The sequence below is a fragment of the Fusarium tjaetaba genome (assembly GCF_013396195.1).
Source record: "Fusarium tjaetaba strain NRRL 66243 chromosome Unknown NRRL66243_c0000146, whole genome shotgun sequence".
NCBI lineage: Eukaryota > Fungi > Ascomycota > Sordariomycetes > Hypocreales > Nectriaceae > Fusarium > Fusarium tjaetaba.
Window position 1 is genome coordinate 1 of NW_023501342.1, and position 66,609 is coordinate 66,609.

General features: G+C 48.3%; 27 protein-coding genes across 27 annotated transcripts in view; 16 read left to right on the forward strand and 11 right to left on the reverse strand.

The window, feature by feature from the left end:
• Positions 1–676: 676 nt before the first annotated feature.
• FTJAE_7273 (cytochrome P450 monooxygenase) lies at positions 677–2,452 on the forward strand (the record flags this gene model as incomplete). Its single annotated transcript, XM_037353974.1, has 7 exons — positions 677–884; positions 935–1,380; positions 1,433–1,525; positions 1,581–1,731; positions 1,778–2,043; positions 2,089–2,249; positions 2,299–2,452. 7 exons carry the CDS (start codon positions 677–679, stop codon positions 2,450–2,452), a joined length of 1,479 nt encoding a protein of 492 aa, XP_037205576.1.
• An 889-nt stretch (positions 2,453–3,341) lies between these two features.
• FTJAE_7274 (uncharacterized protein) lies at positions 3,342–4,927 on the reverse strand (the record flags this gene model as incomplete). Its single annotated transcript, XM_037353975.1, has 4 exons — positions 3,342–3,452; positions 3,504–4,135; positions 4,194–4,353; positions 4,412–4,927. The coding sequence occupies 4 exons, from the start codon at positions 4,925–4,927 to the stop codon at positions 3,342–3,344; spliced, it is 1,419 nt and encodes a 472-aa protein (XP_037205577.1).
• Positions 4,928–5,761: 834 nt separating this feature from the next.
• FTJAE_7275 (uncharacterized protein) lies at positions 5,762–6,615 on the reverse strand (the record flags this gene model as incomplete). The annotated part of the gene is made up of 2 exons (XM_037353976.1): positions 5,762–6,414; positions 6,468–6,615. The coding sequence occupies 2 exons, from the start codon at positions 6,613–6,615 to the stop codon at positions 5,762–5,764; spliced, it is 801 nt and encodes a 266-aa protein (XP_037205578.1).
• An 814-nt stretch (positions 6,616–7,429) lies between these two features.
• On the forward strand, positions 7,430–7,948 carry FTJAE_7276 (uncharacterized protein; the record flags this gene model as incomplete). Its single annotated transcript, XM_037353977.1, has 4 exons — positions 7,430–7,473; positions 7,536–7,737; positions 7,797–7,844; positions 7,895–7,948. 4 exons carry the CDS (start codon positions 7,430–7,432, stop codon positions 7,946–7,948), a joined length of 348 nt encoding a protein of 115 aa, XP_037205579.1.
• Positions 7,949–8,583: 635 nt separating this feature from the next.
• FTJAE_7277 (uncharacterized protein) lies at positions 8,584–10,468 on the forward strand (the record flags this gene model as incomplete). Its single annotated transcript, XM_037353978.1, has 2 exons — positions 8,584–8,875; positions 9,489–10,468. 2 exons carry the CDS (start codon positions 8,584–8,586, stop codon positions 10,466–10,468), a joined length of 1,272 nt encoding a protein of 423 aa, XP_037205580.1.
• A 932-nt stretch (positions 10,469–11,400) lies between these two features.
• On the forward strand, positions 11,401–12,573 carry FTJAE_7278 (dityrosine transporter; the record flags this gene model as incomplete). The annotated part of the gene is made up of 1 exon (XM_037353979.1): positions 11,401–12,573. The coding sequence occupies one exon, from the start codon at positions 11,401–11,403 to the stop codon at positions 12,571–12,573; it is 1,173 nt and encodes a 390-aa protein (XP_037205581.1).
• A 4,987-nt stretch (positions 12,574–17,560) lies between these two features.
• On the forward strand, positions 17,561–19,594 carry FTJAE_7280 (uncharacterized protein; the record flags this gene model as incomplete). The annotated part of the gene is made up of 5 exons (XM_037353981.1): positions 17,561–17,585; positions 17,759–18,669; positions 18,724–18,830; positions 18,884–19,173; positions 19,227–19,594. 5 exons carry the CDS (start codon positions 17,561–17,563, stop codon positions 19,592–19,594), a joined length of 1,701 nt encoding a protein of 566 aa, XP_037205582.1.
• Positions 19,595–19,775: 181 nt separating this feature from the next.
• Positions 19,776–20,125, reverse strand: FTJAE_7281 (uncharacterized protein; the record flags this gene model as incomplete). Its single annotated transcript, XM_037353982.1, has 2 exons — positions 19,776–19,952; positions 20,012–20,125. 2 exons carry the CDS (start codon positions 20,123–20,125, stop codon positions 19,776–19,778), a joined length of 291 nt encoding a protein of 96 aa, XP_037205583.1.
• A 1,926-nt stretch (positions 20,126–22,051) lies between these two features.
• Positions 22,052–27,460, reverse strand: FTJAE_7282 (NAM7-nonsense-mediated mRNA decay; the record flags this gene model as incomplete). The annotated part of the gene is made up of 5 exons (XM_037353983.1): positions 22,052–23,128; positions 23,181–24,638; positions 24,690–25,888; positions 25,939–26,518; positions 26,570–27,460. The coding sequence occupies 5 exons, from the start codon at positions 27,458–27,460 to the stop codon at positions 22,052–22,054; spliced, it is 5,205 nt and encodes a 1,734-aa protein (XP_037205584.1).
• Positions 27,461–27,700: 240 nt separating this feature from the next.
• On the forward strand, positions 27,701–28,354 carry FTJAE_7283 (P-loop containing protein; the record flags this gene model as incomplete). Its single annotated transcript, XM_037353984.1, has 1 exon — positions 27,701–28,354. The coding sequence occupies one exon, from the start codon at positions 27,701–27,703 to the stop codon at positions 28,352–28,354; it is 654 nt and encodes a 217-aa protein (XP_037205585.1).
• Positions 28,355–29,111: 757 nt separating this feature from the next.
• Positions 29,112–30,305, forward strand: FTJAE_7284 (uncharacterized protein; the record flags this gene model as incomplete). Its single annotated transcript, XM_037353985.1, has 2 exons — positions 29,112–29,462; positions 29,517–30,305. The coding sequence occupies 2 exons, from the start codon at positions 29,112–29,114 to the stop codon at positions 30,303–30,305; spliced, it is 1,140 nt and encodes a 379-aa protein (XP_037205586.1).
• Positions 30,306–31,412: 1,107 nt separating this feature from the next.
• On the forward strand, positions 31,413–33,011 carry FTJAE_7285 (uncharacterized protein; the record flags this gene model as incomplete). Its single annotated transcript, XM_037353986.1, has 1 exon — positions 31,413–33,011. One exon carries the CDS (start codon positions 31,413–31,415, stop codon positions 33,009–33,011), a length of 1,599 nt encoding a protein of 532 aa, XP_037205587.1.
• Positions 33,012–34,170: 1,159 nt separating this feature from the next.
• Positions 34,171–34,943, forward strand: FTJAE_7286 (uncharacterized protein; the record flags this gene model as incomplete). Its single annotated transcript, XM_037353987.1, has 4 exons — positions 34,171–34,455; positions 34,509–34,694; positions 34,750–34,829; positions 34,886–34,943. The coding sequence occupies 4 exons, from the start codon at positions 34,171–34,173 to the stop codon at positions 34,941–34,943; spliced, it is 609 nt and encodes a 202-aa protein (XP_037205588.1).
• A 246-nt stretch (positions 34,944–35,189) lies between these two features.
• On the reverse strand, positions 35,190–35,712 carry FTJAE_7287 (uncharacterized protein; the record flags this gene model as incomplete). The annotated part of the gene is made up of 2 exons (XM_037353988.1): positions 35,190–35,299; positions 35,349–35,712. 2 exons carry the CDS (start codon positions 35,710–35,712, stop codon positions 35,190–35,192), a joined length of 474 nt encoding a protein of 157 aa, XP_037205589.1.
• A 3,172-nt stretch (positions 35,713–38,884) lies between these two features.
• Positions 38,885–40,049, forward strand: FTJAE_7288 (archaeal flagellin n-terminal; the record flags this gene model as incomplete). The annotated part of the gene is made up of 3 exons (XM_037353989.1): positions 38,885–39,419; positions 39,467–39,622; positions 39,673–40,049. 3 exons carry the CDS (start codon positions 38,885–38,887, stop codon positions 40,047–40,049), a joined length of 1,068 nt encoding a protein of 355 aa, XP_037205590.1.
• Positions 40,050–40,929: 880 nt separating this feature from the next.
• On the forward strand, positions 40,930–41,974 carry FTJAE_7289 (uncharacterized protein; the record flags this gene model as incomplete). Its single annotated transcript, XM_037353990.1, has 5 exons — positions 40,930–40,962; positions 41,019–41,228; positions 41,281–41,584; positions 41,642–41,794; positions 41,850–41,974. 5 exons carry the CDS (start codon positions 40,930–40,932, stop codon positions 41,972–41,974), a joined length of 825 nt encoding a protein of 274 aa, XP_037205591.1.
• Positions 41,975–42,717: 743 nt separating this feature from the next.
• FTJAE_7290 (tetracycline resistance) lies at positions 42,718–44,030 on the forward strand (the record flags this gene model as incomplete). The annotated part of the gene is made up of 2 exons (XM_037353992.1): positions 42,718–43,239; positions 43,293–44,030. 2 exons carry the CDS (start codon positions 42,718–42,720, stop codon positions 44,028–44,030), a joined length of 1,260 nt encoding a protein of 419 aa, XP_037205592.1.
• A 453-nt stretch (positions 44,031–44,483) lies between these two features.
• Positions 44,484–45,707, forward strand: FTJAE_7291 (gpi anchored protein; the record flags this gene model as incomplete). The annotated part of the gene is made up of 2 exons (XM_037353993.1): positions 44,484–44,736; positions 44,791–45,707. The coding sequence occupies 2 exons, from the start codon at positions 44,484–44,486 to the stop codon at positions 45,705–45,707; spliced, it is 1,170 nt and encodes a 389-aa protein (XP_037205593.1).
• Positions 45,708–46,248: 541 nt separating this feature from the next.
• On the reverse strand, positions 46,249–47,700 carry FTJAE_7292 (uncharacterized protein; the record flags this gene model as incomplete). The annotated part of the gene is made up of 3 exons (XM_037353994.1): positions 46,249–46,944; positions 46,996–47,081; positions 47,142–47,700. 3 exons carry the CDS (start codon positions 47,698–47,700, stop codon positions 46,249–46,251), a joined length of 1,341 nt encoding a protein of 446 aa, XP_037205594.1.
• Positions 47,701–48,783: 1,083 nt separating this feature from the next.
• FTJAE_7293 (beta-mannosidase) lies at positions 48,784–51,378 on the reverse strand (the record flags this gene model as incomplete). Its single annotated transcript, XM_037353995.1, has 1 exon — positions 48,784–51,378. One exon carries the CDS (start codon positions 51,376–51,378, stop codon positions 48,784–48,786), a length of 2,595 nt encoding a protein of 864 aa, XP_037205595.1.
• Positions 51,379–51,808: 430 nt separating this feature from the next.
• Positions 51,809–53,359, reverse strand: FTJAE_7294 (sugar transporter; the record flags this gene model as incomplete). The annotated part of the gene is made up of 2 exons (XM_037353996.1): positions 51,809–53,254; positions 53,309–53,359. 2 exons carry the CDS (start codon positions 53,357–53,359, stop codon positions 51,809–51,811), a joined length of 1,497 nt encoding a protein of 498 aa, XP_037205596.1.
• Positions 53,360–54,313: 954 nt separating this feature from the next.
• On the forward strand, positions 54,314–56,581 carry FTJAE_7295 (nitrogen assimilation transcription factor nit-4; the record flags this gene model as incomplete). Its single annotated transcript, XM_037353997.1, has 7 exons — positions 54,314–54,357; positions 54,466–55,193; positions 55,242–55,374; positions 55,432–55,644; positions 55,693–55,848; positions 55,901–56,078; positions 56,129–56,581. The coding sequence occupies 7 exons, from the start codon at positions 54,314–54,316 to the stop codon at positions 56,579–56,581; spliced, it is 1,905 nt and encodes a 634-aa protein (XP_037205597.1).
• Positions 56,582–57,123: 542 nt separating this feature from the next.
• Positions 57,124–58,267, forward strand: FTJAE_7296 (cyanide hydratase; the record flags this gene model as incomplete). The annotated part of the gene is made up of 2 exons (XM_037353998.1): positions 57,124–57,616; positions 57,666–58,267. The coding sequence occupies 2 exons, from the start codon at positions 57,124–57,126 to the stop codon at positions 58,265–58,267; spliced, it is 1,095 nt and encodes a 364-aa protein (XP_037205598.1).
• A 284-nt stretch (positions 58,268–58,551) lies between these two features.
• Positions 58,552–59,803, reverse strand: FTJAE_7297 (uncharacterized protein; the record flags this gene model as incomplete). The annotated part of the gene is made up of 3 exons (XM_037353999.1): positions 58,552–58,943; positions 59,253–59,398; positions 59,463–59,803. The coding sequence occupies 3 exons, from the start codon at positions 59,801–59,803 to the stop codon at positions 58,552–58,554; spliced, it is 879 nt and encodes a 292-aa protein (XP_037205599.1).
• Positions 59,804–61,242: 1,439 nt separating this feature from the next.
• FTJAE_7298 (uncharacterized protein) lies at positions 61,243–62,655 on the forward strand (the record flags this gene model as incomplete). The annotated part of the gene is made up of 1 exon (XM_037354000.1): positions 61,243–62,655. One exon carries the CDS (start codon positions 61,243–61,245, stop codon positions 62,653–62,655), a length of 1,413 nt encoding a protein of 470 aa, XP_037205600.1.
• Positions 62,656–62,882: 227 nt separating this feature from the next.
• Positions 62,883–64,334, reverse strand: FTJAE_7299 (aspartic-type signal peptidase; the record flags this gene model as incomplete). The annotated part of the gene is made up of 5 exons (XM_037354001.1): positions 62,883–63,022; positions 63,080–63,450; positions 63,506–63,596; positions 63,652–64,050; positions 64,097–64,334. The coding sequence occupies 5 exons, from the start codon at positions 64,332–64,334 to the stop codon at positions 62,883–62,885; spliced, it is 1,239 nt and encodes a 412-aa protein (XP_037205601.1).
• Positions 64,335–66,393: 2,059 nt separating this feature from the next.
• FTJAE_7300 (indole-3-acetamide hydrolase) overlaps positions 66,394–66,609 on the reverse strand; it is a gene marked incomplete at both ends in the record, with an annotated part of 1,947 nt that continues 1,731 nt past the window's right edge. Inside the window, one exon of the mRNA XM_037354004.1 lies at positions 66,394–66,609. This exon is cut by the window's right edge and continues 1,731 nt beyond it. Coding sequence (XP_037205602.1) covers positions 66,394–66,609 — 216 coding nt within the window.

Sequence of the window (66,609 nt, forward strand, 5' to 3'; positions counted from 1 at the left end):
TAGTTATAGTATTTATTATTATATTATAAAGAAAATAATATCTTAAGCCTTATTATATTAAAAGATAGTACTTATAATTACTATTATCTCTAGGTAATATTTAAAAAAAATATTAAAATAAAAATAAATTATATTTAAACTAGCTTCTGACCTGACTTCTAGGCTTGCTTCCATTACATGTTTTAGCTCGTCTTCCAGGCTGTAAATAAAACTCTAGCTTGTAAGTCTGTCAGATATGTTATTATTGCTAGCAAGGCATCATTCTTCAGAGTACCTGTCCTTGATAGACGGGAACAGGGCAATGCCGGCCCGGCAACTAACGTAATCGGTTGCCCCTCAGGAGTAACCTTGGGTCTCGGTGGAGAAGAATATACTGGGGTCCGGACCTCACTGACTTCCGAAATCGCAGATCTTGAGTTTGGTGTTTTCTCTTTCCCCAGACGGGATCTTATTATTTCCCGAGAACTGGGGTTTTTGTTACGGCAATACGAAAGTGTGGGGAGGAGACCCCGCATTCCTGCAAATGGTGTCTGAGGCGCCATTCCAGGGAACATGGTGGTGTCCCTAGGCCTAGCTATAAGAACACAACAGAACTGGAAATATGTCCTCTGGTATATGTCAAGAATAATACATCACTATTATGAAACAGTTTGAACAACAGCTACTTACCGTAAATATGATGTTTACTGACTTTTCCTTGTGGATTTTGCTCCCTTGCTTCGGCATTGCCTATCTTCTGTTTAACGTCATCTACAATCTCTTCTTCCACCCACTCGCCAAACTACCAGGCCCGTTTCTGGCCAAACTCACTAAGTTCTGGCTGTTCTCTGAAGAACTTGGTGGAGATGCTGCGAACACGTTGGCAAGGCTACATAAGAAGCATGGTACGACTGAAGTGCTGCTGTTCGTTGTCTTTCGTGCTGATACCTTCTAGGACAGTTAGTTCGAGTATCGCCAAACGAAGTCGCAATAAACAACAGAGATGTTTTCACGACTATCAACCGCCAGGGAACCAAGTTCTACAAGGAGAAAACCTTCTATGACGGCTTTAGTGGGAAACATGGGAATCTTTTCACCTATCAAGACCCCGAATCTCATTCTCGAAGGAAGAGACTCATGTCACCGTCGTTCTCTCAAGCCTCCTTCGCAGCTCACCAGGTGCTTATATACGAATGCATGAAGCCGCTCCTAAACGAAATCACCGAAAACATTCGATCTCAACAGCCAACCGCAATCTTCCCTGCAATTCGTAAATTCGCCCTTGATTCGATTTGTGCTTTCTCTTTTGGGATTAACATAGGCAATCCGTCACACATTGATGATGAAACGAGAAGACGGATCTTTGAAGCTTTGGACAACTCGCCTCGGGAACTACTTGTAGTAAGATTTGTGCACCATTACGTCGCAAAGTTCGAGCTAATGCTTTCTACAGTTCCAGCATTTCGCTTCTCTCAAAACGGCTGCTGGTGTAGTTGCCAAACTTTTCCCTAAGATGGCACCAGATGCTGTTATACTCTTACAGACGGTAGGTCACACCTTGATTGCACAAATACGCATACTCACAATATCGATGCCAATAGATCGGTATGGAGAGATTAATAGCTTCCCGCAAAGCAACGGACTTGGACCAACCAGGTCTTTTCTCAAACATGCAGGAGCTGCTTGACTCAAAAGAGCAAAAGCTAAGTGATGAAGAACTTATTGCGGAAAGTAGCACACTCTTCTTTGCTGGTAAGATGTTTTTGACTCTATGCCAATACAAGCTAACAAGTCATAGGCACGGACACAACTGCAAGCACTGTTGCTATCGGGCTATGGCACTTGCTGCACAAACCTGACCTATACGCCCGCCTGCGAGCCGAGTTAAAGACGATTATGCCGGAGAAGGATTCCCAGCCGAGCTTGAAAGAGCTCGAAAACCTGCCATTACTCAATGCTTGCATAAAGGAAGGACTACGGATAACCTGTCCGCCACGAGGGCGACTGCCACGAGTGGTTCCTCCAGAAGGCTTGCAATGCGATGGTGTATTCATCCCACCTGGGGTAAGTGTGGCTATGCTTCCTGAGAAAACCATTTAACACGAACAGACAATCGTTACGAGCCCGATATCCTACTTAGTTTTTGACGAAAAAGTCTTCCCCCAACCCCTGGAATATCAGCCTGACCGGTGGCTACAAGACAATGCCAAAGAGCTGGAGTCATACTTGTATCCTTTTTCGAGAGGCACGCGCTCGTGCATCGGCCAGACGTAAGATTCGAGGTCTGCAGCTTATGAGCATATCACTGACTGCAGTTAGACTATCCATCGCAGAGCAGCGTATCTGTATCTCTCAATTTGTGCGCAGATTTTCTCCCGCCGAGTGGGGAAAGTTCAGAGAAGTAAACCTCAAAGAGTATATCAACATTGTAATCATGGATGACCTAGCCATCAAGCTAGTCGAGGCAGAGTGAATACAAGCCATGATGAGCAACAAGGTGCTATACTTGCTCGATTTTGTAGCGCCTTGGACACGCAACATACAGGGCATTTCTGCGCAGCTGGGGTTGAACGAGAAGAGCCGAGTGCCTGGGGATATTGAGAACTTCTTGCAGCGTCCGGGAATGTATAGTCACAATCGCGAAAGCTATCCTAGTATTCTTGCTTCAGATTCATAGCCATAGAAAGAGATATGTTCGCCGGAGTCTTCGCAGTCACAGAGTACGGTGCCGTGAAAGGACATACCGATAACAGGCCGAAGGCTCTTTCGCTTGGATATTGCATAGACCTAATGAAGATTATCAGCTCGACACAGGCATAAAATCCATAGAATGCACTACAGTCAGGTCTTGCAAGGATGCTCAACCACTTGAACCTTTGAGACCTTGTAAAATATCAGCCTGAGTACAGGGAAGGTTTCAGTGCCTATAAAATACTAACGAGCTGTCGCTAGTAGAGTGATGAACAGATTTATATATGAAACTTATCAAACGATGTTGCTTAACATCGTGCCGGGATATTTAGCGGCGCTTCAGTTGCCAGGAAGCAGAGACGGCACTTTGCCTCTTCTTCTATGCCGCGATATGCCGTCTCCCATACGTCTTACTACTCGTGGCGGCGCCTTGGTGCTTCTGAGATCCTCCCCTCCAAAGAGCGCACGACCAGCTGACCGAAATAAAAGTGTTCATTTCAACACGGTTGGGCATTTACCCACCACCATAGCACTTCTACTATCACTATTTAGTGGCATCTCTCGGCAGCATTTCTATAGCTCAGAATGGTAATGCGAGTGGAATCCATTTACTATTTCAACGTTTCTCTAAGGTACAGGTTATAAGGGCTGAGGCAACCAAAGGGTCGACACTATTTCAATCTGAACAACCTCAGAATTGAATGCTTTGCATCTCTGATATCCAGCGACAACTTCATATACCATGCTACACATCGGCCAAAAAAGGTATTCGTGTCAAACGGCTGCGAAAGGTTAGCATATCTTACCGGGAAAAAAGAGCCATTCGCACTTACAACTGGCTTTGTTCCTCCACTTGTTTCGACCCAGTAAAAGGTTCTTGGGATCATCTCCCTCTCATACTCCTCACAGGCAGCCGCGACCACTTCGGTCTCAAGTGCTCCGTCGGTTGTCATAGCCTTGTCAAGGCGCTGGATCAGAGGCGAGATCACTGTAGTGTCAAGCATGGCTTGGTTGCCACCCATGCCTCTGTTGGGCAACATGACGTGCATGGCGTCACCCATCAACCATACTCGCGGATGGCCGAGATTAGGATTGGCCGCTGTTCGAACCTTGGAGCGCCAGTTGAGAGCCGGCCGTTTGGTCGCGCGAGGTTCGAAAACGTAGACCTGTTCTGACTTGATAACCTTTATGACTTGGCGGCTGGGATGACTGTTAGCCTGTGCCTCTGCATCTCGTAGGGGTGTTAGGGGCGCATACAAAGCATCGTCCCAATCACTTAGAGATTCTTCTAGGAATTTCCAGGTGGCATCTTTGTTCCAACTCTTGATGTCTTCTGGACAATCGTCTTTCTGCATTTGTAACGAGAAGGTGAAAGTGGCCAAATCTTCGTCGTAGTCAGAAGTTCCTGTAGACGATCCTTCGTCTCCTTTTGCACCGTCTTTCTGCTGTCGGCTCGGAATATATGCTGTCGTGGAATATTACCAACCCAGAGTCTAGTCAGAGGCGATAGATGTGTGGCTTACCAACGCAAAAGTAAGTCTTCCTGTGTGAGAAAACCAGCATCGGTGAATGTCGAGCAGCCGCAGGCAGCGCTGCCAGCTTGTCCTTTGACAAATGTGTCTTTGTGATGAAGTTTATGACGGGGATGTCTTGGATATTATTCAGGCCGAGATGTTTATTGACCTATTCTGCTGTCAGCATTAAGTGGACACAAGTGTGACGGTCTTGCCCCCGTACGTACTTTAGAGTGGCTTCCGTCCGCCCCAATCAATAGATCGCAATCTGCTGAAGTGCCATCATCGAAGGACACGCGTACTCTTTCCCTTCCTTTGTCTGAAATAATGTCATAGCCGGAGAAGCCTTTGCCGAAGTGCACGACGCCACTCTCCACCGGCTTTTCTATTATAATATCACGCAGCACTACCCTGTCCATTGGCGCGGAGCCGTGATACTGCTCGCTAATGCGCCCCATTTCCAAGAGTGGCTTCAGTTTGTGATTGTACCAGACAGGGGTAGTTTCCTCGTTGGCGTCGAAATGCCCTAGGCTCGCTCGGATTCTCTGGTTTTGTTCTGGGGTGAGATTGAGATCAAAGGCGTCCATGGAAGGCTGGGCGACGCGAATCTGGTAGCCGTCTCGTTTTGCATCGGCCGCCATCCTCTCGTACACGTCTACCTTGACACCAGCATGCAGAAGGCCACTCGCAAGCAACGGCCCTGAAAGACCGCAGCCCACAATGATGACATTGAATTGCGGCATAACTAACTACTGAGGTTGCGAATTGTGGAACAAAGGTAGAAAAAGTTAACAAATGATGATATGACAGAACTTCAGTTTCGGCAATGCACTGTAAGTAATAAGAGAAGCGATAGGCCACATAGAAATAGCAATTAGTAACTATGTCATGCACTTGCTCTCGTATCAACGGCTAAGCAAAAGGAGTTCAGATTTCGCACTAGTTATCGGGAGCGAAAACAAGGGTAAAGCCTGAAGGGCTGGTTATGCTAGGGACCCCGGAATCTGCACCCCGCAGCCGGCACTCCACTCCGGAAGTAAAAAGAAGCCGGGTAGCTAAGTTTACGCAGCCGTGACTCAATCACTGATGCTTCCGATGGCACACCGCAAACTGCACCCTGTAGCCGGCACACTCCATTTCGGAAGTGAAAGTACCTCTAGACCATCAAAACCGGCCCGCACACTGAGCACTATATCATTTTCATTTGATCCCGGACTGGGGACTAGGGCTCTGAACCCCGCGATAATAGAGTCATCATACATGATGTTATCCCGAGCTGTGATTGAGGTTTCGCTGTGCATCTGAGGCAAAGACATGTTGCTCTTAATTAATTCTTTTAATCACACATGGTCAGCATTTGTCAATTCTTCCCTTCTCGCTCCCTATCTCAAGGTACCATAAAAAGGATTATATCACTAAATAGAACTATCTATTCATTGCGCCTCAGCGCATTGCCCATCACAGTCACTGAGGCCATGGTAGATACGTTGCCTCTAAAAATGTCTCCGTGAAAGGAAGGGCACAATGCCATCTGAGTGAGAAGCATCTTACCACCCATCACTCTTCCACCTTCTCGCTTATCGGAAGTTTCCTTCTCCGTTGCAGCGAGACAGGGGCGGGTTACTACCAGGCTTAGCACAAGCAGAGATAGCACCTTCAATCCAGGTGATGCCGTTGTAGCTTCCCTCGCCACGGCTGTCAGCATACCAAGTACCAATCTCAGTGGCAGATCCGATGCAGCCACGGAACTGACGACCGGATCGGCGAGTTGTCAGAGGCTTGGTGATCATGACACCGCACTGACCGTCCTTGATAGTAGCCTTGGTGATGACGGAGGTCTGCGTGGTCCAGGTGCGGCTGTAGTCGATACCAAGAGACCCTGCCAGCTTGTCCTTGACGAAGGTGAGATCGACTCCAGCGCTGCCTCCAACAGTGTTGGCGACACTGTAGCCTGAAGACACACTGATGTCCATGTCTCCGACGGCACAGACAACAGGCGACATCTGCACGTCCCAGTCAACAAACGTCTCGGTCTTGTCGGTGGTGATGTAGAAGGTGCCGTCACAATCATCTCGCTTTCCAAGCTGGCCTTTTGAGACTTTGGGGTACTTGGGCTTGGGAAGGTTGGTGCTATTGTCAGAAATCCAAGAGGGGTCCAGCTTGGGAGCACCGATCTTGATCCCTTCGGCCTTGAGTTTGGCAAAGTAGGCCTCCTCCTTGACGACGTAGGCTGGCAGGTTTTCAGCATATTTTTTCGAAGGCATTTGCAAAATGGCAACTTACAAACACCCTTTACAGGAACGATGACATCGCTGGGTTGAATCTGGTAGTTGGGAGTCCACTTGGTAGCTCCTGGGAAGGGGGCATCTTCTACCGGAATGGCTCCAGCGGCTGAAATGAGTAAGGCGTAGACGAGACTGAGATGATGCATCTTGTAAAGATTATCGGACTGAGTTTGATGAGGGAGAATGTGATTGAATGAGTTGCTGTATTTGCTTTACTCTTGGCCAAGTCGGAGACAGCCAAGTATTTATGCTCGATCGAGAGAGTCAAACTCAATAACCAAATGTCGGGTCTTATTCCAACGCGAGTACAGAGCATTAACTTCTAACTTTCATGTCGCCCAATTACGTCAAGTCTCACAGCCCTCCTATTACTGGTCAGAGAACGGATCCTGCAAGCTACGTCACTCCATACATTTGACAGTTCTTAAGCATGATGTCAATCCCTATTTCAATAAACTTTAATCTGGGGTAGCTAATTAACGCACTTTCCTATTTTGAAGCGAATCGTGTAGTTCATAAGTGGAGAATCGTCTCATGTTCCCCAGGGCTGTCGATGATCAAGTCACTATTCCAGTTAGTTCATTGGTGGGGCAACCCAACTACCAGTTTCAGCTGCTCGTATAGAGAAAGACGTTGGATTCTTCGACACTGGGTTCTTGAATCATGGCATGAAACTATTGCAATCGTGTTACCTGATAGGCGGGAATATTATACCAAAGTCAACTGCCGATGTACGGCTTCACCGATGATCGATTTACGAATATCCTGTTTGGGATCAAAGTGTTGTCGTGTAAGTCTTTGTGTTATTATGGCAACTATTCTCGGACCGGCAGGAAGCAAGAAGTTCATCAAATGAAGGAGAGAGACAAACTGTATAAAGACTCAAGTTCAAGTACCGAAGAAATGAGACCAGCCAACCCAACTTCCTCAGCTTACCATTCCTCTTATTTTCTCATCATCATGCAACTTTCTCTATTCACAGTGGCCATCATGGCCATCAGCGGGTTCGTCATGTTCTACGCCGCCCCCCAACGTCTTCTTCCAGAGAATCTAACACCTTCGATAGTGCTCATGCTGCTACCCACAAAGCCGCTGCATGTGTATCCAACAGGATGTCATCTCCCGTTGGCGGAACTCCATTCAGCCCAAGCTACAACTGGCAGACCACCTATGAAGTTCTTGCCGATGCTACAAAGTGCGCTTGCGATATGTACAATCATCGAAGCACAGGTGATCAGTGGTGGGATACATGCACCGATTGTACTTTTGTGAGCTCTAGATCAAGTCCTCTAAGCTTATTTGCTGTTTTTGCTAATTTTCTTGCTAGGATGGGACAATATGTAACTCAGCAGAAGGTCACATCGGTGGCGATGAGGTAAGATTAGAAAGATTGAGATAGAACTGAAGATACTAATCAGTCCATAGTTTACTTATTACTGTGAAGAGAAGTGTGGCGCTCAGGGTGCTGAGGCGGACTGATAGTTTCCAAATGCTTGTGATATTTGCTATACTAAATCACGTTAATCTAAGGAGCTGAGATAAGATATCTATGTGTCTAAACAGTGTGTTGGCTCAGTTGACCGGGTCCGTCATATGAGTCGTGCCATGTTGGTCAAGTCGCCCAGTTCAGTATTAATCAATTACATCACCATTGCTCTAGGTTGCGGACCGCGGTATTTTGAAAGTTGGCTGGTTTAGGACACAGAGACTTTTGATAGAACTTGAGATTTAACTAGTTTACGATTTTGGCTACAATAATCCTGTACAGTGTCATTTAAGAAAAGGGTCATAGAAACCTCTATAGTACAAAGGCTACTAGCTCTTGATCAAATCTGCTGGACACTTGGGACAGTGCCGCTTGATGCTAAAGACTCATCACTAGACGCGCAATCGTTATAACCTTTACCGCTGCTGGGCGTCTAGAAGGTTGTCCGGTCATATTTGACAGACGGAATATTCGCCTGTTTACGGAAAGAAAGATCAGGGTTACTTATCCAGGGGCGACCGAAGATAATAGACAGCTCTTAGTCTTTATCAGTCACATCGACTGCCTTTTGAGCAGACTCGCCATTAAATCCGCCTCGAAACACAACGAGGGCATCCTCTCCCCAGACATGAACAGTGAAAGATACATCGTTATCCCCGACTTAGCCATCGTCGTCATTCACTTGAATACGCGCATCGATCGGGCCAAGAAAGCCAATCTTGAGGGCGCCGAGTTGCTGGACAATGTAGGTGAAGGTCGGGATAAGGTCGTTCATACCCATACCTATGGACTCGCTCTATTGGCACTAGCGTATGGCGACCTCACTAGATCAGACCTCCTGCACGATTGCATTAACAAGCTCAAGAGGGAGACTAGAGCGGTTTTCGATGCTGTCGCCCCAACGGTCCGTCACCTTGTCGGTAGAGCCCTGAAGAAATTGATCAGATAAGTTTCCACTAGTGCCTTGAATCTCAATCGAACACCACCTGAATAGCATTTCTGGTAGTAGTTATCCTCAATTACTGCGGAATCTCCTTTTCAGACATTTTCTTGAGACAGTAGAAGATTCGATGAGCTTGCAATGAGGTTGGGGTCCATAATGTGACACCTGAGGATGCGACTGACTCAAATCTGACACCCCACCAATGGCAATGCAAACCGCAAGAAATATGCAGAGAATGTACACCCTATCTTAAAAAACACACACTTTTTTAATTCAGGAATTAAAAAGGACTTTACACAAATGTGCAATGTTGGAGCATATAAATAAACAAGGCGCAGGCCACTGAATGGCGTAACTTGTTTATTTTGTTCTTGATTCTGCAAGACTAACGCTTTTGACACGCGACTCTCAATTCTCGACAAGACACGCACAAGCTTAATGAGCATTCTATTGAGCGTTAAAACAATGGATACGAATGACTTTGACTTGTTCAAGTCGTCAAAATCTAAAGGAAATTCCTTTTTTAGTCAGTTGGTTCATTAATTTTGCTGTACTCTGGAGCTTTTCACTCACCAAAACCCATATATTAGTGACTCCAGCAAATCCCGAACCTGAGGTTATCCAGCACAGATCTATGACGCCTGATCCTCCTAAGTTGGGCTCTAGCTCTGACCAGTGGCGACTGCAGCTTCTTCTGAATGAACAAGCGACTGTCAATCCCCAGCAATTGATGTTGTCTGGAGAGGTTCCGCATATCGACGTGTCGCATGAGACAGGGATCCAAGTCTCTCAAATTCCAAGCATTTCTTCGTCGGAAGCACACTCGCTCCCCACCGTGCTTGCCCGGAACGCACCCGCAGCTCAATCATTTACATCGCGTCTGGCTGTTGGCCAGGATGGAGATGTTCTTAGTAATTCTGGCTGGAGCCCCAATGACCACTCAGGCGGCCGGGGATCCAATCAAAGGTCATCACCATGGTCGAAGTCGTTCTTGGCCTGCCCTTACTACATACGGGATCCTATCCGCCATTTCGGGTGTATCAATTTGAAGCTTGATACTTACGGACGCGTCAAACAACACTTGAAGAGAAGTCATTTGAATTTCGATGCCAACAAGATGGAGGGTATTATATGCGAAAGCTGCGGAGTGGTCTCCCCAGACGAACCATCCAGCGACATTCATCGGGTTTCTATCAAATGTGCGCCAGCGACCTCAGAAAATGAGCGTGGCGTATCACGCCAAGCATGGGAAAGACTTGAGAAACGCCTTAAAAGTGGTTCAACGGATGAGGAGAAGTGGCTTAATATGTGGTTTGTTCTGTTCCATCAACATCTCAACACGTCGATACCTATCAAGGACACTGTTATGAACAGGTTCTTCCAAATCATTCGCAACTTCTGCCAGGTTGATGGGTTTGGGGAGATTCTTTCGCGACTGATTCAGGAGATGCACGGAGTCGAACTTGGAAGCGAGACAAAGATATATGAATTGCTAATGAAGCTGCTTGACTTTATTCGAGATTCCATCCAACAGCTTTTCGATACCGAGGATGCAGCCGCAATTGGCTGAGCTTTATCTATATACCTGCAGGATAAATGCAACGATCTGGAGAGCTTCGGCATGCCTCGGCCAAGGGATGGATATACTTGAGTAGGAAGTTTATTAGTGAATTCCATAGGTATATAATACGCTTGGCCTATAGACCCTGCTACTTATAGCCATTAGGCTGGATGAACGATATTTCATAGCTTATTAATAGGCAGGCGTTACTTATGGGGCAGCCTGTATTGACGCCGGATATATCCCTTAAAATCCGGCAAGCTGCGTTGCAGCTCCCGTTTCTTGTAGCTAATTACAGCACCGCTCCTCTGGCCCTAGGTTAGTTAGGAAACAGCCCTGTCGGCACCGAATCGGCAAAACATTAACGTGGCAGTTAACATAAACTTTACTGTATAGGAGTACACAGTCAATGTCAGTATATAAATATCTGCACCTTGCCCAGGTATTTATGCTGTTTTTTAAGTCATTTAAGGACAACTTAGTTATTACGTTATAAAGATGACGAACCAGGAAGTGCCCAAGCCACCAAGACCTGATGCCTCAACGTTGAATAGACCAGTCGAGTCAGACAATTCACTACATTCAGGAGATACAGACCTATCACAGCCAAACCATCTCTTGGAAATTGAACCCTCGGTTAACAATCCAGAGCCTCCATATACAGTTTTCTCCTATTGGGAAAAGGTCGGCATTATAATCTTGGTATCATTCTTAGCGATGATATCTCCCTTGTCCAGTACAGTATTTCTCCCAGCAATTCCTTCCATCGCCAAGGATATGGACGTATCTATCTCTCTTGTAAACCTAACAGTTACAACATACTTGGTAAGATATATTTCACAAAGTCCTCCAATCTTTCCGTCTTATGACAGATCTTCCAAGGAATTACACCCTCGTTCATCGGAAACTTCTCAGACACTTATGGACGTAGACCAGCATACATGATTTGCTGTGCCATCTATCTCGCGGCCAACGTCGGTCTCGCCTTGCAGAATAGTTACGTCGCGCTAATTATTCTGCGGTGCCTCCAGAGTGCTGGAAGCAGTGCAACTATAGCACTCGGTAGTGCGACATCCGCTGATATGGTGACCCGAGCTGAGCGTGGGAAATATCTTGGCTACGCGTCTATGGGAGTCACCCTCGGCCCTGCCCTTGGACCTGTGATAGGTGGCCTTCTTGATCACTATCTTGGCTGGAGGTCTATCTTTTGGTTTCTCACCATCTTTTCAGCTGCACTCTTTCTCGTCATATTTATGTTTCTCCCAGAGACATGCCGAAACGTTGTTGGAAATGGAGGTATTACTCCACCATGGTGGAACATGTCACTTATGGGATATCTCAAGCAACGAAAGCGGGAACATGTCGAACTCTTAGCCCAACAACCCAGTCGCAAACGACCAAATCCATTCGCATCCCTAAAGATCCTCTTCGAAAAAGAAACCGGCCTTATTCTTGGATTCAGTGCTCTAATGTATGGTGGCTACTACATGGTGCTGTCAACGCTCTCAGCTCAGTTGACTTCACGGTTCAATTACTCGTCTGTCGTGGTCGGACTGTGCTATCTACCCATGGGAATCGGAAGCATATGCTATCGCTACACAGCTGGCCTCGTCATGGACTGGAACTTCCGACGACATGCCAAGAGGCACGGCATAGAAATTGTCAAAAACCAACAACAAGACCTCAAACTGCTTCCTATTGAGAGAATGAGAATCGAGATTTCCCTGCCATTTGTATACATGGCCTGCGCGATAATCATCATTTATGGTTGGGTTATGGACCAGAAACTGGCGCTTGCAGGAATCGAGGTTCCCTTATTCTTCCTCGCTTTGTTTATCTCTGGCGCGATGAATAACTTGAACACCCTCATTGTTGATCTCAACACGCGTTCTGCAGCGACAGCCGTGGCAGCGAATAATCTCGCCAGATGCTTGGTCGGAGCAGGTGCTGTGGCAGTTGCCGATCCCATGATAAACGAATGGAGCTTGGGTTGGACTTCGGTTTTTGTCTCGGGAGTGTGGGTAATCTTCAGCGTTCTTCTCTGGGTAGTTATGTGGAAAGGGCATAAATGGAGGATGGAAAAGCAGGAGGAACGGGATAATGATAGCTGCTAACGATTGCAAGTTTCTTGCCACTATCTAAGCATCAAAATTGGCTAGAAGTAGTTCAGTGCTGGGTGTAATGATTTAGAGCGCTATGTTCCAATGATCATAATATCTTTATGTAAACCGTATATGCTCCTTCATAACTCGATACTCCCCGCCGCCCGTCAAAGGCTCCCTCACATACTCCAGCCATAGATCATCACCGGTATGTCTCTTCACAACAACACTCAACACTCTCCGCTCTCTAGTAATTCCGTATGGCCAGACGAGCCGCTCTTTAGGCCAACCTTTAGCTAGTCCCTCTACAAGTTCCTTCTGCTCCGTCGCAGCAGTAATCCTGGTCAGCTTGGTAGGAATGTCTGAGCAATGGCTCCCGAGATCCCACAACACCGGCCACTGTTCTTTTTGATCTGTCAGAAAGCCCTCAACCCATTCGCTAGACTCTTCTCTCGAGACAACTTCATACTTGTCTGGGTAATCTTGCATGGGTCTTGTGCCACGTGGTATGTCAAGATCCTCCTCCTCAATCTCGATGACTTTTTTGGCCATGGCAATGGTATGCTTTATCATCGTGAGATTCTCTACACGATTTGTCTTTTCTCGCTCGTAAAGAAGTTCCAGGGCTCTCCTTCGAATAGCCGGCTGTCTACACTTGGCAGCTATCCAGTAAACCGGACCAGTAACCTCGCTTTCAAAGGTGAATGATGGGCCTTGCATGATCTCATTGTCGTACTTGATCGTGAAAGTTGCACAGTCAGCGGCAATGGAAAACTCGCATAAGCTGTTCCTATCGCAGACATAGTCTGACCCCGAGACCATTGAATCGAGAAACACTATCATGAGACAGTGTCTCTGTGTCAAAAGCTTTGCGGTTCTTGTATCTGGCGCGTCTAGATCACTGAACGCAAGGTACGCTTCAAATGCGTGACGCCAATTGGCCAGCTCATGGGCAATGTGTTTGTATCTTGACTGCAGTGCATCTCCCTCAGAATCTGAAATTTCACTGACACCATTTGAGCGATACGACTTGACATCATAGATAAGAGTGAATCCGATATCGACGAGGTAGTACAAGACACACCGTGCGTCAGCCAGAGAAGCGAACTTGAGCGGCGTCGTCGTCATCTGTAAAAGATGCGTCGGGAAGTCAACTCTATCATTGCCGACATATGCGAGCCGTAAGTATATCGGGGCCAGGTATTGTCGAATGATGTCGATTTCTGGCGTTTTCTGGTCCTTGATGTTTGCAAGAAGCCTTCGTCCCTGCAGAATGTGCATTTTGGCTGCGTTTTGATGCTCATCGCCTAGCATGAACTCAATGCAGACAAAGAGCAAGCACACGAGTAGAGGCTTCACCCTTGACTCTGTAGCTAGTGGCCATGACCGAACGGCGAGGATGGCTTTGTTGTACTCCAGGATGGCGGGTCTGTAATTTGGACAGTGGTCTTTTGTGTCTTTTGTCTTTTCAGCATACATTAAGCTGATCGCTGAGATGGCATGCCGTATCGCGGGATCAGTAGGTGCAAGTCGCAGCACCAAATCACCCCAGAAGTCGCTATCCACCGTGTCGCCAACTTGGTGAGAGACATGGCCTCGATAGTAGTCAAAAACATGAAAACTCAGCTCTGCCCCAAGATCATTACTGAGTGCACGCGTGATAGGTGTACGTTCTCGAGTGAGAAGTGTCTGCTGTGTCGCAGTGTCTGTATCCCCATAGCCATCGCATTTGCGACCAGTGCCAATGCATCGCTGACAGTCTGGCCTGGCCTCATCACATTTGATCTTGCGGATTCTGCGCAGATAGATCTAGATCAGCACGCGATGTGATGGGAGTGGATCTCATTAATCTCACCTGCATGTCATGCAACCAGTGCGAGGCTTGGGAAGTCCCTTGCGATGTCGTGGCTGAGAAGCCCGAAGTAAAAGTCGTGGTCGCTCTCTTGACATTAAATCAGCGGTTGAAGGATTTTCCTAAGCCCCTGTCCGTCAGTCAACTAGTGCCAACGAGGCGATTTGCATAGAGAAATCATTTGCCTGATAATTGCAGCGAGAAAATCACAAGCAATTGATGTACAGGAGGGCGCAAGACTTACAGTAGACGGTAATGGCACTTTGTTGGGCTTCGGAAAACGTTAAGCGGTGCTGACTCTGGGAACATGCAGTCAGACGTCAATTAGTACACTCGTCTGAAATGACCCCTGCGGAGTAATTTCGACTGTTTTCATGAGATCTTACGAAAACCATGCGCGCTGACAGTTAAGAGCAGGTTAATAATCGGATAAGCGCTCGGCGCTTTGGCTTCTCCTGTTGCTGATGTTGTATCAATGCGACGCTGGGGAAATTGATATCGGCTTGGTGCGTGTCTGCGAGTCATAGGACTTTTATGAAATTGTCGAGTCGAGTCAGGAACGAGGTAAAAATAGGTTGAACGAACTACTAGTCTTAATACAGCTAGAGGGAACTGCGAGGTACCGGGTAGGTGAGGATTTTTGAGTATCAACATATATAATATTGCAATTAAGAGCTGCCTTATATTTTAAGTAGCATATATAATATCACGAAAACATCTAGTCTTCTGATCAATTCATTGGCTCCAAAGCCCCCTTCCCACTTATTTTCACGTCCCCAATCTGTCTTACAATTGGCTCAGCAGATTTCCGACTCTTTGCGTCCACCCAATTCCCATGTATTTGAGCCTTGACATGCATAGGCAGCTGAATAATAGCAACCGGCTTTTCAAACTCTTTAGTATCAAGAACCACGAGCTCACTACGATTAGCAACACGCCTCTCGACCATGGCGATAATCCACCCATCACCCTCCGGGGCATCGGCAGTGCGGGGAATAAAGATGGGCTCCTGGACCAAAGAATCCTTGCCAGCGAAGAACCACTTCGTCTCACCTGAGTAGTGGCTGTGCATAGCCAGGCCGTTGAGCCCGTGGAAGATGTTGGTTCCGCCTTGAGAGGTCTCGGGGATGAACACGTTGAGGAATATGAATTCATGCTTGTGTGTCATGAAGCGTTCGTCCATCCTGGGGAACTCAGATGGGACGTCGACGATGATCTGAGGATCAACCATCTGAGTTCCTGAAGGTGCATTGAGGTCGATCTCCCAGCGGACATAATCTGCTTTTGCGTCTGGAGATGGTTGTCTTCCGTCCTCCGGTGGGAAGAATGGAAAGGCGTTGTCGTGAACACGTGATGACTCGAGATACAGCTTTCCATTGTCCTCCTCCCAGGCACCGCCTGTATGGATAGGCATGCAGTTCTTCCAATGATAGACTCGGTGTTCTCCCTGCTTCCATGAGGACGGGACCTTGGACGTCTTTCGACGGGGCACAACGATGAAGGTGGCGGGGAGGTCGTAGCTCCATGCCCAATGCTGCTTGCCAGCCTTCATCCGCTCGACCTTGGCTTCGAAGGGCCAAAGTAGGAGGACGATCCAGTTTGGGGTGATGACGCAATCGTGGATGAAGGCGCACCAGGGGGACTCAATCCATTGCTCATCGTGCTTGATGCCTTGTTCATCGAGGGCATAGATGACTATATCCTTGGTCCCTAAGCCCTTGGCTTCATAACCGAAGACCACGAGCTCTTTAGAATAGGGATCAACTTTGGGGTGAGCAGTGAAGGCCTTGGCTTTGATCTGGTCCCCAAATGGGTCGTAGCAGATAGTCTCAAGGGTATCAGGGTCCATCTCATAAGGGCACGCAACCTCCTTAAGAGCCAAGAGGCGATTGGCCCAAAACACCATGTTAGTGTTGGCCGTGGAGTCGACGGCCGCCCTCACACATGGATGGTGGGTATACGGATTGCGATAGAGGCCAAAGAGAGCCTTGCCAGCTTTTCTCTCAAGCTTATAGCGCTCAGTTTCCACGTACTTAATCCTCATGTCCACTCTACCGTTGTGGATCCTGAAGGCAGAGACGTGGCCGTCGCCGTCAATAGGGACATTGTTAGGGTCAGGAGGGACAAAAGGGTCGCACATGACTCTGTAGAAGGTGCCGTCGATAGCGGATGGAATCTCGCCCAGGACCACGAGATCACCAATCTCTCCCTCGAGACGGCAGGGGGAGTTGGAACCGGCGAGATCAAGAGCTTCGGGCCATTTGGACTTGAGGCCGTGGTGTTCCTCAGGTGGAGACATGTTGTAAGTAGTTGTAGTTAATTGTTGTGTTCTAGAGTTTGAACAAATTGGAGAAATTGATGATGAGACAAGCAACGACTTCGTCTCTCTTATGCAACCCTTTTTATAATGATGCGTACCTACTCACTTGATTCTTCCCATACCTTGAAAACCGCGAATGGCCCTGCATATCGGAACTCTACCGCCCCGAACAAATGCGTCCTGGCGTCGCGATAAATTCCACCTCCGCACACTAACTCGGCTAGGGCGAGTGGGGAGCGGAACAAGTCCACCGCCACATGCTCACCAAAAGCCAATAGAAACGATCCCATTGTCAATTCCCCCGCGTTTTCGACCCCACGATTAGCTTAGACAAGGCCAAATCGGGTTACGATCTGTGGCTGGCATTGTCTTCTCGGTAGTTGAGCCATGTCTCCTGCACCTGCAGGGGGGAAGAATGTGACAATCGAGCTGAGGTGTTTCTCGCCAAGATCTAAAGAAAAGTCGTGCTTCAGCGTAGACTTGTCACTGCTAGCAAGTTTGTTGTTGGTTCTCATATTGACCGTATCTCGGACAAGTCGGCTCTTGCGTATTCGTCCTATCTCTATGTATGCAAATGGATGCTGCTGTGTCACCGCCATTGGCCTCGGCATCTCTGGCCGTACCCCGCCGCTCAAGTATGTCCCTTGTTTTGCTCCCCTTCACAGCCGTGACAAAGATTTGCCAACCAGCTTTAGAGAATCCGGGACCTCCCTCTGTCTGCTCCTTCTGTCAACGGACCTTTACTCGCAGGTACATCCATCTCTCTCTCACTTAAAATACCGCCTCCAACTGTAACCTGGGTGATCTGCTGACTGACCCGACCAGCGATGCCCTCAAACGACACTGGGGCACGTGTAGGACACGTCTTGAGTCAGGGTCCGAGGTCCCCTCTTGTTCTGGTCGCCGGCAACGGGGCAAGAAGCGCAGAGCATGCGATCGCTGCATCCGGATGAAGAGGGCCTGTGATGGAAAACAGCCTTGCAGTACATGCAGTGTTAAAAGCTACGAATGCTCCTACAATGCAGCACACAATTCCAAGGCGTCACCCGTCTCACAAGATCAATCAACACAGGAGTTTCATCGAACACATGAGACGGATATGTCGGCGTATCTCGGCCCAGGAAATGATAGGATTTCTGGTACTGCGACGGATATCACCGACCCATCTCTTCAGTGGCTACGATGTCAAACGACGCCTTTTATGCCCGGCTTCCTCTTCGATATGTTCAATGATACCCAAGGAAGCATGATAAGTCTTGATTCATTTCCAAGTCAGGCCCCTGTGCCTCAAAGAACGACGCTGCCATTTTTGAAACGATTTACAGAGTCATCTGGCATCGCTGATGGCTTCGACTGCGGGACGCTGGCTCAGAGACGGCAACTCTATGATTCAATCGAGGATTCCCAGTGCCAGTTCTTGAAGAGCAAGACACGCGAGATTGCGACAATGATGAAGAGAACAATGAGCCGGACACAGCCATGCTCTAATATCGGCCTAGAATGGTCTCCAGTGATGGAGAAGGGATGTTTCGAATTCTTCTCCCCCGTCAACCTGCAGAGGTTCCTCCTCCTTTTCTGGTCAGGCTGGTATCCCAATAATCCCATCATCCACCGGCCAACCTTCAATCCCGAGTCAGAACCGCCGGGGCTGGTTGCATCCCTGGCTGTCCTGGGGGCGTGCATGTCACCAGAGCCGGGCGACTGTGTACGAGCGATGGCGTGGCTTCCCGCTGTTGAAGAAGCAGTCTTTAGCGATGGTATCTTATTCGATGATTCGGTTGTTGCTTCTTCGGATCTGATCGGTGATGAGCAGGTGGTATGGGATCGGATGAAGGCGCTGCAGGCTGCGTACTTTGTCTGCATTGCTCAAAATTGGGAGGGATCCAAGGATGGCAAACAGCGCATTCGAAAAGAACGATACAGCCACATCGTCTCGGTATGTCACTAGCACTGTGAAATTGATGAGTTTCTTTTCTGACATCCCCGACAGATAGCGAGATCCTTCGGCCTCTATAATTTAAGCCTTGGGTCACTAGATGCCACATCACCTACCAAACAGAAGTGGACAAAGTTTATTTTAATAGAAAGCATGATCCGGTGCGTTTGTTTACGAGAAGCACCTTAATTACCTGCTCTGATTAGATGAATAGGACAGCAACGTACATCTATCTTCTCGACTCGGCCTTTCTTCTCTTCTGGAGACTTCCTCCAAGAGTCATGTCTCTCGAGCTCAACACAGGGCTCGTGTGCCCTGAAGTCTGCTTCCAGGCAGCATCAGCAGCGGAATGCTTTCTGCATCTGTACACTGCGACGAAAGCAAGGCAAAACCAGTTCAGGTTAAGAGTCTCATCTTGTGTTAGGCTGTTGTGCTCTTCTCAACATGTTGACTTGGACCTATTCCGCAACCTCAGTTCCTTCAACATGTTTACTATTGTATCAGGTACCGCTAGATCTCAATCAGTCACTCGCAATCTGTAACTAACATCACCATAGCTCTATGCTGTTTAGTATTCCAGTACCAGACTACCCTGGTGGATGTGTCACAGATGTCCCCGGCTGCTACAGGGCTTAGTCGGTGGTTATGGTTATGGCGCCATGGCGATAACATCAAATCCAGCTCTACAGACTTTCCCAGTGGTGCCATTTGGGGCCGCATTGGCTTTATGCAGCACGCTGATGAGTACCATCATCTTGCCTGTGCCATGCTTGAGAGATGGAAACATGATGAGAGCCAGATCAGAGCGAACTTGGCCGTTTGGGCAACTCCTTTTGGACAGGTACAAGGCACCCCAAAGTATGATGACAGGGAAATGGTTCAGGTCAAGGCACTCATTCACGAGATGGAGAACATGTCGTACTAGTGGAGCATAACATGGTACCCAGAGTGTTATATTGCATAGATATGTCTCTTTGTAACGACTGTGTTCTTTGTAGCTCCAATAAACAGGACTATAAACGACGGAGTGAGTTTGAGCTTGATGATGCGCCCTCAATACCGGTGGAATGCATTCCTGTCCGACCCCGTTGAAACCAGCAGAGTGTTTAGGTCCAGCACTGTCCGGATCCAGGACCAGGCTGGCACTGCATGCGACCACCGCCGCAAGACCAGCAGCCATAGTCACCAGCGCACTGGCACTTTCCGGGCTGGCAGTCCGCATGGGGAGAGTAGCAGGGGAAGCAGCTGCAGCGAGCCTCAAGACCACGGAGGGCGAGGAGGGGCTGTGAAGCCCAGTGTCAGCACAGCTTTGAGATACTTGTGGAGATAGGGATTTTTTTACCTTATCGATGCCAGTATATACGTGACCACCGTCCTCAATGGTGACGGTGTCGGTGGCAGGAGTGGCTGTGACGCCAAGAGAGAGGAGGAGAGAGACGAAGAGAGTGGCCTTCATGATTGCTGCAGAATCTGTTGAGGTTGAATAGATGAGTGGATGAGTGAGGACGATGAGTTGTAAAGACTGCGAAAGACCTCGAGTTCTTATAGTCTTCAGGAGTCACGAGAAGGCAAGCCATTGACGCTTGCTTATGATTTATTCCCCAGATAGTGCTCATCTCACAATGTCCCGAGACAGTCCGTGCTGCACTTCGCCTCATGCAACTGAATCCTCTCAAAAGTCCTCGACCATAAGAAATTAGTCCATCATCATCATCATCATCACCATCATCATCATCATCTCGGGTTGACGCTCTACTCATTGGCTATCGCCTCACCGTGAGGTATTTCTCATCTAGGAAATGAGCGGCTACGCATACTAGGATACAAGTTTCACTAATTGACCAAACCGAACTAGTATCACTTCTGCTTACTATTTTGTGTAGTAATAGTTAGTGAACAAGTCACAGAAGCGAATTAGTTGACATTACGACAGTTGCATAAGGGAGGATCGTTGGGTTTACAAGGATCCTCCTCGTATAACATAGATGCTCAGGATTGCACGTGTGTGGCACGTCGCCCGATAGTCCGAGCGAGTGGAAATAAGAGTGCATGTGCCGCAAGCTCGGATTCCACTTGGGACTTCGGGACCGAGATGATACGCTCCATAATTGATCAACACGGAGGAGAATAGCCGCGAACCATGCTCTCCTTTTGGAATATTTGTGATTTCAATTGTGTAATTTTGACTGTAGATGGAAGTACTTGTGAGAGCTGGATATGTAAGTCAGGGTTAAGTCCGGTGTGCGAGTGCGAGAGCTAATGCAGTACGTGAGATTCCTACGATTGACGGTCCACTTTCCCCAGCTGCTTAGCTTTGAAGTTGCTTGTCTAATTGCTGACGGGGGAGCAGTTACTATTCTCCAGCGATCTAGGCAGTCTGACTTGTTACTCAAGAGTGGCAGAGCAATGCACGATCCTGCGCGTGAGTATCACAAGCACCAAGACCGTACAACTTCTGTCTTACTCGATACTTGTTATCCAGCATCTGTTTCAGAACCGATTCCATCGTGATCATAAGCACTTGAGCGATTCCATTTGTATCTCACCAGCCCTGGAAATCATGCCCAATTGGAGAAAGGTCTCCCAACTCAGGGTATTCAGGTCTCAAGTCCTCCTCTTGACCTCTAAACTCCGTCGGCGTAGCTTAGATCATGCAATAATGTCCGTGGGCCCCTTTTCACCGCGACTGCCGATTGGCCCGGGTAGGTTACTCGGAACTTATATGCGGCGCGGGCCGCAGATTATTCCGTATAGCGTATGGTCTGCTCACTCAACGGGCCTCTCCTCCGTAAAACCACTTCCATTTACAGTCTAGACTGCCTCCATACGGGAGGCAAGAAATCTCAGGGCTTTGATCCTAAATGACAAAAAGACTTGGGCAACTTATCATAATACTTTGGTGACTGAGCATTTACTTAGTGTACCTTTTGCTGACTTTGGTTCAATACCCTACAATAAGGTCTTACGTTCTTTTTCTCCCTGTGGCTAGGTTCCTGAGTCAAAGATCGTCAATCATGCGCCGCAAAGAGGCATTAAATCTAGACCTCACGTAAGACGGCATTTCAGGAAGGTGGCCTCACTCGGCTGATTCACTGTAAATGCCGCGGTATGATCGACGAAAAGAACTCCGAATACAGCGTTTCATGTGAAATGATGACTGCATGGCCCCTTCTGCCCTATGGATTTGGCGCCTTTCGGATCTCGGCCCCAGAGCTGGACCTATCGGTGTTCATGAAATACCCGTGTCCGCGTTTAGCACTACTTTGTAGGGAGGCACTTTTGGGAGCTTGTCCGAGGTTTCCGCGGAAGCTGGCTTTTCCGTTCATTGCTTGCTGAGACGGTGTGAGATTTATGCCTGTGAAGTGAAGGGACCCTAAGCTGATCACTTCTTGACTGAGTCGTTGACGGGAGCCTCTAGCTTCACCTCAGTCAGACTCCCAAGCAACTTCCTCCACATAACTGCACTCTCTTCATCTGCCGTGCCTTCGGTTAATGTCACCCGGTTCCCAACAACAATCAGCGCTGATCTTGCCCGAGTCAGAGCAACATTCATCCTTCGCATGTCCTTCAAGAACCCAATCTCACGGTGCTCGTTACATCGTACCGTTACAAACACGATAATGTCCGCCTCACGACCCTGAAATCCGTCGATGCTTGATACCTCGATTTTGTAGGGTATGCTGGAGAGCATGCGCTTAAGGACTTCGGCTTGGCGAGTATAGGGTGTTAAGACCACAATTGAGTGCGAGGGGCCCTCGGTCTCTGAACCGCTGGTCAAGAGCCTGCAGATGCGAAGGCAGAGCTCTGCTTGTCCTCTGTTCTCTTTTGACTTTTGACCTGGCATTTCCGTTGCATCGCAGTTGATGAAGATGGCCCGCTCATAGTCTCGCATCCCCATCCCGGAGCGTCCTTTCTGATTCGTGACCCTAGCTGGGGGGAATGGAAATTTGGACTTGATGGGCGGTCTTGCAGAGCTGTTGATGCCCGACTTCAACTTTCCTTCGTAGAACTGTCCTGAGCTGAACTCGCATAGCTTTGGATGCATACGATACTGCGTATTCAGCATCAACTTCCTCAAACCATCGTTACCGTTGGAGCCATTGGCTTCTGTGTAGAGTCTTTCAAAGAGCGAGACGTCAAAGTCGAGTGCCAACGCAGTCTGATTGACAGTCGGCCGCAGCTGCACATGATCCCCAACCAGAATGGCCTGCGAGCAGCCCTTCACAAGTGGGACGATTGAGCTCGGTTCTGTCTGCTGGGAAGCCTCGTCGACAATCACGATGTCGAAGAACTCTGAGCGAATCAATCCGATACCTGCTCCAATACAGGTGGTGAAGATAGTATCGCTTCGTTTGACCATTTCCATAGCCTTCTTCATAGCCTTGTAGTCGGAGTGAATCTCCTGCCCTGCCATGGCGTCGCATGTATACTTACGTAGATCATCGGCAACCTTGCGCACCTACATGAAGTCAGCTGACTTCACCTCTTAGCATGGGTGATGGGTGACATACCTCTGTCGACACTCGTACTAAATCCGGTTGCGTCTTCCTAGCCAATGGCTGCTTCTGAAGACGTTGGATATACCGTCTCATCACGTTATCCACTGCATTATGTGTCGGCGCCGTCACTAGAACACGCGCTTTAGGATTAGCTGTCTGCAATGCACAGATCATCTCAACAATCGTCTCGGTCTTTCCAGTCCCAGGCGGGCCCCAAAGGCAGAGAAGGGAACTGTTCAATGCTAATTTGATAGCTTGGTTCTGGCTGTCGTTCAGTCTCTCAATTCTGCTGAAGGAATGGTCTGGTCCTGGGATGTTCGGGGATGGAAGGCCGAAAATGATGTTTGCGACACCGCAGCAATCTTCTTGGTAGATGCAAAGATCTTTGACGGCGTCGATCATGGATTTGGAGGTGACGAAAGGACCGCAGTCTTCCAAGATCCATGAACATTGTTCGAAGTAAGAAGGGAGCGGATGAAGACATTCGAAGCGTGCACGCCCTGTCTCAGACATTGCCACGAGGGCATCGATGGAATAGTTGCTGCCAACCAGCACATTTGATGGTAGTGACGCCGTTGTCAGCCTCACGTGTAATCCTTTCTTTGGTGTCCCAGTCGTGTCGATTCTGAAGTCGATCTCGATCAAATTCCCATTCTTGTCTTTCGGCGATTGCTTCAGCTCATAAAGACCCTGCAGTCTCTTCGCGACGTTATCGGCTTCTTCAATGTGATCTAACGCAATCGCGATCATGTTTCGCAATAAATGGCTGGTTACCTTTGGGTCGGTCACCATAAAGCGAGACGCATTGGGCTGCAGACAATCCAAAAAGAGGTCCAAAGCCAGATCTGTTGATCGAATAGTCAATGCTGCAAGTTCAAGAAGCGTCGCGAGGTCAAGGAGCGATAAGCTTCCGGGGGTGATAGCGGAAAGGATGCTCTTGAGCGGCTCCAAGATAAGTTGGCCCATGGTGTTGACGGACAAGATGAATGCCCGTAAAATCGGCAAGAGAGATGCCTCCAGTAGTACAACCAGGTCTTGGTTCTTATCCGAGCGGGATGAAGACAGAAATGGTGTGAAGGTTATAGCCAGTGTCGGCTCATTGGTGAGAACTTGGAGCATCGCGTTAAGCAGTTCCTTCTGATCGAGAACAAGTTTCTCAATATTGCTCAAAATATGTTCAATGCACCGCATAAGAAACCGTTTATCGCTCGCTTCTCGGGCCAATTTGAAGACCTTTTGGTACTGCTCTACTGACTCTAATCGTGAGAGTGCGGACATGTCGTTACCTTTTACGGCCTCAATGAGCCATGATGGATCGGAATGTGATAAAACATCTGTCAGACTGGGTGCAGAATAATCTTTCGGCTCTTCCGAGAATAGAGGCAGGGTCTCGGTAGTGTCGATCTGTTCTAGCCAAAGGTCAAGGTTGCGCATTGAGGCTACGTCTCGATTGCTGATGACGTAGATTTCCTGTGTCCAGTCAGCGATATTCACTCAGTTGAATGAGAGGGTTACACTTACTGCAGCTGTGACGGCAGACCGATTCACTCTTCCAATATGGATCTGAAGCCCTCTGCTGAACTTGTCTAGCGCAATGCTCGCGATAACTTCAGCCTGTTCCCCTCGCTCAACCACTTCCTGCCTTTTTCTGCGTCTATCGCCTTTGTTCTGAAGATTGCGGTAGTCTTGGTCATTGTTTCCTGGTCGACCAATAAATACCCACGAGTTGCCTCGCTGCTTCTCGAAGAGCTGGAAGATGTTTCCGTCACAGTAGAGCTGATACTGCATCTTGGTCGGTAGCGAGAGTCGGGCCTGTCTTTGTGGGCCTTGTGAATGAGGGAACGCAAACAAGCGCCCAGTGTCGTTGATGACGCAGTCTTGTGATCGCTCAATCTTCTTGGGAATGTAAATTGCAAGGGATAACCGCTCGTCAGGTTGGAACACGATGAGCGTGCGCTGGAATAGCTCTAGGTTTGTCGCAACAGCGTCGTGAAATGTTGCGAGGCGATCGACCGACGAGTCGTATGTTCTCTTCCATTTGATACCGGGGTAGTCCAAGTGGAACTGTTGAAGTTCTCTTCGCTGAAGGATGCCGGATGAGCATAGAGCATTCTGAACCAGTCCTGTGGTGGCTGCAGACCCTGGTACATGAGCAAGGACCCATGCCTTTTGATCTGCTTTGAGAATGTTGAAGTCAAAGAGATGAAGCAGGCTCTCAAACGACGTGTTGTTTTTGAGACACCAGGAATATGCCAGTTTGACTGACTCAAACTCACCAATAGCGACGTCTTCACGACTAAACAAGAGCTGAATAGCGTCAATATCATATCCCGTCAGATCTCCATCTTCCGTGAGGCCCAGCCGACGAACGCAGACTTCTGCATCGTCATGGAGGACATCGAGTATGAATGGCGGCGTATCAGGCGTGGGCTTTGGTGCAGTGCGCAACTTTTCAGGGATCTTTATCCGATTGCCATCGACACACTGCGAAAAGAGTCGATTGAGCTCTTGGCATTGGGCGCTCATGGGACCAGCGACTCGAGCCCAGTCGAGATATAGGTTCTTTATTTGACCCAGAGAAGCGTTCTGGTACTTTGCAAAGTAGACGAGGCGGTCGTCGTCTGTAATGGGGCGAAACTGGATTGGTTCCCGGCCGCCGGGGTATAATGCTGGAGCTGAGACCGTTGAGGGGATGAGGTCGGGGTCCCAGGACACAAAGACTGCGAAAGGTTAGCACTAATTAGTGGTAGACGGAGAAATATTCACTCACACGTATCGCCATCTAGATCACCACCCGACATGAGATCAGCAGCTGGTCTTTTTCCCCGCGTCGAAAAGACGATGCAGTCTACCAGATGTGAAAGCTCAGGCCGCTCAACGACCTTGAACTTCTGCCAATCACCTGGATGAAGACATGGATTTCTGATGACTATGATCTCACTGTTCTTCAAAGCATGTGGTAAACCGCTCTCTTCCAGAGTGACCTTGACCGCACACTCGCCTTCCTTCAAGACATCCCAAGCATCGCATACACCAAAGAGAAGCCTCGACTTCTGTATGAAGATACGACACCTTTGTCCACCTTGCTTATTCAACATCTTGTCCAGTTGCCCGTTGACTTGGCTATTGATCTGCGGCTTTACGCTCTCCAGTCCCTCGAGAAGGACACGCTCAGCGAGATCTGGCTTATTGACGTAGCTTAAGAAGCGGAATGCATCGCGGAAGTCGGACTTAGCGTTCTTGAGAAGACTGAAGTGATTGCGCTGCTTGGCAAGGAGTGTTTCTTGTGAGATGCCCAATGCGCGGAGCAAGATGATACTCTCGTCGTTGAGGAACCCGTATGAAAAAGGCTAGAATGGTGACATAGTCAGCGAGGTCTGTTGGGAAATCGTGTTAGTTACCTTGGAGTGCTCGACTACTGCAAAAGAGTAATCATCGCCGCCACTGAACTTCTTCATCGACTTGCGAAGCTTGAGAAGCGCTTTCTCCTTCTTCATTCGAGGATCAACAGTAACAACTCCCTTGTAGCCCCGATAGCGAAGTTGAAAGACCGAAGGCGTGTATCGGCTGTCTCGGAAGATGATTCTCTCTGGTGGTCGCCGTCGTGCCAACTCTTGTGCCAGACTGGGCGCAATCAATCCACAGCCATCAGTGAAGACGTATTCGTCTGTTTCAATATCCGGAATATCCTCGCATCGGTCGGGATTGATCATCATGGCCGCCTTGGAAGATGAGAAGAGAAGACCAATACGCTTGGCCTTCTTGCCCACCGTCTTCATTTTTGTGAAGTCTCCCATACTCTCAATCAGTCTCGAAATCTCTTCTCTCGTCGCGGCCATGAGGAAACATGATCGCGACTTGAGTTGCGTATTACTATGCCCGTAGAAATTGTAGTGCACACCGTTCAGAATAATGCCCGCGCGAAGACATTTGATGCTGTAGTCGGAAACCTCTTGGCGCGTGCGGGGCTGAAGATCGGGCGCTGGCTGCTGCTCCTTTGCTGCGGCGCCGAAAACAAGTGGTTTGAAGGCTTCAAGTGAAAAGACTATTAATCGATCGGTCGGATATGCGGCTATGGCGCGATTTGGCGTGTTGTCCTGGACTTTGAGCATCATGGAGTGCTTGCATTCTTTGAGGTCGGTTTGGAGGGCGATCACTTTGATGAGTTCGGCCTTTTTAAGAGTGGATGGTGATGGGAGATTTGGGACTTGGAAATCCCACACAATATCGTCGAGACTCAAGCTTGGAAGCAAGATGTCATGAAATCCTTTGTCGGGCTTCTGAGGAGCCATTTTTAGCTCATTGCCTTGAGAGAGGCTTAAGATTGAGCTGTAGATGAGGAGAAGAAAACACGGCGGGTTTGGGATGATGGAAGAACAGTGCAGATGAGCTTAACCAATGGAAATGAGCTCAGGGCTGTTGGTGAATCACGGTCATTATCATTGGGCGTTGATGTTACACGGCATGCTGACCCCCTCACTTCTTCAACAACAAATGGCAATGCCATCACCTTGGCTATCAACAAGAGCACTATGTTTTCAGGCGCACATATTCCGAATATCTACATTATCGGCCCTCAATCCACAGGCAAGACGACACTCGTCAACAGGTTACAAGATGATTTAGAGCACGGGCTCGCCGACTCATCAATCGATAAGCCACAAATCGTCTCTGAAGTCGCCAGAACTGTTCTCGCAAAACATAAATACTCAGCCGAGGATATCCTGGCCTCCAAAACCAGGTGCCTCGAGCTCCAGCAACTCATTCTCGAAGCGCAAGCAGCGGCCGAGAAGCAAGCTCTCAAGACCTCCAGCTGGTTCATATCCGACCGTTCCGGGTTCGATCCACTGGTCTACGCAAAACGATATGCCGCCGCAGGAGCTGTGCAAAGGCTGCAGCAACTCGAAGCCTGGAAACAAGTCAAGGCAAGGATGGAGAGATCTCTGATCGTGGTCTGCGAAACGGGCACCCCGTGGTTGATGGATGATGGCGTGCGACTTATGCCCGGAAGCGAGAAAGAGTGGATGCAAGTCTTTGACGACTTTTGTGAAATGTTGGATGAGGTTGGCTTGGAGTATTCTGTGGTGCCTCGGACGGTGTTGGACATCTCAGAGCGGGCAGAGCTTGTATGGGCCAAGTGGAACGAGCGACGGCTATCTCTGACGAGCCAATCCGATGGACAGTAGCCAAATAGAGAGATAAAAAAAAAAAGCTAGGGGGGACTTTTCACTATTAGCTATTGGTATGTAGAGTTCGTGTTTATTATGATAGTACCGAATTTTGACGGCATCTCTAGCTCAATGCAATATTGCACGTGCTGAACTGTGATAGGACACGACATAGTAAGCTAAGCAGCTAACTGCCGGGTAAATCGGTCGACATTACCATTCCACCAAGCAGGTTCATCATAGTACAGGCTCAGGTTTCGCTACTACTTAGTAGATCGGCTCTCGTGCCCGATCTTTGCGAGCCAGAATCATGACGGAAGCATTCGTATCTGGGGTTCTTGCAGGGGTTTGACAATTCCTGCATATGAAGTGTGTATGATAAGGAACTGAACTAACTGTGTTAGTACTACACAACCGGCGCGATAAGCCACTGGGCCTTTTGCACGAACACGGCCTAGCATAAAGTCAATTCTCCTATCATATTGTCACATCCTTTGTGATTTATGACGATCTCGTGATTGGGATGAAAGTCTATCCGGGCTTCTTTAACTAATAGGGTTAGTTACAGGGGAGATACGCCGCTGTTACTAGTCTACTAGAGCCAATTCTTTGATAACCGTCCCCGAGACAAGAGATATCTGGCCCATGAGCAACATATATTTATTCATGACTTGGGACATGAGATAGGTGTACCATTCTTCAGCCAGATCTCTGAACACACAAACTGCTATCATCAAGATCCTTAACCTTTCAAAACCGAATCAAAGCATTCAAAATGTCGGATGTCCAAGTAGCTGTCCAGCCGGTGGATATTACACCACAGCAGACAGATACCATCGACGATGCTCTCCAACAAGCTGTCGAAGCTTACAAACCTCCTCGCTTTGATCCCAAGATCCATCTGAACTTCATCCCTCCGACGGCACGTTACTCCTTCACTGAGCTGGGGCTCGATAAGCCACGCAACGCCCCAAATGTATGCTACACAGAGCCCTTCCAGCTCTTTTCGGAAGAGGGCGTGCGTGTCATGCGGCGGGAGATCTTCCGCAAGGAGTTCTTGGATAAGTATATGAGATCGTGGTCACGAGCACCTTGCTACATTGGGGGTCACTCTGCCAACTCTGAAGTAAGTTCACAGCCGTCCCAGGTCTAATAATGACACTGACCTAGTTGCTTTAAGGAAGCTAGCTTTATTAAACAAGCTTGGTATCACCCTGCTACCCAAGCGGCCATCGACCAGGCCTTCGGTACCGGCCTCAAGCCCCTCGAACGACACTGCGACATAGGTTATGTTAATGTCCAGCTGGGCGAGGGTGGAAAGGCGGGAGTTTACAATTACAACGAGATCCCCGCGAAACCACTGCCACCGACCGAAGCCGCGACTAGCATCCCCAAGTCCCAATGGGATGATGTGGCTATTGATGCCTGGCACAAGGACCAAGTTCCAGTTGTCTGTGTCGTTATGTTGAGCGATATCAGCAACATGGAAGGCGGCGAGACAGCCATCAGAACCGGCGCAGGGAACCTGATCAAGGCCCGCGGCGCTAACCTCGGCGGAGCAGTGCTCATGCAGGGCGGCAATCTAGAACATGCCGCTCTTCGCGCTAGTAACTGCGCTGAGAGGGTGAGCATGGTGACCAGCTACCGCTTCGCCGACCCGGACTTGGACGACACCCGGACTACCCTCAAGAGCGCTGACTTTGAGAACGAGGACATGAATGCCCTCAAGTACGCTCACCTGGACTACAAGTTGAAGAGACTTCGGGACAGGGTCAATCTGGCGTGTGAACGCGTTGCTAGGCAGAGAGCGGGGAATGCGGAATTGAATAGGGATGAGATAGATGGCTGGGTGAAGGACCAGGTTTACTATCTCAAACAGACATCGTGGGAGCTTTTCGAGCGAGACGAGAACATGCTGGGGATGGAGATGCCGGATGGAATCCTTCGGGACTATCTCGAGGATGCCTAAAAGAAGAAACGGGAGTTCAAGCGTTGGGCGTAACTGGGGCGATTGTATCAAATGCAGGCGGATGTTTACATTCATTAGTCAAGACTCGCAGATCTTTTTTCATTTATTTATTTTTTAATTTATCAATGCTACATCACAAGTTACAAAGCTGATGCCTTCGGTTTGTCATACCTACGTGACTTCAATGTAGATGGCTTCGTTGCGCGAATCTCCGCGGTCACGTGGCCGGGGAGACATATCTAGCATCCCGCACATGGAACTCACTGCACTTCCGCCGCTATCTATGATCTCCCGACGCCTTTTTCAAACTCGCAACCCCGCACTTTAACGAGGTCTTGTGACCCCTCGTCTCTTATCTCTGGAACTAGTTCACATAGACTAGTTTATAGTTTGGGACGTGTACCGCACTTATCTAGGCCCCTCCTTTCTGCCAGCCTATCTAGGGCCATGCGTTGTCACTGCCCTCTAGTTATCTAGAGCTCACACCAAATACAACTTCATCTCAAGTATCCACGATAATGTCGCAGAAGGGCACGAAGAAATCCCGTCATGGGTGTATCACTTGCAAGTTGAAGAGGGTACGTTCTTATGTGTTTGTCTATCTCGACTTCGAAGTCCCGGACTTGAACGACTAACAAACGTCAGGTTAAGTGCGACGAGACAAGGCCTCAATGTATCATGTGCACCAGCCAACAGGTTTGCTGCCCCGGGTATCAGCAAAACTTGAAATGGTCAGCGAAACATGAGCTCAGCTCCAGATATAAGAGCATAAACACCAGAACGCCGTCCACCTCGAGCAGGAGCTCGACTCATGGCCGAAAGTCGAGTGATTATTCCAGTTACGTCCAACAGGGTGCTTGGCCACACACTACTCTCGCAGGCAAATTCGAAGATTCCGAACTCTCCTTTGTGCAAGATTTGAATCTGCATGGAGAATGCTTTGTCGATTTTCTTGCCACGTCTCCAACACTTGACCGCCCGGAAATAAGTGTACAGATGGATCTCGGGCTCCCCATTCAAGACGCCGAGACTTACGCGCCATGGGCTGTGGATGAAAGTCAGTGGTTTAATGACTGCGGATCATTTGATACATGTTTGAACTTCAGCATGGATTCGTGCAAAAGCTTTGTCCTAAACCCATGCCACGTTGACATCCTTTCACCCAGCTATTCCAACGAGACATTTATCGAACAGACAAAGGACCAAGGGCCACTCTCCATGACATCGTCCTATCAATCTCCTGAGGAGGCTTCACAGTCAATATCCCAAGCCACCGTGACCCTTTACAATACCGGCGTCCCTCAGACTCTGACACACACTCCCACATTTCTGATCGACTACTGGTTTCAAACAGTCTGTGCAACATGGAATTCTTTTGACTCAGCCAAGAACCTCAATCGCAGTGTAGCCTTGGAGGCCTTTGCGTACTCCGAAGGACTGGCCTGTAGTCTACAGAGTATGGCCGCTGCATACCTAGCGGAGTATCTACCGCACTTCCGAGGCATTGCTATAAGTACGACGCTAGCAGCTATACAAGCCATTAGGAGGGAGCTGAGCAAGACTCTGTGCCCTCAGGTTCTTCCACGACATCTGCTGTTGTCAATGTTCTGCATCGGCACTTCGGCGTGCTGGACTGACCCACTACAGTTTGGCCTCCCGTTCCTGAAGGAGACAAAAACGATACTCCAGTCCTATAAGCAATCTAAACACCTTCTCTCTAAAGATGATCAAGATGCGTTACTGTTTTTCAATAACAGCACTATGTATTGGGACATGTTGTGTAGTATCATTGACGCGCAAGACCCGGAAATTATTGATCCTCCTGCTACTTCTTCAGCTATGCCGTCGCAACCATCGAGCAGTCAAAGTAGTCTGCATCCATGGACAGGTGTCTCAACCGAGATCATGGAGCTCTTCTTCCGCTCCATCCTTCTATGTAAAGGATTCCGAGCCCGAATGACCCATGATCATCGACAGAGCTCTCGATCTCTTCAAGCCGCTCTCTATTATATCAAAGAGGCTCGGGAGCTGTATCAGCGCCTGAAGTCCTTCCCAATACCAGCTGAACAGGATATTTGTGACACAGGAGATACCTGGACACCAAAGAGTCACCTGGTTCAAATAGCAGAAGCCTACAGGCTGGCTGCCACGGCTCACCTGTACCAAACCTTCTCTGATCTGAGAAACCAGGATACGTCGCTGAATGGAGGCAGTCTCGTTGACGCTGAGTACCGAGTCCTGGAGTTGGGTTCGAATATCATCCGCATCCTAGAAAAGATACCGTTGGCCTCTGGTACTCGTTGTATTCAGCCCCTCTTGTGCTTGACGGCTGGAATTCTCATGAAGTTTGATGTACCAGTAATAAATCCTCAGACGCATACTCCGAAGCTGCTGAGCGACTTATTATCAGCTGATCTGCGCAGCGCGCCAACTGCAGCACATCAAGATCCTCCGTTCGGGGACATTCGTCACAATACGCTCCTATCTCCAGTAACTACGAAGCGCTGTATAGAAGTTAGCCAAGGGCGCCGATTCGTACTCGAACGCTTAAGCATATTGGAAACTAGTCTCCCTCCCAAGCCTATCAGGGTCGTCAAGCAGCTGGTTCAGGCCGTTTGGGCAGCTTACGATGGCCAAGGTGCTGGTAGTCAAGTGCACTGGATCGACATCATGGCCAAGTCCAACTTGAGAACCATATTTGGGTAGCGGTCTAACCGTCTACTGGATAGCCATGTTGAAGCGGGGTCACGGCAGGTCAGCATGTCCAGACCATTTTGTGTGGTAGCTTGGATAGTCTTAGATCTAGGAGACTTCAGAGTGCCGGTTGTCAGGACTAGTATATGTTCCCCCAGAAGGCAAATACAACTACTCAAAGCACAGTGCAGTACAAGGCTGGAACCAGAAGCTTGAATCCTTACTCATGATGTCATTCTATATATCGTGTGGCGTGCAACTACACGGTCCCAGTCCAGGCTTCTCAGGCCAGATCCGACTCTAATACTCTATTAACTCAGAGTATCTATCAGACTTGATCAGATATGCGGCTGGGTATTCAAATCTTCAGTGGTCTGAGCTAGATGTGCGTTTGGTGCTTGGTCTCGACTATGTGACTTTTGACTGGCACACCATGAGATCATACGATAACCATGACTTTGGATTTGATAAGCCTCCTGCACTAAGATAGCGATTTCCGAACTTTGGAGGCGTTTTCTTTGTACTTCCGTCCAGAGCCGGAGTTAGAAATTCTGGGGACTGTGGTCGTATTGAAGTCTGCTTTGTTTTGGGGGAGACTTGCTTTACCCAGTTGAAGATGGATGAGGAGTTTGCGCAATATACGGAGCAGAGGGGTTTGGGTGTTTGATGTGCCACAGCATATGTTATTGCCAGTTGCCTGCCAGGCTTGTTTCTTTCAGCCAAGCCAAGACTAACAAGACACGTCATACTGAGGCTATGGCTTATTACGTATCTAGTTCCATTCGGCTATTCTCCAGTACGTGGATGTAGTTGCACTGTGCCCGCTCTGGCTGACAAGCGCCACGATACAGGACTTGTTTTATCAGCTGCAAACCTGCATTCTGTTGCATGTGATGGTCAGTGTTATCCCAAACCACTTCAAGAAATGGGTTTGTGGTGGCTGAAACTGCTTGCCATATGATACGACAGAGTGAACATAATACTGAGCCCGGACATCCTAGATCACTGCAAAACATACTTGCATTATAATTAGGACCAGTGTAGCCATTCTTCAGACGGTTCATGAATATATATAACACTGTTCGCTCTACGCTCTTGTGATGATCTGAGTAGCAAACCATCAAACCTCAATAACCTACAACATCTCATCTTTAACCCCAACTCATCCAAGATGGCAGAAACCGGCGTCGCCCATAAGGTCATCTCTGTTATTCTCCGCCTCTCCGAGCTCGCCTCCGCCATCATAGTGCTGGGCATTCTGTCTCGCTTCTGCTACCTCGCGGGCATCGCAGAAGCTCATGTCGACGGGCGAATCATCTACACCATCGTCGTCGCGTGCCTCAGCATTATGTATTCCATTTGTTTCTGTCCACCGTTCAAGGCCATGTTCCTGGGCTTCCCGTTCGACTTTGTCATGTTTGTCATGTGGCTCGTCGCATACTGCTTGCTACAAACTGTAATCTCTCATCACCCTGACAGCTAGCAACACCCACTGACCAGCTTTCATAGAGAACCGGTAGTCATAATTGTTCTGCCAGTTGGTACTACAATTACTGGGGCTACTACTGGGGTCGCTTTTGGCGAGTCGGACCTATCGGGACGGTCAATATCGACGCGGCAGGTTGTGCCTCGTGGAGGACAGCCCTTGCATTTGCATTCATTGCATGGTTTCTCCATCTTGTTAGCGGCGTTCTCGTGAGTGAGTCCCATTCTGATCAGAGCTCCACAGAGCTGACATGACCAAATACAGGGTGTTTATGTCTTCCGGACTTATATCAAGCTTGACGAGACAAAGACCGATTTGAAAGAACACGCGGAAAAGCTTGCCAGGTAAGCATGATCCAGTGCGGTATCTAGATCATGGACTAACGATTATCACACTCAAGAGGGGACCCCAAGGTCCATGGTTATCAGCGAAATGTTGAACCAACAGATAATGTCTAGGCCACAATCCCTCTCATACCGTGTTAGCCTGGAGAGGGGTCAAGCGGGTTAACGTCGATGTTTTGGGGTAAGCAGCCACAAACGGCGGAAGCCGAAGGAGAAACTTTGCTTGATTCACGGAATATGCCTTGATATAAACAGATTGAACTAGTTGCAGCATGCATTTACTATTTTCCAGTTACTCTTGCTCAGATCATCACACAGAAACTTGCAGAGGACACACAAATCCAATAAAACTTTGTCAATTTAATTGCGATTGAAGCCACCGACAAGACTCTTGGCGCACTCGACAGGATATTTAGTCACAGCAGCCCACACACCATCTCCCGGGCTAACATCTGCCATCTTCGCCGGTCCTACGAGACTATTAGCCTTCCGTACCATCTCCACAAGTATCAAACTCACCAAACACAAAGACAACAACGGCCTCTTTACCCCGCCCGCCCAAGATCTCAACCGTAAAGTCAGACACAGCACAACAGGCGTCAAACTTGTTTGCCCCAACATACGGGACGCTCCACATAAACGCAACCTCGTTCCTCCCTTCGAATCCGACGATGCGGTATGTGATTGAACCGTCAACACCTCCGCCCATGTGACTCGACTTGCAGCGCAGCATACCACTCTCGCCCGCTAGGATTGTTTGCGGCGGCTGAAGGTCTGGCGCCTTGGTCCATTCTCCATGGTTGAGAGGTGGCCATTCGGACTCTGCGATGAGCTCCTCGTTGGTGTGATTGAGGATAACGATGAGTAACTCCCTCGTAGCCATGATGTTGTCGATCTGGAGATTTTTTTTTCAGGGGGAAATGTCGATCAATTCGGCATACATACAAGGGAGGAAGATAATATTCGACGATGTTGCTTTGGGACAAGAGTCGTTGCAGAAAGTAGCAGTTAAATATATCTCATCGGTCTGCATCGAAGGGCAACAAACTGGCGTGGCAATCTCAGCCCCATAGACAAGTGTTAGCCATAAGCTTAAAGTTTAGGTTTGCAGCGCAGGTGACAAGAATGCGATGGCATGGTCATCTTGTGGCGTCGAAGTGGTCAAACTGGAAGTGTCAAGCCCCTCATCGTGTGCCTGTAGTTATCGATGGTCAACTCATTGAATCACAGATTATGGAAGGGGTCCTTAAGTTAGTTGACAACACGCCACCATTCAGAGAACTCACCCTTGTCAGCTGTACAAGACGCGTCAGATCATCATAAGAGTCATTTAAATGCAATTTATAAGCGTATTACGGTGTGGCACCAGCGGTCAAGATGATCGGGAAGCATCAGCTGCTGATCGAGTTCTCTGGTTAGCGCGGGTAGCTGTCAAACCTTATAACGAGGTACAGAATGTCACATCGGTCAGGGGAGGCTCAGCAACCTACGACAACGACAGGCACTGAATGGTTGCCTTTTGTCTTAGCGTTGCATTCATGTGAGAGGGTGAACGCCGTTCCAAATGCAAAGCGATGAGAGGAAGACTGGGGTACAAAAGGCAGTGACCTAGATCATCTGGGCAACCAAGATTTGAGTTTTGATGACACCTTATGACACAGTATTACTTAAACTCTGGCAACTCCCGACAGAGATGTTCGAGGTCCTCAGACCCTCCGGGAACTGAAGTTTTGACTTTTAACTTCGTCAATGTCTGCGCGAGGCTGCTGACAGCGGTCACCAAGTCTCACGCTGTTGGTCCAGCGTAACCATGCTTTTCCATCCATTCAGACTTGCTGAACTGAGATATTTTACAGTAGATGTCCGGGCTTAGAATGTTTGAGGACTTACAGCCGCCTGTCACTTCTTGGGACATGTTTAAAGTCTGCTTCAAAAGCAGAGGACAGTTACTAGAGAATTATGATGAGTTTGTCAAGTATGCTAATCATCAGAGGGGACTATATGATTTATGCTTCACGAGCGTACCACTTTAATGCCAGATCCGTCTGACAGGCTCTCTTATCTTAGGCCCGTTGGTTGCACCCCTGTTGCTGCATAACGGTAACTATCTTCGCAAGCTCATCCACACCAGTCGCTTCCCACTCAGTGCCGCACTAATCATCGTATGAAGAAGCCTGCTAGCCTACATATAGAGATCTAAGCTTGCTAAATGCCGACGGTGCATGATAAGCCGACTCTTCAAGACAATGTATACTTTTATGGTGTTACTTGGATGTTCAGGCATGTCAAACCCTACGAGATAGCAACCGGATGATTCGATCGCATTTGACACTTTTTAATGCTTGCTTTTCGAACGTTACCCGGTTCCGCGTTATACTTTGACATGCCATTTTATCCAAACTTTTTGCTTCTGCGGCAAGACTCGGGTCTCTAGAATGCGAACCCGAGACCCGATGTAACATCGCCTTCAGCCGCAGCGGATTTCACCAAATGCCTTCCTCCAGGCAACTCCATTCAAAATACGACATATAAAGCGTCCTTTAAGACTTTAAATAATAAACCGCTTCGCCGCCGGGGAATAAATCCAGACAAAGAAGTCCCCGAGGCTTGCAATCTCGGTAACTGGTCTAGACAAATAAGGCAAGGAGTCTTGCGCCCGCCTGTTGCGAGAGGCTAAAGACAAGCTTTCAGCTAAGGTTAAAAAGTGTAACGTGGTGAAGCTCTAGAACTTAGTGGGAACGCATGGACCTGGGATTGTTTCCGTTTCGACCAGTGTTTGGCAGGAGGTTTTATAATGTTTGACTAGACGGTTTTGAGACTGGTTAGTTTTGGGGCATGGCACGATTATCGAGCATCAGCCCATCATGTTTGCTTTTTGATGTTTTGCATGTAATTTTTCGGCTACTAGAACAGAAATTTTAACAGAGTCCCAAGAGCCAAGTTGACGGTCCAGTGATCTGCGCTTCAATCGTGGAGATATATCCGAGCGACGATTGACCGCTGATCACTGCAAACTTCACTGCTAATAAATCTCTTGCAGCAAAGCTTGATCCTCACTCGAGCGCCTTTTTTTCCCCGTTTCAGATCTCGGAAAAAGCGGCATGCAACCAACAAACCCCTACGGCCCGAGACTCCTCGGTTAGCAGCACATTAGCCAACACCCTTGCTCCCATCACAGTCTTGGCTACGGGGATCATATTTCTACCGGTTCCTTCTGGCGTGTCGATCTCTTGGGGAAGTCCCTCCGAGCTCCCTAAACGAGATCCAACACCCATCAATTGGTACATGTTATCTCCAGCGTATAATGTCCTTGAACTGTGCCGCAGACGCATGAAAATCAGTTACTAACAGTACGTGTCAAAGGGCCGAAGGACAGGTCCTGCGGAATTTGCTTGTCATCCAATAAACTCCGTTTTCCACCGACCGTTTCGAATCCTTGCTTTTTCCCCGTCTGCATGTTAAATTAATGATAGAGTGATTCGGACCAGTGCATGCATGTTCCCAGAAAAGTATGCTTCATCAGTTCTTTGTAAACCAACAGCATTCCCCGTATCTGGTGGCGTCGTTAAGCGATCTGACTTTGACTACTTTACCCCTGGATTTGACAGTTTTTAGCCAGTTGCATATCAATACCCGTCTCACAAAAGGTCCGGCCGTTGATGGTGTGTGTGCCTGCCCCGGCACTGGATGCTTTTTGTGAAAAGATTATGATGCTGTTTTTATGGTGATTGTGCTGTAGTGAGTGATTCTCATGTGCTGATATTTCGGAACCGGCACCGCCGCACACAGGCTGTATGCAGGACGTGACAGAAAGAAATGCTTGGGCTGTTCATTTAATCGACGCCAACCCCATCTCGTTAGACCTGAATCTTGGTCTTTTAATTTTTGAATCTCTCCATTTATGAGTTGAAGTATCTGATATCTTGAGATATGGCTGGTGTCGCTAAAGAGGCCGTGGTTGTAAGTCAAGTTACCATTCCGATCTGGCCTGAGCAAAGATCTGCAATTCCTTGGCAAGATCAGGACCATGACTCGCTTGCTAACCGCGATCTACGATGCAGCCCATCGAGGCCGTGCTCTTCGGAATATCAACGCTCCTCGTGCTCGCTCGATTAGCCCTTCGAACAATACGACAACACCAGAGTCTTACCGTGAGCGATTGGTTTCTCGTCGCCTCTCTCCTCGATGCCGCTGCATTATTTGGGACCGACACGGCGGCGTATAATTTGGGGGGAATGGACGAGTATGATCCGAGTGCGCCGCCGCGGAGTATTGAGGATCAGATCACGTTGATGAAGGTGTCGTTTGCGGGAAACTATTTCTACGATACGGGTGTCTACTTTCCGAAGCTGGCGTTGTTGGCGCTTTACTTTAAGCTTATTCCACAGACGTTACCACTGCTACGCAAGTTTCTTTATGGAGTTACTGCTTTGACGGGGTCGTTTATGCTCACGACATGTTTCTTGGATACGTTTTGGTGCGGTGCCAACGTATCTGTCAATTGGGAGATTGATGGAGACTGCAGCACGTTTGACTCGAAGACTGTCTTTCGGATTGATTGGGTCATGAATCTCATCTCCGACATGCTTGGTACAGCAATCTCTGTCTAATTCTGTTCAATCGCTGACATTATACAGTATTTGCACTACCTTTTCCACTTCTTTTTGGCCTGCAACTCAGTAGACGGTATAAGGCTGGTCTGGTCGCAATCTTTGCATCTGGACTCATCACATTGGGAGCAAGCATCGGAAGATTTGCAACCGTCGAGGCAATTCATGCCTGGACCAATGTCTGTGAGTCAAGCCCTCTATCTCAACACTTCTAAGAGACCACCTTCTAACAGCCGTCTCAGACGTCCTCTCAATGACAGAGATCGCCGCCGCCATAGTCGTCGTATCCCTTCCCGCCCTCAAATCCCTCCTCCACGGCCTCGGCCTCCGCTCCTCGAAGCAAAACACCACGCAGACAGGCTCAGGCTACAACAAACACTCAGGTACAGTGACGACATCGAGTCACTTCAACAAGCTGTCCAGCGGCCGTGACCATCACCACAGAGAACTGTACGCCTCCACGGCACGCGTGGCGGCGGGCGCCGAAGAAGACTCCGGCAGTGAAGTGGAGCTGACCAACCTTCAAGGTATCTACAAGTCGGCCCGCATAAGTGTGACCTACCAGCGAAGAGAAGACGGTGACTGGCAGGGTAATTCGGGACGGGGATGAAGGAGTGTGTGTGTGCTGTAAGATAAGATGATAGAGGTGGATGGATGGATGTAAGCGTTGCATTAGATATGCAGGTGGATGGATCAACAAAATGGGAAATGGCCGGGAATAAAGAGTGACATGACAGCTGGTCTGACTGGCCCAAGTTATGTATAATAAATATACAAATAGAATACACAAGTTTACCATAGATCAGATCATCATGCATTAATTCTTAACTTTCGCTCTGAGTTCACCGCATAGTTTTGTTAAAACGTAGTGAGAACCTTGAAACAACTGACAGATATGATGAATCCCTTATTGGTGCGTCAAAAAAAAAAAAAGGACTCCCTCCCTCCATTACAATACACAAAACTCAGATCAACCAACACACACATCGTCTCAACCACTCGTCCCCTGTCAAATCCTTTCCCATGTTACATCCGTTGGTCCCAGGTTTATTCTCGTCTGCATATCAACGGAACCCCAACCCGACCAATGACTACCTCTCGGTTACAACCCCTCCAGTCTTAGCCCCCATGTCAAATACCAACCCCCGTCACTCTCTGAATTAAAATCCCTTAAAGCTGCTCGTTCTGTTCCCTAGCCCGAGTTGTGCCGTAGAGCTGCAGCGGGTAAAACTCACCCCAGGGACCTTTTACTGTTGCATTCTATGCAGAACCTCGTTCGATGCTGTCTTTCTTTTTTTCTTCTGTAGCCGAGGTGCCGCTTCTGCTGTAACCATGCGGCGCATTAAATAAGGTAAGCATCATGAACTGGGAAATTTTTAAAGTATACCTGCAGTCTTGTGAACCTTAATTCCTTTTCTTTTTCTCATTGCCGCGAGTTGCACCATTTTATTTCCCGTTGTTTTTGAGGTGGAAAACAATCGGATTTCACAATGGCGTTTTTCATTGATGGAAAGGACTGCATGGTAGGTTACTTCAGTTATTCATCTGTATGCTAGGTTGTGTGCTCACATGTGTTTAGATCTCGGAATGGATCTTGCTGGCAGCCTCTTATGTCTTCGTCGGTCTTCGAATCTATGCGCGTCTCTTCCGTGCGCGTGAGAAGTTGACTTGGTCCGATTACCTGCTCCTTCTATCCGCCGTCGATGCTCTCGCCCTCATCATCTGTGATACTCTGACCTTCCAGATGGGTGTCATGGATGAGTATGAGACGTCTGTCAAGCTCTCCAAGGTAAGAGAATTCAAACTCCACAATGCATCACACGACTGACTTCTTCATCCAGATCTCATTCGCATCCAACTACTTTTACGATGTCGGTATGGGCTTCCCCAAGATGAGCATGCTCGCGTTCTACTGGGCCTACTTTCTCCCCTCCACCGGCATGAGTTCCGGTATGCGAAAGGCTCTATATGGCATCACTGCTTTTGTTTGTGCATCATACATGGCGATCCTTTGGGATGATACTTTCTTCTGTGGAAAGGATGTTTCGGTTCAATGGTCTCAGGAGGAGGGTGCCTGCAGTGTCTTTTATGCACCAGAGCCCTTCATTCTTAACTTTACACTGAACTTGGCCTGTTATCTTGCTGGTATGTTTACATTCCCTTCTTCCTGTCGCGTTTCACCAGATACTAAGTAATCCACAGTCTACGCCCTCCCTCTCATCCTGCTGGTCCAGGGTGTTCTCCAGCCTTCCAAGGGTGTCACTGCTACCTTTGTCCTTGGAGCTCTGACTATCTGCATCACCATTGTGCGATTTGTCACTCTCAAGGTTGGCACTGGCCAAGAGAATCTTGTTTGTAAGTCGTCCTCCCTTGAAACAATGCCAACTCAGCATCTAACATCCTTTTCTAGACCCCATGAGTATGCTTGAGATGGCGCTTGCTATTACTGTTGTCGCGCTACCAGGCTTGAAGCCACTTGTGGATCGCTCCCCAAAGCATGAGACGAGGAGCGAGGTGATTGAGATCAAGAACTAAGGAAGGACAATATTTTTACGTGGTTCTACAGCGACTTAGCTTGCTACTTCTCTATCGTGAGAGTATCTATTGTTCTCTTCTATAAAAGTGTTTTAAGCTGTGCTACACTTGTCCCATGCTCTGTGCACTAGATATTATAATTAATTGGTCAATTGAAGGTCGTTCCATTCTGATAATAGAATATTGCTTGCGGTGTTTGGCGGACAGTGGCTTGTTATCTTATCTCTGTGGCTTTGTTTCGCTTGTTCACGCGTTCGTGGCTATGTTTCGCGTCCAATGCTCGCTCTGTAGGGTAAACTAATCACTTTTCGCAAGTTACATCGTGAAAAGATATAACAACTATAAAGAGAGTAAAGCTTCAAGAAAAGTAAGATTAAAGGCAGTTTTCTCTTATCAGCTAACTGACAATGATAAGCTCTTGTCGTGATTATTAGCCCAGACTTACATTTGCAGCTCGGGACTTAGGAAATCCCGAACCAACGCCAAAAATCAGATCGTGACATCATCGCGTAAGACCCCTCGGGTTTTACTCACGCCCGAACGATGAAATGAGTACCTGTCTAACCAATTACATTCATAAAGTGAGACCGCGTATAGAGGATCGCAAGGTAGCAAACTATATTTTTCGCTACGCAGTATTTGCCCGATACTCAATTATAAAAGATCTCTTGAGCCCATTTATGTAAACAGCTCGAGTTAACTCTACCACTTTTCGGTCCCGCCACGCCTTTAAATACTCAAACATGGGAATCTCAACTGTTCCACCAATCGCAATCATCGGCGGTGGCCCATGCGGCCTCATGCTAGCACGTCTGCTTCAAACCGCAAGCATTAATTACGTCGTTTTTGAGCGCGACGAATCTCCAACGTCAACCCTCAGAAGCCAAGGAGGTACGCTAGACATCCACAGAGATTCAGGTCAAGAAGCGCTTCGTCGCGCGGGTCTTCACGACCAATTCAAGTCATTAGCTCGATACGATGCAACGACAATGACCTTGATGGACTTTCAAGGGAAGTTCAGTGCTTCGTTTGGAGATGATGACGGCGGAGACAGACCAGAGATTGATCGTCAGCAGCTACGACAGTTGTTACTCAACTCTTTACCAACTGAGCGTATTCGCTGGGGCAAGGTTTTGGATACCGTTGATCAGAAAGAAAACAGAGAAACGCGTGATTTGACTCTCAAGTTTCGCGATGGATCGAGCGAGAGTGGCTTTCGACTCATTGTCGGAGCAGACGGTGCTTGGAGCAAAGTGCGATCTGTTGTGAGTATCAACGACCTAAACTCCTCAAACTCACGAGCTAACGTTGTGCACAGGTCACTGACGCTAAACCTATCTATTCTGGCAAATCATTCATTGAAGGCAGAATATCCCCTGGCAACTCACAATACAAATTCGCGCAAGAGATAGCAGGCAAAGGAACAGCAATGGCAATGAGTGCTAAATCCACCCTCGCAGTCCAACAGTTATCCGATGCCTCATACCGGATATACATGGGCGTGGTGGCACCTGAATCCTTGACGCGTCCCGGTGGTGATGCTGATCCAAATGATATGGACAAAGCGCGAAAAACAATGCTCGGACCTGGAGGCTTCTACGATAATTGGACACAAGATTTGAAACGTTTAATCGAAGCTTCTGAGGGACCCTGGCGACCCTGGCCACTTTATCGCCTCGACAAGACCCTCTTCTCTTCTAATAATGAAGACGCATACGGTAGTGGACTCAGATGGAAACGCGTTCCGGGAGTTGTTCTCCTCGGAGACGCCGCGCATCTCGCGACTCCAAATGGCGAAGGCGTGAACCAAGCCATGTATGACGCGCTCGTACTATTTGACCAAATCATTGCTGAGACTGCGGCTGCTGGAGGTGCCTATGATCAGAAGGCTGATGCAGAAGCTTTGGAGCGCGCTATTACTGCTTATGAAAAGGAGATGCGACCGAGAGCATTGGAGCATATCCAGAGTAGCATTGACATGGAAGATATGATGTACGCTGATGATGGGGCTCAGCGCATGATAGAGGCTTTCAAGTGCGCTCATGGCGAGAATTAGTCTCACCGCTACGTAACTCTTAGAAATAGAATAACAAACCCTTCACTCTCAAACAATGTCAGGGATCTACAGGCCACGGACCAAAACCGCATTAATTCCGATGGCCGCGCATTCGCATCGCAACCAGTAACAGCCTCTGAATTTCGGATCACCTCCCCCACATGTTTCCGTGGCGCATGCCTAATCTTGGTTACGTTAGCTCCCGAAACCTTCTAAAAAGCCGAAAACTCCACATAATTCTCGGGTTGTGGGAGAACGCGAATGCTTCATTCATTATGCCGCCACCAAGGCTGAGGCGGACGATCCACTCGAATCGGCATTGCGTAACAGACGTGCAAGCTTGTAAATTCTCCGAGCCACCAATCCGAGGGACTGTATTATATATAAAAGACAACTCAATCGCTTCTCATTATGCTTCTTTACAACCTTCTCACTCATCAATCCTTACTCAACATGGTTTCTTTCAAGTCCCTCGCTTCAGCGGGTTTCGTTCTCGCTGGTCTTGTTTCTGCTCATCCTGGTGAGAAGCATGATCATCAGAAGATTAAGAGACAGATTCAGACCCGTGATACTATCGCCAACTTGGGCCAGAGGTCCTTGAACCAGTGTTCTGGTTCTTTGCATGCTCGGGAGTTGAAGGCTCGTTCGATTGCTCGCCGAGCTGAGAAGGTCGAGCAGCTCCGCAAGAGACTTGGTATCAAGAGTGGTATGCTTTAAATCCCTTTTCAACTTTCTATATGGTACTGATATCTTGCAATAGCCGCTAAGAAGCATCGCCGCGATGAGGACGATATTGTCAAGTGGGAGGCTGTCAACCACAACAAGACTGGAGTCTCGGACAACAACATGTTCACTCCTCTCGAGACAGTCTTTGGCGCCAACTCCAGCTGTATCCTTTCTCCCGAGATCACTGCCGGTCCTTACTACATCGTCGGCGAATATCTACGATCCAACGTCATCGAAACCGAGTTCTGTGACGGTGTCCCTCTGTTCCTCGAAGTCCAATACGTCGATGTCTCTACCTGCAATGGAGTCCCCAACTTGGCTACTGATGTCTGGAACTGCAATGCCACTGGTGTTTACTCCGGCGTTAGCTCCCAAGCCGGTCTGAACACCACTTTCCTTCGCGGTATTCAGATCACCGACCACGATGGTGTTGTTCAGTTTGAGACTATTTTCCCTGGTCACTATGAGGGACGTGCTACCCATACTCATCTCCTCACTCACGCCAATGCATCGGTCTCTTCCAACGGCACTATTCAGGTCTACAACAGCCCTGTTCAGCACATCGGACAGCTTTTCTGGCCTGAGGATCTTCGTGAGGAAGTTGAAGCTCTTGCCCCCTACAACACCAACACTGTTGAAGTGACCACCAACGAGGAGGATATGTGGTCTGTCCTCCAGGCCGATGAGTCTTATGACCCTTTCCCTCAGTACGTCTACCTGGGAGACTCTGTCAAGGATGGAATCTTTGCTTGGATTCAGATTGGTATCAACACTACTGCGGACTATACCTCGGATGAGTACTACGGCGTTGCTGGATACTTGGCTAGCGATGGTGGTCATGCTTTGGACAGTGGTATTGGTGGAGGCGGTGGCGGCGGCCAGGGAGGTGAGCCTCCTTCGGGCAGTGGAACCCCTCCTGCTGGCCAGCCCACTGGAACTCGCTCTGCCTAAGTTGTCAGAGATGGACTCTCTCAGTGGTCTGTGAAACCGCGCAGTGATAGTTCAAGCAGCTTTGAATGAAGGTGTTTAGTGGGTCAATAGTTTGATGTTGCTCCAGGGACCAGGGCTGGTTGCTGATAGAAGAAGGGGGAAGGAGAGCGTAGAACTAGACTTTGTTGTTCAGGTGATTAGGTGAAATGTGCGACATAAAGCCAAGAATTTAAGCATCTCTCTATCTGCTTACCCGTTACTGGCCTCGCTAAATTAAGATTTAAGCTAAGTTTTGTTATCTCTTGCCTCATTCTGGTGTGAATTCCTGATGTCGCTAGTGGCTTCTGGTCAGTCGGATGCTGATTCGAGTCAATGAGACTCCATTCACACTAGAACCCGGTGTCTAGATGTCCCCAACCATAATAATAGATTTAAACCAAATAATTGACAAGGTGCGAAATGGGATAGTTGGCTAGGCATTGTGTCATAATGTCGAAGTTGCGAGCCAGATGGATTTTTCTATTCAGGCTTGCAGCTGAGAACTCACATCACTATATTGAACTCAGTTATCTACCAACCAATGCGATGGGTGCTGCCCGTTATCTACAGGATTAGGTCCAGTCGCCGCTGATGACTGCTGGCCAGGTGGCACCGCCGGGCTACCCAATGTTCTCACCCATGTAGTCTGCAGAGCTCCATCGTCGCGCAAGATCCAGTACGCCAGAGGTGAAGCGCTTCCGACATCCCAAGCCCATCCCCGAGTGTCAATACCTTGACTCAATACAAGGACGAATGCAGGAGCATCAGTCTGTGAATACTGCGTGCTCACGGGCAATACATTAAAGGAAATCGGTGAAACTTGGCTGAAATAGGCCGGTGCAGCTGTTGCATTTGGATCCGTTGTCGTCGTCAAGCCTTGCCGCCCTTCAACGTTGTACATGAGAAGAGGGAGACCACCAGCTCGGGAGTAAATTGTGGCAAGACCCTTCAACGGGTGGTCTGTCTCGTCAAATCTGAACTCTACCTCAGGGTAGATACCTTCCGCTTCGTCACATGCCGCAGGGTAGACATCGAAGACTAGCCTAGGTGCGTAACCTTTAATTAATTCGAGTGGAGTTGGTTCCCCTAGTCTAGGGTCACCAATGCCCACCAATGGGTTCGGCCCACCTGCTATAGGGTTATAGTTCTTGACGTGTGAATTGGTACGCCACATCCTGAACCAATTCGTCAGGTTCGACCCTTCGTCCTGGTAGTTGAGCTTGAATTTCTTAACAAATGGCGGAAATAGTCAATACACTGCATCAAGGACATCGTTTGCGTTGGCAGTGAATTGGTTCGTAATCTGCTCAACTTCATTTTCGATCTCCTCGGGGGCTGTAGTCTTATGCGCAAGGTCTATTATTTTTGGGTCAGCTGAGTGATACGCCTTTTGTAAGATTAGAGAAGTTGACTGACCTTGTAAGGCGATTATCTGACATATTAAAGCAAACCCCGCCTCGCCGAGCACCCACCCGAGGACCTGGTCCAAGTCATCCAGGTAGTTCTTAAGAGTAAATGTAAACTGTCCATTGGTATCTGGAGTGTACATCTTGTCATAGCTTTGATCATGCCATACTTGAACTAGAGGGGTTGCTCCAGACTGTCCAGGAGTGGTTTGCCCCTGCCCTGTTAAAACACTGAAGATATTCTGGACAATATACCCAGCACCTCCTTCACCCTTGATGTTGAAGGCTTGGAGATAGCTGTTAATCTGGTCGGTATCACGGTTCTGGACTGCAGTGGGATACTCATTTTTCCAGGCCTCAATTAATGTGAGAGAAGAGTAGAGCATCCCGATATCCGCCAGGTTCTCCTGTTGAACCTGCATGGACTGGAGAGTATTTTGTATGCCGTTTAGCGCGCCCATGATCTGGTTTTGGCGATCTTGGGCGGCTGAGTCTGCCCGGTCCTTTTCGATGAAACTGATGGCGATTTTGGCGATAGTGCCGGCGGCTTGAAAAGCGGCTGCCGCCATGACTGCTTGTAAGCGTTGGACAAAGTGAAAGATGAGTAGGTTTCTTGACAGGATTGGAAGTAGGATGGCAAATGCTGAGGTCTGGTCAAGCAGTTAACCGTGACTGCTGCTAAATATATATAGATACTTTACCTACTAGGGCGTGTAGCTAGATAAAGTGACTAAAGCTCGGTGGCTAAATATATTATTATAAAGGTCTATTCGCAGTATTGTAGGATTACAAGTATGGGCGAGTGCAGCGTGGCGTGGTCTATCGGCATCTTAACTGCTGAATCAGGTCAATCCTCTTGGGTTGCACATTTGGTCTCGAACAGCCTGTGGACTCAAGATGCCTGATGGCTGTGTAGGCCGAGACCACAGTGTACCCATACTGAGTTTAGTAACGCAGTTGGCTTCTTGATTGATTTGATGCCCTCAACCTCTCGCCACTCGGTGAGATAAATGTCGGCGTGTCACCACTTAGCTTTAGGCGATGGCTTTTCCAGTTGAAGCTGAACTTCAAAGCGGGGTAATAATACACACTATTGCCCAGCCTATTGTAATTATGCATATTTTATTAGCTCCTTAGCCTTTGTCCTCGTATCAACTGAAACATAAGTACAGGTAGTAAGCTGCGGCCCAGGTCTAGACCTAGGCTGGGACCTCGAGTACTATGGGTAGTGGATACTCAGTAGCCAGCCCAACTTGGTTCTTATTCGCTGAACCCATCAGCGAATAAGAATAATCTTTCTCACTAAAAGACCTTGCACTGTCTCACTCGACGTGTTCTAGACCTGCCTATAATAATCCATATCTACAGTTTTAGACGAATAGCTGTATGGCTTATGTGGAGTCGGGACGGAAAGGTCAATTCCTGAGTTCATTGCAGCCAGTCTAGACCGAATTGTGGCTACCTGAGCATGCATTGTAATAAAGATGCATTGTTTCACCGACTCTTGGGGGCAAAGACTGACTCACAATCTGCCAAGCCAGTTTCAATCTGGACTATAAGACTTTTTATAACTTCAGCTATCTACTAAACGCCAATAACGACTGGTGATGTGATATGATAAGTGCCCAGTAACATACTCCAACGACATCATATCACAGCTGAAATCCCGGTTCGAGTTCCCAGTCATAAAGAAACCTAACATCAACACGATCCCCAAGCAGGCCAGCTACCCCAACTCTCACATCCTCATCTGGCACCAGATCAATAAAATTGTTGTCAAAGACCAGACTTTTACCATCACTGTCGGATGCACTCAACACAACTCCTTTGGCTGGTGTATTAGCTCTCACAAGGACTGCTGATCCACCATCCACTATCTCCGTAGTGACCTTTAGATCAGAAGACATGTGCACATACTTGAGAGGCTCCGGCCAGCTCACCCATCTGGCTAATTGTTCTCCAGATGAGACGTCTCGTACATATGCTACCAAGACCGTCTCATCGGGGTTCGGAATGTCAAGCCCAGCCAGAAGCTCAGTTGAGCGGTTGCCTTTCAGAACATTTTCCTTTGAGGCGACTGAACCCTTCCATTCAACTGGCTTCCCGCTTTGGACATCAAATGCCTTGACCTCTAGGTTGACTTTCATATCATCGAGATGATCGTTGACAGCCCAAACGTCCACCTTATGCTTCTTATCGAGATAACCAGTGGTGATATAAGGCGGCTTCTCTGTGACGACTCGTTCCATCCCAACAACCATCTTGTCGAGCGCTCGCTTAGTAATGTAGTAAGCAGGTTTGGGATTCATGTCTACATCGACTAGTGCCCAGCTGATACCAGGCCAGATGTCATTCAGCTGCCAGACCAAGACACCACCACAGTTCTCCTCTCCAGGACCTCGGAACTCACGTCGCCAACAGTTATAAGCATACGCCATAGCTTCCGCCTGAAGGAACTGCGTGCAGTACACAAAGTCCCTGAGTGGATTCATGCGAAAGCGGTAGTTCTCGCCCATATACATCGGGTAGCGTCTCTGATGACCAGGGCCTTTATCGTGGACGTCAAAGGTCCTCGACTGTGCATGGCGCTCTTGGGGAGAAGTGATGGCTCGGTGGAGAGTCTGGAGACTGGGAGCTGACTCGAAGCCGAATTCTGAAATGAAGCGAGACATGTAGGCCTTGTAGTCCTGGTATGGTGACATCTGGCCATGCCATACATCCCAGCAGTGCGTGTCACCAACGGTTGTGTCGTTGGAGAAGCTTCCGCCGTAAGGAGAGCTAATCCAATATGGGACATCAGTGCCTGATGCTTTGATGACGGAAGGGAGAGTGCGTTCGTAGATCTCACGTGCTGGAAACGTGGTCTTGTCCCATGGACCAGTCGTGTCACTGTAGTCAACATCCCAGCACCGATCTCCATCCGCGCACATGTAATCCTCGTTGTTTCCGCACCACAAGGCGAGAGAGGGATGGTGGCCAACACGCTGCAAGTGTTGCTCCGCTTCGATCTTGGAATTGGCGACAAAATCCGGCGAGGCTGGGTAGTTGCCGCATGCAAATAGGAAGTCTTGCCAAACCATGATGCCTTCTCGATCGCAGATGTCATAAAAGTCATCGCTCTCCACGATCCCACCGCCCCAGACACGAATCATGGACTGGTTTCCTGCTTTGGCAAGAGTGATCCATTTCTCGTAGGTACTTCTTGACACTCTGGGTAGCATGAAGTCCGCGGGGATCCAGCATGAGCCTCCACTGAAGAGACGAATATTGTTGACTTCAAAGACGAATGAAGTGCCTGGTTGGTCTTTGAGCGGATTTTGCAGTAAGCGAAGCCGTCTGATGCCCAACTTCTTGCTCACAGTGTGATTGGGAATGCTGACTTGGAGGAGATAGAGGTTCTGCTCTCCATACAAGAATGGGTACCATAGCTTTGGTTTGTTGAGCTTGACCGTAAATGATAGAGCGCCTTTGGTCGATTTTGATGCTTTATCATCAACAACGATGGCTCCTGTTTCAACGTCCAGTAACTGAACTTGAACCTCATTTATACCGTCGTGACCCTCCAATTGGGCCTCGACTTTGATGTCGACAGAGGAGAGATCCGGGGCAACATCCTGGGTGACCTTGAGATCACAGATGCGTGACTCGTAGACCTCCAAGTATATAGGTTTCCAGGGACCACTAGTGTTAACGCATGGTCCCCAGTCCCAGCCCCAGTGGTACTGAGCCTTTCTTACGAAGAGTCTCTCCGACCCGCCAAAGCTGACGCCTCTTCCTTCCTGGAGCGTTTTGTATCCAATACGCTCGCGTTCCGAACGGCCATATGCTGGAGCAGCTCTGAATCTGAGCTCAAGAGTAGAGGGCTTTTCTCTACCCTTCAGCATGTCGGTGACATCGATACGATGAGACCTGTGCATATTGTTGCTGAACAAGATATGCGAATCGTTCAGATATACGTCAACCACCGTATCAAGGCCATCGAACACAAGTTCAACCTTTTCAGTTGATCTCAGACCGACTGGAGAGATCTCCTCGGTACGATATGTCCAGTCAGCATCATTGACCCAAAGACACTTCAGTTCGTTGATGTCAATATAGGGATCAGGAATCAACTCATGATGCAAAAGATCAATATGAGCGACAGTTGGGAACTGGGCGACAGGTAGGAAGGATGAAGCAGTGCCATCGTTGAGAGAACTGACTTGCTTGAATTTCCAACCTTTATCCAAGTGGATTTGACGCACCATTATTACTGCGAGAGAAAAGATATTTGCTGAGAGTAGTGAATGAGGTGTCTCCTCTGAAGAACGTTGGGCAGTCGATGCGGGGAACCTACAACTTATGTTCTGACTATGGGGGTTACACCGGAAGTGGATTAATCAACCAGTCGGTGATTTATCCGTGAGAACACGATTGAAGATCAGACGTGCGCAGTCTTACATTGGCAGGTGAAGTGTCGCATCTCCACCAACAGCTCACTACGGCGGTAATATGTAGATCCGCGCTAGCTGCAGTGCGAGAAATACCTTCCAATGGTCACGATATGCGGGCCTCAATTGCACATAGTTATTGGGTAACGTAAATATGTTCAACTCATATCAATAAACTAAAGACTAACGTTATCGAAATGAAATATATCTCGAGCCCAGACACAATATAGAAGAGATTCCGGTATATTTAAGCCTCAGTCTTTACCTTTTCCTTCTCGCTGGTAATAGACAAAGTCTTAGTATCACTCGAGGCCTCAATAGCAACTTCATCATCAAAGAGAGCTGAGATCTCCTCCAAGGTCATTCCCTTAGTCTCAGGGAAGAACAGGGCGAAGATAATCGCGCAAATGATTGTGAATGCCATCATGATGAGATAAAACCTCCAACCAATGGTTTCAAAAGCCGTAGGCGCAGCCTCGAGAAGAGTGAGAGAACCAACAAAAAGACCAGCACAGGATATCGCAAATCCTTTTCCTCGAAGATGAGTAGGCCAGATCTCAGAACCGTAGACATAAGTCGAAGCATCCATGCAGGTGGCATAGAAGGTGAGGTGCAGATACAAGAAGAAGACACCGGCGGAGTTGCCGCCTTTATTAGTTGTGCCTCCATAGAGAGCGACCATAATGCTCACACCAAGAAGTGAGATGGCGCAGCCAATGAGGCCCGTGACCATCAGCCATTTTCTTCCGACGTAGTCAAGAAGGACGGCATTGATAGCGTTGCAGACTAGTCCTTCGGTCAACCATCCAGCCGAGAGTGCGAGACTAGCAGAAGCACCATGTCCAAGAGCCGCATACAGTGAAGGTCCATAATTGTTGATGACAGACGTCCCTGTTAGCTGGCCAGCAAGAAGAGTGGTGAAACCAATCAGAGCCCGCTTCCGATAATGGGGCACGGTGAAGAGTGAAGCCCAAGAAGATGGCAAGTGACGCTCAAGCTCTACCTGAGCGCGAATCTGAGCAAACTCTGCCTTGGCCGCATGGTTGTCAGGATCGCTTGGATCTCTGTAGATGCGCTGCAAAACAGCTTCGGCTCTCTCATGCTGATCGTTGTCGATGAGCCATCGTGGAGACTCAGGAATGAAGTAGACACCGCATGCCAGGATCAGAGGAGGTAAGCACTGTATAGCCAGAGGAGGACGCCACTGAGCCCCGTCTGCATTGACGAAGTAGAAGCCGAACCCGACCCAAGCTGACGATGAGTATCCGACCAAGATCGAAACACCGTGAAGACCAACGAGGAGGCCACGAGCATGAGGAGGCGCAACTTCACTCTGCCAAAGCGGCACAAGCATGACGAGTCCGCCGATAGCGAGGCCTGTAAGAAATCTTGCGACGAGATACATTGCCAAGTGGACAGAGCCAGCCTGAAGCCCACCACCAATAATAGCGATTAGGCTTGCCAGGAACATGGCCTTGCATCGACCGAACTTGTCAGCGACAGCTCCAAAGCTCAAGGTGCCGATGAGGCCGCCGCCCTGGAAGAGCCCGTTGATTGCGCCGGTGAGAGCAGCTGCATTGCTGGCTGTATCGAGACCGAAGTAATGGAGAAAGGATGGCTGGCCGAGGGTTGATCCTATGATGGCGGAACAGTATCCGTAGGTAATGCTCCCAAAAGTCGCAAAGGCAATGATCTGTTGGTACATAGATTAGGTTTCGTCTAGTAACAGAAATGGAGTGACACGTACGAGAATGTTGTAGCCACTAAGTGGCTTGCCGCGAAACTTGATGAGTGCCATGCTGTCGTACTAGAAGCTAATTGCTGTAAAAGGTGGTGATATCTGGATCTCATGGGCGCATTGGAAGGTTCAAATACTCGTACCACTGCCATGGCTTGTCTAATGATAGACTATTGCAACCTGAGCTAGGTAATACGGTGGTTCGTTGAAGGAGGCTATCTAACTCGCTTGTCGTACTATTCCGTAAGTGGTCAAGGCTAGATAACAGCGCTGGATAATGCCTACCCGGATAGCGACAGCCAATCAGCTCCCAGTGACGAGGTGAAGTGCCGCTCGAGATGGACTCCGCTCTTGGCTACGCTAGGATGCGGGGATGAAGCTTATCATGGGGTCGCCCTTGGTGATTTGAAGACCTGGGTAATGCTTAACCAGCATTGTTGCTTCGTCATTGATGACCTATCCAAAAGCAATTCGGTAGTCAAATGTTGGAACCACCTATTCACCGATAGGTGTATTGTGTTTATAGATTGTGGCTGCACGGCTGTACCGGCTTTATATAGCCTTGCCTCCCTCAGTCCATTACCGACACGCCTCCCAAAAATCTTCCAGAAGCCCCTTAATTCATAGTGAGAATAATCTGAAGCTTTCACATTTTACCAAGTCATTACCTTGGACCTTGCATAATCGATGTAGATACGGGTGAGATGCCATCGCATAGCCGTCCCATTCTTAGTGCCGGACGGATACTAGCTTTAGCGAGGCGCAAGACTAGATAAGGGAGAGACGAAAATGCATCACGTGTGGCCTATAACCCCGCTTCAATGTCTATCATCTGTTCGACAATCTGTCCATTCCTGCCAATGTCCGTACCATGAGATCTCAAGTGACGGTGTCTGGAAAGCCGAGGCAGAGGTCAGCTTTAGCTTGCAGTGCATGTCGCACGAAGCGGGTCAAGGTAGGCTCACATTTAATTGGCAGAAGTGAATTATTGACACTAAGAACGGATATAGTGCGATGGCCAACGTCCCTCATGCTCAACGTGTAATACCGCCGGGGAGGTCTGCGAATACGCGACCCAGGACAGTAATAGAAAGTAAACAAGTCTGCCCATTGATGTCGAATTCTGAAGTAAGAACCAATAAACATCTGACTGACTGTTATTGCAGACCCCCAAGCAAACGTTACGTCGAGGCACTCCAAGAGAGGATCAGAACTTTGGAAGCACAAATCGAGCGGTTTCAAAATAATGCTGGACTTCAGGAAAGACCTCCATCGAGCTCTATTGAAGATAGTTACAGTAATTCTGAGGGCGATTCTCTTCCTGACGATTCCAGCTACAGGTCTCCAATCAAGGATATAAGCGACCGACTTGGAGCTCTCAACATTGGTGAAGATGGGCAAATCCACTACTTTGGCTCCAGGAGTAACTTTTCCCTTCTGAAGAATAGCCCTGTGGCAAGTTCAACAGTGTCATCGCGTGACTTACAAAAGCAGGCTGCGGACACACTAGACCAACTAAATCTTCGAGTCGAGGTATCCGACGAGCTGCGGAACCATCTCTTGGACCTGTTTTGGAGTTGGCAGAATACATGGCAGTATCTCGTCGTCAAAGAACTATTCCTTGAAGATCTCTACATCACGCATACTGGACGATATGCTTCACCTTTATTACTTTCTGCAGTATTGGCCCTTGCAGCTCGGTATTCAGATCGAATTGAACTACGAACCGATGCCCTTGACCAGAATACAGCGGGGAATGCATTGGCTGAGCAGGCCAAGATGATCTTGTTTTACGAGAGCCAGGCGCCAAAGGTGACGACGGTCCAGGCGACAGCATTACTTGGATTACGGGAGATAGCTACTGATAAAGAGGCTCTTGGGTGGATGTATTGCGGTAGGATAGTTATTTCCTAGGCGTCTGGACTACTAACAATAGTTGTAGGGATGGCAGCGAGGATGGCCTTCAACCTCGGGCTTCATCTTGACCGAAGCCACTGGGTTGATACAGGACACATAACCAAGGACGAAGCCGAAGTTGGAACTATTGTTTGGTGGGGATGCTATGTTTTAGACAAGTAGGCTTGTTCTAACCCCTTGATAGCAGAATTCTACAGCTGACACGACTACTTGAGGCTATTCAATATTGGGCTTGGTCGACCATCCACTATCCAAGAACACGAAACATCTGCCAAGCTGCCTTCCATGGAACATGGTGCAGAGTACGAATCTTGGCATTCTGAGTCACCGATCGGTGAACCTATCGTCTTCCCACGGAGTCACCAAGTCTCAAATGTCCGTGCGACCGTTCAGCTATTCAGGATCACATCATCAGCATTGGATGAGATGTAAGTCATCTTGCTGCTCGAAGTCTCTAGATACTAAGATCTCCCAAGATATAGACCTGGCAGCCAACACGCCAAGTCTCGAATCATGGAGCTTGTTACCAAGACGCACGTCAATATCATCGAGTTCCAGATAAACCTTCCGAGCTGTCTTCGGCTTTCGCCATCACCACTGGCACCCACGCTACCTCATATTTATTTACTTCAGTAAGTCCCAAAATTGAACATTTCATTGCTGTGAGTACTAATTACGTCGAAGTCTCCAGATCCATGTTGCTATAATTTTACTGCATCGACCATTTGTCGGAGTACAGCGAAAGACAGTGGACCCCAGTAGCTTTCATCCCAGCACTGGATCAAGTCATCTCAAGGAGTGCAGTCAGTCTTCACATTCCATCAGTAATATTTTCAAGCTTTACAGCAAACACTACACTTTAGTAAGTAGCCGTTCCACTCTAATTAATATTCTCATGCTGATAAACCTCAGCGACGGATACCTATCTCAGCCATTCACTGTGCTTTTACTGCATCAATTATCCTACTCCTCGAAACAACGTCTACAGATACAAAAGACCGTGACCGCGCTATAGCTTCGCTCAAAATATTGGCCGAAGCGCTCACTGACATGAGTACTGCTTGGGCCTGGAGCCAGCGCGCCCTCGTTGCAGTTCGTCAATTGGCGAGGGAATGGTCAGTTAGCGAAGACGCATTCAGTGCACTTGGGATCAGTAAAGGAGAAAGCGGCCAAGACACCGGAGATGTTGTCGGCAGTACAACACAAGGGCTTGAGGGGGGTGACTCTAATAGTTCACTTTGGGCCGCAGAAGGCCCCCATTGTTTTGACATGGACATTCCATTTATGACAAGTGACGGCTTGGACTATCAGGGGTGGATTGGCACGCTGTTCACCGAACCGGGATATCCGGGCGATGCCGCTTGAGTAAAGGAATTGAAAGACAAACAATTAGGCCAATCAACCAGTCAAGGCAACGTGTACCGAGGTCAGCCGATACTACTGGTAATTGCGGTTCAGTCTACTTGGTCTCGTTGCTTATCTCTGCGATCCATAATGCCGTGTTTCGGGTAATCTTGAGATAACCAATGTGAACATGCGCAACCTCCTTTGGAGTTGTTCCCCAAGATCAAGCTCAGTGAGGGGATTGGGTGGATAATGCTTAGCCGGTTCTCGATCAGCAGTGCTTACAGGCCCTGCATGTCACTAACGCCTCCCAATCTGCGGGGTAACACTAGGCTGCTGAGTAGCGCAGTACCTACAGGAAACTCTGTAATGGTTCTTTTGGATAATGCTTACCCGAGAAAATGGGGGATACAGGTCATGTCCACTGTTAGGTATTGCCATATGGGAAGGTTATAGATATTGGGACAACGAGTATATAAGTACATACCAGACATACTTCAATATTGGTGAATCCAAAGTACTACCTCAACACATATTCCTCTATCTCCACTACTCTCACCAAAATGTCAATCCGTCAATGGAAAGCCGCCATCTGCCAGGCCGAACCATGTTGGTTTGACAAAGTCGCCGGTGTCAAAAAGACAATCCGTCTCATCAACGAAGCCAGCCAGAACGGGGCCTCTCTCATAGCTTTCTCTGAAGTCTGGCTCCCAGGCTATCCCAATTTCCTATGGTCAGGAACATACAGAGAGAACATGCCCCTTGTGCAAAAGTACATGCAAAACAGTATATCTGCCTATGGAGACGAGATGCTTGAGATTCGCCAAGCTACTGCAGCTTCCAACATCTATGTATGCTTTGGTTTCAGTGAACGGGTTGGAGCTTCTTTGTATCTCGCGCAGGTCCTCATTGGTCCTGACGGGAACATCCTTCTTCATCGTCGCAAGACAAAGCCCACGCATGTTGAGAGGACTATCTTTGGGGATTCCACGGGTGACTCTCTTACTACTGTAGTGGATACCCCTTTGGGAAAGATTGGCATGCTGAACTGCTGGGGTAAGTCGATAGTACAGTCAGACAATGCCATACTAATCATTATGCTTAGAACACCTTCAGCCACTCCTCAAATACCACACATACTGTCAAGGTGAACAAGTACATATCGCTGCCTGGCCGTTCAATGCGAAATGGACTGAATCAGCTGTTGAGCCCTACTCAGTATTTTCAGAGGCCAACGAGGTCACAGCCAGTCGCATGTATGCCCTAGAGGGCGCTGTCTACGTCCTCGTGACAAACCAGCCCCTGTCCGCCGAAGGTGCCAAGCTGAACAGCGAGGGCCAAGGGAACGCAGACAAGGACGGTTTCATGCTCGCAGGAGGTGGTGGTGCCGCAGCTGTCTTTGGTCCAGATGGCCGACAACTGACCAAGCCTACTGATCCTCTGTTTGATGGTCTTATCTACTGCGACATTGATCTGGACAAGATTGACTACGCAAAGACCTTGACTGATTGCGTGGGTCACTATTCACGGCCTGATCTGCTGCGACTGGTCGTCGATGATCAACCCAAGAACTATGTCGTTCGCGTATCTGATGCACCTACAAATACTCCTTATCACACTGGTACTAGTGGTGAGACATTGCTATCTGCTCATGAAAAGCTAGATGAACTTCTTGCCAAGAAAGCGAGGAAGGAGGCGACGAGCTGATGGGGCGAATGTTGAGATACTTCACAACTGGGATGGGCGAATGAGGAGATGCACGGCGCTTCTAAATGGCCTGGATATGGATGATCTTTCTTGGATGATATACAAGAGTCGCCATGAGGGACCAATCATTACAATATTCATATGATTTGTAGTCAATTTAAGTCGTAAACTGATCAAGCATATCTGTTTCCGTCACGTCACCCAATCTCAAGCTCTCAACCGCCAAACCAAGAACAACTTCAATGGGCACATGGCAATGGCCAACTCTCCATTCATCCTCCAGCTTATAAGCCAGAACCAGCATAGCAGTCGCATCCTTCTCCAAGCAGCTTCCGTCCATAATAACAAACGCGTGGGTAGACGGGTAAGTCTTTGGGTGGTGACGTTTCAAAGACGTCACGCAGACGGTCAATAAATTGACCAAAGCAATCGTTGGAGTCTCTCAGTTTTCTACCGTGGCTCTCAACTTTGAAGGTCTCTGGCTTCTCGGATCTTCCGTTCGGCCAGTTCATGATCTTCTTTGCAAAAGTCTCAGCCGCAATCTCGCATGCTCGATGAAAGTCTTGGGACGTGACGTCATGTAGTCCATACACCAAGACGATGCTGTTCTCAAGAGCATGATGGTTCCCTTTCTCAAACAGGCTGCTGGCTTCATCAGAGGTTTCGTAAGACGTTGCTGATATAAATCTCGGCTGGGCATTGGGGAAGGAGTTTTAAAGAAAAGAGAAGGGAGAGTTTTCACTAACATGAATATCATTATGCATTGAGAGATATATATTTAAGCATGATAGCACTAACATGGTTCCGACAAATTCAAGACAAGACACCTCTTCCTCCAAGTACCTATAATCACCACAAGACTACCTAATCAAACCCACGGGCCTTCCCTGCTCATCTTCGCAAACAAAACTTAAGACAACAGTTAGATCATCTGATGCTGCAAAGAGGAATGACATCGCCGCTAAACAGCTTCTATTTAACTTACCCCTTTTGTTCCTGTCTACCTCCCCCAGCGCTCTCTTAGCTGCTTTCATGGAATCCTCTGCTGCAGTGATGTGACCCCGGATAGCGTTTCTGTTTTGGTAGGCAAATGGGTAGTGCTGTAGATAGTCCAGTCGTTGCTCGGCAGTACTAGAACAGCCATCTCGTCAGTCTCTAATATCTTATGATCTTGTGGGTTCAAGGTCTTCCTTACTTAATTGTGGCTTGGATCCATTTCACTTGCAAACCATAAATCTCCATCTGGACTTCTGGAGGTGCAAGGACGAACTTGTTGCTATACTGTCTCATTCTCTGATCAACAGCGCGTTTGCAGTTGGTAGCGTGATCTGCCGCCTGCTTGTACGCCTCATAAAGCACAATCATAGACGGGGTGTTCATTGCCTGCTCATACTCTTCATCATCGATCTTCTTCTCTTTATGGGAGAGCCGCTTCCTGAGAGCAATCAGGTACTCGATACGGGCGCCCATGTCTTTGATCTCGAATCTGAAAGACATCAAGCCGTTGACAAGCGATTGCTGCGACTCAACAGACATTATTGATGGTTCGTATTCAATGTTAGTTTGAGCCTGTGGCCTGTAGCTAGCCTGACTGGAGCTAGCACGGCTGGAAACTGGCTGGCTGGAAAACGCCTGGCTTGATGTACCCTGACTGGAGCTAACACGACTAGACACAGGCCGATTCTAGGGAGCCTGGGCGGAGACAGGCTGAGTTGATATACCCTACCTGAAGCTTGCCCTACTGGAGCTTCCATCAGAGCGGATTGAGGAGGATGCTCGAGCCTCCAGGTGGCTAGGAAGACGTGACACTGGGTGAGCAGGGGTTACAGGCCTATAGTTCTGCACAGGCTGCAACAAGTCAGATATGTAGAGTATATAATCAATGGTAGTATAATACTTACCCTTGCCATCTCAAGTTCGTCCGTTCGCCTTTCTACTATAGGACCCCTGCCGTCTTTGCATCGGCTAGAGAAATATCCTTTGGTGTTGCAAGAGTAGCACATGATTGAGATAATAGAACAAGTACTTTGAGAAAATTGATAGAGAATAAGTTGATCAAAAGAATTGATACAAGATGCAGGTAATATCAAATGGCTCGTCGATAGCTTTACGCGGAATAAAGATTTGAACAATGGCAATGAGATTGAATGATGATGTGTTGTTTGTATGATTTCTGTCTTCTATGGGCTGAGAAGCAGATGGACCGCTCTCTTATAATTTGAACGCATTCTCATCGCTTTCATCTGCAACATGTCAAGGACCTCCAACATCAAAAACCATCAGCATGTTGGTCGAACACATGGTCGATGGAACTGGTCTCGCGAGTTTCAGGTTTGGCCAAAGCCAGCCGATAGAAACCTTGGAAAGAGCTATTAAAAACAGCTGAATGCCACATTGTTCTATTTTCTGGACCAACAGACCGTTACCTTCGGCGGCATGATCATATGAGTTGCACCTGGAAGGCCGAATTCTTCAATGACAGCGTTTAGACGCGCGTCTCGGCCCAGGTCACATGCATGAACTGCCAAGATCATAGAAACGCGCTCGGCAATATGGAGACCTCTTGGACCTTATGCATCGGCTGTGCCTCATAGCCGAAAGTGACAGACTACCTAGCACTGCCTCGTTGATGTGACTGTTGGTGATAAGCGCTTCCCAGCGCCAGGCGACGCGATCCGATTGGCCGAATGGATTTGCCCCGCTTTAGCCGCGCGATATCTCGAACGGTTCTCATGTGCTTTTCAGGCAGTTCTGTGAACATCTCCCAACATCAATCTTCTGTTCGTCAATCAGTGGACCGTTTGAGAAACAGCCAACAGACTCGAGTGAAAACACCTACGTGGCATCCATCAACAGGTAAGCAGCCAACAAGAACAGCCCAAGGAGGCAACCCGCAGTCATTTTTACTCATTCTCAATAAAGCTTGCGACCTCTAGTTCAGCGCAGAGCTTATCTTTTCGAGAGCATCTTCCGATATGCAGCGATTAAAACGGCTTCTGCAGAGGAAACATCCTAGAAAGGAGGAAGTTCAAGAGGAAGAACAGAGTCCTGCTTACATACCTCCTCTTGCGACGCCCGCTGCGTCCGCTAGCCTCAAGACCCCCTCTCTTTCCAACTTTGAACGACTTCCCTTTGAGATCCGAAACGGATTTTTACTTGCTATAGACTCCTTATCAGACCTTTCAGCATTGGTTCATGCGTCTCCCATCTTTCGTGAACAGTACCGACTAGACCGAGCGTTTTGGCTATGGCATTGCTTACAGCTTGAGATAGGCAATGTTTATATTGATGCCTATATTGCCGATCAGTGCAACGCTCGGGAATTTCGTTTTAAGCGTACTCGGGAAAAGATATTGCTACTCATCGATGATTACAAGTTACATCGCTCGCTTAGTACAGATATCTTGACCAAGCCCCCCAATGAGGAGGAGATCCTCAGCATCGTCACTTTTCATTCCACTGTCATTCGGCCACTGATACATCGCTACGTCTCCTGGACTCGCGAAAATATGGAACTTCTCTCCTCACCGAAAGATATCAGCAAAACAGAGGAGAGGCGCATCATTCGTGGCTTATATCGCTTCCAAATATTCAGTAACCTCTTTGGGCCCGCACGATACAGGGGCTTCCGGCATGGGGAGAGCTTACTCGGCGAGGAAGAAAGACTTACTGTCTTTCTAGATGGCTTTGAAGCATGGGAGGTTGAAGAAATGTTGTGCATCAATGCCTTTATGCACGCCAAGTATGACAGTGTATTTCAGGAGGTCCAATGGGACTTACACCCAGATAACCCGTCATTCGATCCCGTCAGGACGGGTCCACATACGCCGCCCGGCGCATTCCACCTTGTTGACCATAGTGAGTACCATGGCTATGCGTCTGGAAATGTGTTGTTGACTCCTCCAGTGTCCTCAGAGTGGCATAGAAACGGCATAGTCTATAGAGGACTGTCCGTCTTGTCTTTTGTCTTCAAGGCACAAGACCACCTGGAAAAGGTTAAAGTGGTCTCGGAGGAGGTCGTTACGGCCGTGGACGACCTGCTGTTTCAAAGCACTGAAATTTTCTACCAAGAGCAAAGACGCGAGAACCATCACTCCGACAAGGACCAAGCTCAAGATGACCGCGAGGAAATGAACTTCAATGGCGACACTTATGACTCGCCTCCATTAGCATGGGTTATATTCTGGAAAGAGTCATATAGCAATCTTTTTGGCGACTTCATACCACGGCCCCTGCGTCATTGGGGATACATTATGTGGGACAGCGATCGGTTAGCCAATGCTGGTGCTGCTGCCGTACTCGACCAGGCATGGAAAGCCATGTATACGAGGCCTTATGACAGCGAGGAGCCGGAGGACCCGAGGGATGAAATGCTGGCTTATCATTGATGGGCAGTTGAACATAATCAAATGACCCATGTTTCTTCTGGAAATAGATGGAGGTATAAATCGCAACTATTAAATTGACTTGACGTGCAGAATGTTAATTAGATTATTGGAAGTGAATCTATGAGTGAAGGCAAGATCAAGAACATCGAACCGCCCAGATCTATTTCCTCTGCACCGAGCACTCTAGCACTACTACTCCATCTCCAGTAGCCATCAGAATCTATATCTTAACAACCTTTCAGATTTGGAATAGCATTAGGTCCGGAGCCGAATGCAACTAGCTTTTCACCACAGTTAGCTGGTGGAGCCAGTGCAACCTGCTTGTTGTCAAGATCGAAGGCAAGATAGGCAGCTTCCAAGAAAGGTTCTATTCACGTGTCAGCAGGTATTCACAGACCCTTTACAGAAACCAAGATCAACTTACGTCCCAAGACTAGCTGTCCTTTCCAAGTAGTCAAAACACCGACCCAGCAAGTCTTACCCTTATCACCCGACTGGTCAGTGATAATCTTGCTATACGGGATCTTGATCGTGACGTCGCCGAATTGAAAGTCCCAGCTACCGGGCATGTTGCGCTTCTCGCAAGGCACAAAGTATGCGTCTTGTCCGTTGTTGACTGCGCCGAGGGTCTTGTAGAGAGGATCGACGAAGGAGTGGCGGAATCGGAGGTACTGGTTGGAGCTGTCGAGAAGGAAGACGGAGTCGTTCTTGTGGACTGGGTAGCTGGTCACTTTGCCTGCCTTGTTCTTTCCATTGGGAACAGTCTGGCTGAGGCCTGTGAGAACGATGGAAGGTCTAAATATCCAAGGTCAAATCACATTCTTGTCAAGGATCGAGGAGAGTTACTTACCCAAAAGTGCCAAGTTCATCCTTAACCAACGGTCTCTTTACAAGCTTGCCCTTGAATTTACCCGTGTCAATGCCCCCAAGAATAATTGAGGCTGTTATCAGCAGAGGGTTAGCGTCATAGTCTGTACGCAGAACCGAAGGACTTACCTGGCTTTGATCCGTGCTCGTGAAGGTCAATACTGTAAGTGCGGCTGGCAATCTTTTTGTTTGTAACGAGGTTATCCAAGAAGGAGCTGTAGATCTTGCCCGGTGCATAACCATGTTCGACATTGGGCCCAAGCGCAAGCCCACCAATTCCAGAAAACTCATCCTTGTACGGGTTGAAAAGACCAAAGATTTGTTTGGGGATGCTAACGCCGGCAATTTGAACCGTGTCCTTGTGGAAGTCTAGATCAAAGGTGAGGTTGCTTGGCGGGTAAGTCGTTGGATCGCCATAAGAAATTGCTGTATGGCCTAAAACCGGGGATGAGGTCTTGGACCTGTTGAGCTGATAATATCCATTCTTGCAGCCATCACATTCCGCGTAGGTCTTGTCAGAGATGAACCCTAGAATTGTTAGTGACAACGACCACGTCGAACAGGAAACTCATACATGTTGTCGATTTGGCTATGTCTAGATTCAGCCTCATTTTCTGAGGGGGAGTGCCAGCCGCGACTTCAGCAATCCATGAGTGGTAGTCATCGGAGTTATCCGCAATCAGAGGCAGAACATGCAGTCCAGGAGGCGATCCGCTGGATTTCCTTGCGTGCTTTCCATGAGTTGCAACGACGCCTTGTGCAGCATCCAGCACCAGGAGGGGGAGCGTTAACAGCCAGTACTGGTGGACCATCTTGAGGCAGTTCGGCAGAGTAGAATGAGCGAGGAGAGCAGACGTGAATTATGACAGTCAATTTAGAGGACCTGCTCTCTTGATATATAATCAATTAGAAGATACTTTATACTATTATTAAATTCCTCGTATTTTTAAGATGTCTAGAAGCTTAAAATCCCCTTCTTGAAGCTTAACCACATATCGGATAAAACGGCGTACCAGTGGAGTCTTAATTTTAAACACAGGGGTTTATAGAGGGCCTTGCACTGGCATCTTCCCAAGTGCGCCCTGAGAGCAAACCTTAAACATATGTCATTCTGTAAAGTCATGCGTTAAAACCTTGTCTTTATTGCCTTCTCTGGGTAGACTGGCAAAGGTTCTTGCCCTAGCTTGGTGACTAGCTCGGCAGTGGCCTGTACAGCCCATGCATTGTGGTCGCATATGGCACGGCAAATCGATGTTTCCATTGTTCTGGAAAATGAGCCGCATTCTATGTCTGGGCTCAGCGTTCCAGAATGACGTTCCTACCAACCATGGCCAAGATCGACAAATGCCTTACCATTCAGCAGCTGCCTAATGAGATATATTCATACTCTCAGTATTTTCAGTACGATTAATTGTTAAATTCACTATTGAACCAGTTTTTATCAAGGAACAAGATTACAGTAATGAGAAAGGTTCTCGGGCTGGGCTAAAATGCGTTAGCTGCTCCGCTGGGATTCGGCTCATCGCTGTCGGCAGTTGAAGATAGCGCATTGAACGGCCATAAAGAGCCGAGAGCTAACCTGAAATGGTAACTCTGGCTGAACCTTCTGGCAGCCAAAAAGCGATGGAAAAGCATTGACTGTATCGCCTATTGATGAAGCATCATGTCGAAATTTAGTATTGAGAAAACACTTTTTGCTATGTAATCGTACAGTCGCAACTGTGTCGCAAGGTGCATTGCTTTCTGAGCTGTTTAAAGAGAGCTTAAGAAGTTTCGCATACCCAGTCGTCTTAACTGCCGAGGAGGCTATGTTCAATTGCTCCATGGACCTCTTTTTAGGTCTATATCAAGAAACCTATTATGGCTTTCAGCAAACAAGGGTCTTCGGTGGGATTCGGGACCCATTACGCACACCATTAACACAAAATCGATTCGAGAGTAGGGCAGGTTTCTCTCTACCGACGGTCATAGGAACATTTCTGAGGACTAACTAATTACGCGAGAGCTAACATCCCTCGCCCTGTTTCAAAATTATTTTAATAATATATATATAAATAAAGAAACCTCAACATCCAGTTCTAGAAAGGTGGACAAAACCCCTTATCACCTAAGTTGAGTCATATGATGCTCTATAACTGGCTTCCATCGAGGTTAGTCCATTTTACTGCCCTCACTCTATCACTTCCTCTAGTACGATCCGAAATCACGATTGCGCAACTCGGGAGCCCTTCCATCTCTGTCTCACTAGCTACAGACCTGCCAAGGTTTGTTCACCGAACTGAGCCGCCACCTGCTCTATCAATCACGGCGATACTCTATACCCCAGAACCTATAACAATATTATAGCATGGCATAGTATTCTTAATTTTGTGCTAACAAGGCGAATAAAGAGCTGTATCAACACAGACCTGACAGCCTGTAGCCTTCTTCGGCTGGGACGGACTAAGAGCCTGAAGCGTGCAAGACTCAATTCCGACCTTGAAGGTCTTTGGAGCCGGGAATATCTTTCACCTTTGCATACTAACTAATGCGGGTCTACGAGATAGAGGGTGGCATGGGCTTTGCACCAGTTCATGCATGCCGCTTGGGAGTTCGGGACATTGGGAGTGCCAGCGGGTGGCAATACGGCAGAAAGAAAGAGGTATCGTTGCCTGCTGGCTAGTTTGAGTCCCTCAAATTCTGTGAGACTTCAAGGGGACCAATGCTTGGAATTAGCGCAGTTAAGGCTATCTAATTCATAGTTGTTGACTCAGCTCTGGATCAAAAAGCTCACAAGGATAGTTCTACTAAAGGAACAACATCATGGAGAGAAATGGAAATTCTATTCTATATGCTAACTCTCCAATGCCATAGTGGCAGATGTACTTCCGCTCACTCCTGGAAAGGCTGCTTTCCGGTATCCACCGAGCCCAAGACCCCTTTCGAAACCAGCTTGTTGATAAGGTTGAACAGCACAAAGTCGCATCCTCTCTTAGCAACCATGTTAACAGTGACTGGCATAACCTCCTCCTGGAACGTGACATTGCTCTGGTAAGTAACCTGCCCAATAGGGACCGTGATATCAACGTCCCCAAAGTAAGATGAAAT